At 43.5% G+C, this 72,089-nt stretch overlaps 1 protein-coding gene across 1 annotated transcript; it reads left to right on the top strand.

Moving 5' to 3' along the window:
* The first annotated feature begins 42,917 nt into the window (after nt 1-42,917).
* Nucleotides 42,918-69,705, top strand: LOC135919046 (uncharacterized). The gene is made up of 6 exons (XM_065452791.2): nt 42,918-44,160; nt 44,292-44,429; nt 47,256-47,375; nt 51,057-51,317; nt 54,338-54,748; nt 69,674-69,705. The coding sequence occupies exons 1-6, from the start codon at nt 42,918-42,920 to the stop codon at nt 69,703-69,705; spliced, it is 2,205 nt and encodes a 734-aa protein (XP_065308863.2).
* The last annotated feature ends 2,384 nt before the right edge of the window (nt 69,706-72,089 follow it).

The raw sequence follows: 72,089 nt of genomic DNA, 5'->3' as shown, positions 1-72,089 counted from the left end.
CAGGCTTGGCCTCTTCCAAACCTGTTATTGTTCGGTATTTCGGTAAACACTAGCAGACCGGCTGTTTTACCGGATCAATGGAGGTGCAAACTTCCACGGCCTGCACGTTTCAGCCACCTGGTGACGCAGAGCTCAACCACAAACACAAGGAGCTAATACTCCAGTAACCAAGTGTCGTCGACTTCGCTGCTGGTGTTTACTTTTGGCAGGGGCGTAACCAAGTTGCTGCCAAAAATTTACACCAGCAGCGAAGTAAAATACTTCTTTGGAGGAGAGATAGACGACGGGACCACGAGTAATAACACACGGCAGCTGACTAACAACAATTTTTGTCGAATGAGAAATATTGCCGGATGTGCAAGAAATATATTGCAGAAGGGTTGAAAATTCAGCTTGTTGGTATATGTTTAAACTTTTTCGGGCGAGCATTAAATGACCGGGCAAACAAAACAACACAAGGATACAGATGAACACTATGGAGGTTGTCTATCATAGGTTTGTCATTGTCTATCATATGCTTGTCTAAACACGGTTATCTGGCAATGAAGGCAACTGTTGTGGATTATAACGTTATCATTCTGAATACTACATCCGCGAAGCGTGCGGTGGAAGTTCCATACTTGTAATCTCGCCCATAACATACAGGCGTCGTCCTGATATCAGATTTAAAAATATTCGCTGTGAATCTGTTTGGCCTGAATTTAACCATAGTGTTATTGTGCCAATTAACACTCAACACCTTCGCAGCTTCCATTTATCGGTTACCTTGATCTTCGTATCCAGAATATTGCAGTCAATTAAGCAACAGGCTTAATAACTTGGTAATATAGAAAATAACATTGTTATAACTGGTGATATTACCATTAAAATCACCAATCCTTATAGAGGACCATGTTTAGAGTATATGAACTGTTCATACAGCCTTGGCTTCAAATATTTCAGCTCTAACTAGGAATGATTTACTGGGATCCAGTACACTAATAGATCACATTGTCACAGAGTGGTGCTACACACCGATAAAAAAAGACGGACGCACAGCAAAACAAACATTGATTCAGGCGCATTTGTGCCCCACATAACCAAAAGCAACTAGCCCAATAGCAGCGACATGTGCGAGCATGGACGGCGGTCGACAGAGAACGAGCATCACCTATGCGCGGGCAGTATTTAAAGGCTGTGAAGTAACGTGCGTAGAACTTACGCGAGAGGTAGCGCGAGTTGCCCTGCCTGACACGGTGAGCCCATCGTAGATACGAAGCTATCGCGGTAGGGTTGTGCGAGTGCTCACACGCGTTGACACTCGTCATTCGAACGCCACCGGCACAGATGCTAAGCCCGAAAGGCACGTGGCAACATCTTCAACATTTCATCTGGTCACATTGCAGGAGTGGTATTCATTGCAATACACACCATAACCCTTTATCCCCTTAGCCTTCAAAAACATAGAGTAATAATACAGTCACCGCCACGTTTGTGTAGTTAATTCTTGCAGTAGAATGACCATCGCTGATTAAGGAGCATTGCGCACAAAAGGCTTCTGCGTCTACCTCGGAAACAATAGCTATGTGTATGGAAAGCTGCCCGACTTACATAACTGTGACCAAGTGGCTTCGTTCACCAAAGAAACCATGGACTATTAACTCACTCCTAAAGTAAACTAATAAAAAGAACAACCTTCATAAGAAATTAAAGTCGCAGCGTTCTAACCTTACATTACAATCCCGCTTTCAGAAAAATTATGCCATATTTTGTTCTTTACTAATGCGTGCTAAGCGCAGTTATTACCAGCGTGTCATTGTAAAAAACAAAAGCACCACGACTCGCTGCTGCAAAATTATTAAAGAACTTTTGAACGAAATTGGTTCCTCAGAGACCACAATAAAAATAAAGCAATGCGACTATATGTATACTGACCCTCTTAGAATAACTACCCCATTAAGTAAGCATTTTTGCGCACCTGCGGATAGGCAGCAGCAGGTATGTCCTTTAACTGCTATACCTCGGTGTAGTCATTCCTTTTATCTGCATTTGACGATTGCAGATGATGTTCACCAGGTCATGACATCTTTCAATACTACAAGCTCTGGGTGAGACCACATGGATCCTTGTAAAGTAAAGCTAATTTCACATGAAATATCGTCAGTTTTCGCCCTATGCATTAACAAACTGTCTTCTGCAGCAGTGTTTCCGAGCTGTCTTAAAGCTGGTATAGTACTTCCTGTTGTAGGAGTTGAGGACGTCTGGATGAAAACATGGGAGGTTTATTTACATTACTTACAGTGAGAGTCAATTAACTGTCTTAAGGTCATTACAGGCCGGCAGCAACTCGGACGCTGCGGCCCGTGGCAAGAAGCTCGAAAGAAATGAATCAAGGAATGCTCTGGGAATCCTCCCTGATGCTCCCGGTCTGCATCTTTTAAGCCCTTCGGTGTCTTGAAGACACGTTGCGTTCGGCCAATGGGCGAGCCCGCTCAGATGACGCCATTTTCGGCCAATCGGCGAGCCCGCTCAAGCGTCGTCATTTTCGGCCAATGGTAGGCGCCCGTGCGATGGTGTCATACCCGGCGAAGAGAGTCGCCGTTGGGTCCCCAATTGTCCGAGGGCTCATTTTCTCCCTGCGGTCTTGCCTTGCTGACTTGCAATGCGCCGTCACAATAGCCAGGTGGGGGCGACGCTGCCAGACCTTCGCGGTGCATTACAGCCGTCTTGCTTCGGGACTCACGTTACCTGGAACAGCGCCAGGCTCTAGCTTCACTTTCGGGAAGAGTCAAGCAGTGAATAGCTCCACCTGCGGCACACGAAGTGGGGGCCGCCACCTTGTTTGCACGTGCCGCGCCTCAGGAATGTGGTATCCGTGCTTCTGCACTCCTTAATTAGCTGTGGTGCGATTCGATGTGGTCTGGTGAACTCGAAGTAGGCTCAGGAAGCGGTCCCGTATCTAACACTGTTTTCATGTAAGGTGATCAGACGCGAAGCATGTGCTTGATGTAGTCAACGTAGGGGAACGATGGAACATATTTTATTACAATGTGAAGATGTCTGCCCAGCTGTTGGTTTCTTCTCTTCTAGCCTCCTTGACGCGCTTGGATTCAGCGATGGCAGGGGCAAAGTAAGCATGTCCACAATACAGATAATTAAGTCGCGGTTGGAAGTTTAGGGGAAGAAAAGTAGGGAGGTTACAAACAACGGAGTCGTAGAACAACAAAGTTCCGTACAGTGGTTCAGAAAGTTCGATGCTGGGAATTATTTGTTTTTATTTTCTGAAGATAATTAGGACATTAGGCAACACAATACCAAGTCTTTGGTGGCGCAACTCACCGCCCGTTTCAAAAGGGACGCTCGTAGCATCCATCCGACTGTGAGCTATTCGGCGAGACAGGAGGATCAGGCGGCCGCCACGGTCAACACGAGAAGCGCAGGCGTTCGCAAAGACAGCTTCTCTTTGAAAAATTGCAGCTACTTTCCCCGTTCGCCGAAACGGACACCCAGGAAGAGCATTGATCATGGCTATTAACACAACAGCGCATTATGTTTAGTACATACTTCACCATCACTTTAGCAGCAATTACCTGAAACAAAATTTCCTGATTAGGATCGAGAGCGAAGCCGTTACACACGATGTCATTTTTCATAGCGGCCAACAGCAGCCTTAGTCGACAAAAGCGAATTTTAGAATATCGTTTGTCGCCTTGCGTACATAAATAATAATTCACCGCTGCCATGAACGCCTTGGTCTTAAAATCGAACCACAAGATATAGAGCGTGCGCACCGCATTAGGCGGCACATTACCAACCGCAAATGGGCCCCCATAGAAGTGAAACTTTCATCCTAAAAACTAAGGAATATATTTGAAACACTGTGAGACTAAAACGTGCTGACCTCATAATTGGCGCAGATTTCACTCGTCCCGCCCGAACCGCACGAAAGCAGATCGCTACCTTTGCTAGGAGCAAATCTGTACCATTTACATTGCGTTTCAAGACATTGCTCATTGGATTTCAGCGATACATCTTTGACGACGTAGCATGAATCGTCAGAGAGATATCAGCACGCCGTCGGCAAGCGCACCAACAGCCTCGTACAAACGCTAGACGAACTCTTTCTTTTCCTGTACTTTGTACTAAACGTGGTTGCCTTCCTAAGCGCGTGCTCCTGTCTATTCTATTACATTCATCCGCTAGTAGCATACTGATATTGAGTGAAGCGTGGCTTACTGACGACATTTCTGATACAGAGGCCCTGACTAACTTGCCGAACTTTAATCTTTTCTTCCTCACCGCAGAAACGAACATAGCAGGGGCGCACTCATCGCGACTAACAAAGAGCTATCATGCTATCTTATCAACATTATTTCACAACTTGAATCACTATGGGTAATGTGCCGTGCCCCACCCGAAACAGTAATGCTCGGCGCATGCTCCAGCATCGCTTATGCTGATACGGATTTCGCCCATGAAGTAAATGAGATAATATCTCAGCTTAGTCATAAACACACCACCGCACATATTCTCCTCTATGAAGATTTTAACTTCCAGGGTGTCCACCAATTTGACATTTCCAAATTCCCCGAGTTTTACAGGTTTTCCCTGAGTGCCATTGCAAATTTCCCTGAGTGATGCAGAACTATGTTTTATGTCAAAGGAGCTAAAACCAAATCGCCTGATGCTGTCACTCTCTAGTAAGCACATGAAAAAAATAAAAAGCGACTTACTCCAATTTGAATACTAAGGAGCAATGTTTATGTTATTCAAATAGAGAATAGAAGGCAGCAATTTGTAAAATGCACAGCAAATAATGTGTCTTCGAAAAAGATTGCAAATGGGGTTGGACATTATCAAATACGAATAAAAAGGAGATGCATATAGAAGCAAATATTTTCTAATATGAGCTATTTCTATCAACTGATAGCAACCTCAGTGGGATGACGCCCGAACTCTGCCACAATTGAGATTCTCTCTCAACGGCTCGTAAGTCAACCTCAACAGTCCTGACATACTCTCAGCCCGCGCACGACGCCCGAGTGTTGTGTTTTACTGCTTTAGAGAGTTTATTTTGGTTTAGATGAGGGACACCTGCATCTCGGCATCAGCCGAAACTTTATTTTTTGAGCTCAAGGTCCTTCAAAACGGCGGCAGCAAGCTTCATTTCTCCTTTATTCCTCAATGCGTACGTCACTTCTGTTTTTGTCCGCCTTCCGCCACTCGATCACCCCAAAGACAATTTGAAGCATCTTGATCAGTTGCACAGTCCACGACCAATTTTTCGAACTCCCTAGGGGCCGCAAAAACGTCCGAAAAATCGGCCGGCTGAAAAAAAATAAATGCGTATCAATTACTGCACTTAGGGGCTCAAACCGCCACAGGCACGTTCGAAAACGCTCTGAAGGCCTGTCGGCACACATATTAGCCATACCATTGCTCGTACTGTGACAGGAAATACCGGGTGCCCGCGTGTACAATTAAGGAATACATACTGTGTTCCGTGGCAATAGCCCCTTCCCACGCTTGTTATGCTTTGCTGCAATACTTTTCCTTAAGCTTTACCAAGTAACATTTGTGTAGAGAGGCGAAGCTGGCTTTCAGGAACCGGCATTATGCAACGCACCGTGTTTCCCAAGTTTCTAAGCCAATCGGGAGGACCACAAAGGTGGAGTCCGTGCCATTGCTGACAGCAGCGAATTTTTTCAATAAAAAACTCGGCACCCAGCGGCAAGAAGTTTCATAACGAACGTAGAAGCAGCTAGGCCTAACGTTGCTGCAGTTGTGGCAACGGGTGCCAGCGGATCTGCGTGCGAGAGTGCCGGTTCGAGGTGGCGAAGTAATCAAAACGCAGCGGTGGTGCCTTTGATTATTGCCGTTTCGGACCTGCGGTCACGGCAACACGTCCGGAAAATCGGACGGCGAAGAGTTCTTGCGTCGGAAATTTCACGCGTTCTGGTACGTTGACTCTATGGGGTACGTGGCGGTGCCGCGAAGCCGTCCAAATTATCGGGAATCCTGAAAGTCGCTCGTTGACTGTACACTGGCAACTCCTCCTGCTGACAACAGGGCGTCAAAAACGATTCATTACGATTCCTGTCTGCTACTCGAGCCAGCATAACCGCGACTTTCGACCCTTTGAATAAAATGGCCGCTAATTTTCCCTGATAGAGGCCCAAATTCCCTGAGCTTTGACTACTAAACATCCCTGAGAATTCCCGGTTTTCCCGGTTTTCCACGTCTTCCCCAACATTGCCTGGCTGAAACAAACATCACCAATCACAGGAAATGTTGAAGCAAGGTAATGTGTCGACGTTGGCGTAAACTTTAAGCTTAGCCGACTAGTAACCGAACCAACACGCGTCATTAATGAATCTTCGAACGTTTTAGAGCTGATACTTACAAATAACCCTGAAAGCTTAAAATCTATCGCGTACTTACGTGAAATCAATGACCACATCCTCAAAACACGCCCCATTCTCAGCAAAACAACTCACTTGTGCGATAAGGCAAATCACGATGGAGTTGATAACGAACTAAGACATTTCCTGCCTGCATTTGAATCCAGTATCGATTCCCAAAGTCTTAATGACAACTGGCTAATTTTAAGGACAAAATAAGTGAGCTAACTGATAAATTCATGCTCAAGATCAACTTCCTTGCCAATTAGAACAAACCGTGGTTTTAAAAAAGCTTAGAAACCAAAGAATACAACAAAAAACGTATCTTCGTACAGCGAAACTAAATGGATGTGCGTGCACATGGAACAAGTACTATGCTGCAGAAGACGTGTATTATACTGCCATTCGAAATCATGAAAAGAGCCATTTTATTACAGTGGCTTACCTAATACTCTGACAAGTAACCCTAGAGAATTCTGGGAAATCAGAAACCCGCCACACAACCCCGACATTACACTTACGAACGAAAACGGCGAGGACGTGAGCGACGCCGATTGTGCTGAAAAATTTTACATCGCATTCTCATCCGTGTTTACTAAAGAAGCTGATTTCCGATTTCCTAAGCCATTTACTACAACATTGCAAAGAATGGCCCCAGTGAGATCCCCTGTTGCTGGTATGTTGTCCCTCCTCGACAAAATTAAACTTTCATCATCAGCCGGCGTAGATCAAATTAACGCCAAACTGTTAAAAATGCTAAACAAATTATTGCAGTGTATTTGTCAATGGTTTTCTCACTGCCGCTTGAAAAATAAATTTTGCCATACGACTGGAAAGTGGGAAAGGTTATTCCAGTCCACAAATCAGGCAACAAACAATCCTCCTTAAACTACCGCCCCATTTCACTAACGAGCGTCCTATGCAAAATCATGGAACATGTCACATACTCTTCACATAATGCACTTCCTGGACGCAAACGATTTCTTCCATTGTTCCCAGCATGGCTTTTGTAAACGTTTATCCTGTGAAACTCAACTGGCAATATTTATTCCTGACTTACGTCCCAATCTTGGCCGTAACCTTCAGACTGATGCAATTTTTCTGGATTCGCTAAAGCATTCGACAAAGTACTAAAACCGTCAAGGACACTTCATATTTCCCTATTTGAACCATTATGCCTCTCTCTTGCAGCTCCTTTATTTAATGAAGCAATGGTCGCAGAACAGCCTCCAAGCCGTATTTCTGTACATCAGAATACTTCGCAAGAATGGCAAGATGCATAAATTTCAATTGAGAACTGTATTTCGGGTGTACATTTATAAGTGTATAGTACACAGTCAGAAGCTTGTGCACACCCCTGGCAGAGCTGATTGGGTTAGCTATTTCCACTTTGTCCATGTATAGAAGTATGTGAAGTATCCTAGCATTTGTGCAGGGGAGCACAGTGTTCAGCTGCTGTTTATAAGCTGAGGCATTCCGAAAAGTGCGAAGAGTAGCACTGCCATCAAACTTCAGTCCTCATAAGGTGTTCAAAAACCTGTTCACACAGTACAAACTGACTTATGACACTGCCAACTGAAATGCACTGATATATCAGGCTCGGTCATCACCTGCATAGGCGAGCTGCTGTGCCTCTGTATATGGAAAGTTGGCTTTGGCGTAGTGGAATCGTTGGTACTGAGATCGAATCCCATCAAACAAGCCAACAAGAAAGTTGCAGTCGAGAACCTGTGTCAAACTTTCTGGCAAAACACAGCCACATTCAATGAGTACCTGTTTTATATACGCGGCAAAATTTTGCAGGAGTGAGCGCACCAGAGATTGCACTTCCTGAAACAAGCTGTCACAGACTGAATATGGTACATTTAGGTTGTCGGATATGTTAAAGAACATCTTTGCCAGGCTTCGCAGTAAAGCCGTCGCGAAGCACTGCAATGTTGGCGGATCCGATTCTCGGTCAGACGGCCCAGGTTGCGGAGGTGGCTCACTTTGCAGACCAGGGGAAAAGCGGCTGTCACTATCTCCGCCGTCCGGACAAGCTCTGGGAGCTAAATCAGAGGCATCATTGGGATCACACAATTCTTCTAAAGCTTCCGTTGCTAAATCACCGTAACACGTTGAAAGCCATCGCTGGTGTTGACGGTAGACGTGCTTTCAAAAGCTTTCAACGATTTTGTAAGTGTTTTTGCAGCCTTCAATGCCACAAGTTATATTGAAGGCTGGGTCCGATGCGTGTACTTCTAGGTGCCAAATCACACGTGTGAATTTCTGTGCAAAAAATGGGCATCGCGGGCCCCTAAAGTTACAGAGGGAACTCATCACTCACTGAAGCTGATGAAGCGTACCCGAGCAGAAAGGCGCAGCCGTTTGCGTCGTCTGATAGTAATCACGACTAATGCGAATTCGCAAATTTGCCAGCGCCCATGGGCATGCGAGCAGCTAGCGCGACCGCGCAAATATAAACTTGTTACACCGCCTGCCATCAGCTGCGGAAAGTAGCGTCTCAAGGAGGGCAGTCGCCTATTCCAGGAGCGGGCAACACGCGGCAGCCGTCGATAAAATACAGCCATCTGCAGCTGATGGCAGGCGGCGACACAAGTTTATGCTTGCCCCGTCGCCGCAGCAGCTCTCATCCCCATGGCGCTGGCAAATTTGCATTTTTTTTCTTACAAACAAGGCAAATAACTGTGCCAAGTGTTATACTAAACAAAGTCGTAGCCAAAATACGATCGTTCTGCAAAATTTCAGCGAGAACAGTGCAGCGATGAGTGCAAAATCTTTTTTTCGAATACGCACAGCGAAATATTCGGGACCCTGTACAGTGGCTGACTTACGGCTTCCGTATTTACTTCGACTTTGGATTCACAAATGTGAAAAGCGCGGCAAGGGCTCCTTGAAATCGCAAACCACGGCGACAAAAGGGCATCGAAACGCGAGTGTTATTTTTCTGTGAAACCTGACAACAGCGGCAGGATGTCGTCCGATCCGCCTTCAGCAAACTGCTCGTCGACTGATGCAGAAGAAGCGGTTTGCCTCGTTTCGCACGGGCCGTCAAAGACAGTCGTGAAGCTCACAGGCGCCCGGAAATCGCCGACCTTTACGAAAGCCTGCGGACGGGTGGGTTCACGCACCTGATGACAGGCGGCGATCCTCTAATACAGGTGAGCGTAAATGTTCTGCGCGTTATGGAGCGCAAAGAGGATTTGGTCACTCTTTGATTCATATGGGCAAAAGAGCAACTGTATGCGTAGCGGAAATGTCGAGCACGGTTAGTAACTGTTGGGTTGCCGCGCGTTGAACTGTCAGATGGAGTGTTACGAAATTGCTCTGCGTCACTTGACTGTGTTGCCAACTACTAATATTTTTGTTTCGTCACAGCCAGTGCACTTGACCTTAAATTGACAAGTCCAGTGCATACATGCCCGTGCGAACACAACGTTGCTCAATTAAAATTATTGCCGTGTCGAGAAGCCGCAAGAAAACTGGCCGTTTTCACGGCTTCCATCATCTGAAAACTTGCACGGTTGTTTTACTACTCATTTTGAGGTCAGGTGTGCAATCGCTACCCTATTTGGTGGGGGAAAGTGAAGTACTAACAGCTTCAGTCAATGTAATGGTGCTTTAGTTAGCGTAACCGGTCGTAATATGCCATATTCTGCAAATTTCTGCAGCGTTTATCCTGTAAACAGAAAAGACGATGGAAACAGACTTGTTGTCTGCCTATTCAATATTTGTCTGTTGCCATTTGTGTGCTGCAGCAATCACGCAGCAATAAAGTTAAGTTGAACCCGCTGAGGAAAAAAAAAATTGTTGGCATTTCCAGCAACAGGACTCTGAAAACCTTGTACAATCAGCAATATGGTTCTATCTGTGAAATCATCTGTTCTTATACAGTGATGGTTACTGACAGTGGTAAATAATGGCCTTGTATGTTTAATGCGTCCTGTAGTTAGCTCACATATGGGCAGCAGGATTAGCGTCGTGCTGTGCTGTGATGGCTCTAAATAACAAACCTATACGGGACAGTACAGCGACCATAGAAAAAGGCTGTTTAATTAATTTATGCCTGTTCATTGTCCACTGCCCTATTGGAAAAACACACATGATGGGCATAGCGGAATCCAGCATCCATCATAATAGTGGATTAATGTAGTGGGCAGCATGCTGGGTGGATGGTGGGCAGTGGGCATGATGGGTGGATGGTGGACAGCGGGCATGCTGGGTGGATGGTGGGCAGCGGGCATGCTGGGTGGATGGTGGGCAGCGGGCATGCTGGGTGGATGGTGGGCAGCGGGCATGATGGGTGAATGGTGGGCAGCTGGCATGATGGGTGGATGGTGGGTGTGGAGGGTAGATGGTGGGCGGTGGCAAGGATCTGGCAAATCATCTCTTAAACCGACGCGAACGGCACACTTAAGGCAGAGAAAACATTATGCCTGCTCGCGTCTGGACAGTGTCGCATTTGAGCGTTGGGCTTGCACCACTAAATATGAGCTGCATAATTTCTGAACTATATAATTGCGCCCTGCTGTAAACTGGTTCAGTGGTTGAGGTGAATCGAACTGACCTATAATGTTGATGTTTGCCATGTATGATTTCAGAGCCAAGAAACATGAAAAGCAGCTTGCCCATGGAGAAAAAAAAACTTGCAAGTTAGGTCAAACATGTATAATAGGCCTAACAGGCACTATAACACCATGCTTGCAATAAGTGGTGTAACACCGTTGCTTATATATAATCCATTTTTATTGGACATGATCAATCATGCTTAGGAGCTTTGCGAACTCTCTTGCCCTGCCGGGCTGCTTCCGTAAAGAAAGTTCGCAGGTACTTCCTTACAGCAGCGACGCGATGCTCTCTAGGTGGCTGTGGTGCAGGGTGGAGATCGATGAACTTTGCCAGGCAGTCTGAAAAATATTGCAGAAGTGATGCTCAGTGGTAACCACTTAAACAACATGAGGGGAAAGAAAAAGTGATAGGGTTCAATGAAGTTTCATTTAAGTGAAGGACATGGATCGAGGACATTTCAGTGAAGGATAGGCTGCATATATACCGTATTTACTCGCCTATAATGATCGCACTTTTCTTGTCAGAAAAATTGACGCAAAGTCAGGGCTGTGATCATTAAGCGGGTGAAATTTCTCGCGAGAAGAAAAAATTTTTTTCCTCCCGCGTTTGCTGCGGGACACCAAAACAAAAATGGCGGCTGGCGGAGCAAGCCGAATGCGCTGAACGCGCTATTTTCTTCTCGTGAGTGCATTACGTGCATCGAAACAGTTTCTCCTGTATTAATGAATATTATTGTTAATATTGGCATGTTCGCGGCAATAACATAGCCATGTCCACTTTGGGGGGACAGAAGCAGATGGGCGCGCTTAGCTGCCAGTGACATAAAACACATGGCCGGCATCCTGCAGAAGCTGCGGCATCTGTCTTCACTACTATCCTAATACGGCACGTTTCTGCTAAGGGTGGGTGAATATCTTAGCTGTGTTACAAGCGTCGGCGTATGAACAGGGTACACTTTTAACGTATCACTGTAAACGTGGCTACTATCGTTGCCACTCACGATTTGTTGCATGCCCACGAATGCAAATGAGAAGAATTGAAAGGCGCCTTTTTTGTTGTTGTTGACCACAACCATTATAAAGCCTACACATAATAAAGGCAAGTTTGGTTGCAGCTTTTTTTTGTTGTGGAAGTGCAGAAAGTGATGAAAGTAATGAAATGAGGTTTGGTGCGTGCAGACTCTGTGTTTGTCTTGAAGAGTCGTTCGCAGAGCATTCGACAGATGGTAAATGCGATCAACATTAGCTACACTTGGCACACGACATATCGCTGCAGCAAGTTCGGGGTGCGATCATTACACGGGAAATTTAAAAAAAAAAACTAATTTTGACGAAAAAATTCAGGGGTGCGATCATTGCGCGAGTAAATACGGTATGCTGCTTCTTTTGCACCTGTCTACCTGCGCACAAAAGGTTGCCAAAGAAAAGTGCAACTATCATATTCTGTGTAATGCTAGGCAATTTGAACTATAGTAGCTTGCTTTTGTAGTCTATACCACTAGTCTCCAACTCATCTTTGGCCACGCACTGCATCCAGCCCACATAGCTTCGCTAGGCGTGCGCGGCACTCTTTTCTCGTCTTTTTCATTAGAATGTACTGCGGAGGAAATTTTTAGACTAATGTTACTATAAAAAAAATGTGCACATTAAATCCAAGCAAATAGTGTATAATTAATTGTAAACTGTTTTCATTTCTTAAAATGTCCACAGGCAAGCCATAAATGGGGTATTTGGAGGAAGATATATGTTCAATGCATTCACTGTGCCTTAAGTAACACCCAAGACAAACACAGCAGCTATTGAAGAACTCTTCGGGGGGTCACAGCATGCATGATTACGATTACCTAAGTTTGCATTATCTAGCGAAGGCCAACTTCAAATAGAAATAATGCATTTGAGCCAATGGAAATGTATGAGTGCCAGCTGAAGCTTTCAGAACAGGATCGAATTAACCGGACTAGTTAACGGAAATACACTATATCATTATCATTCCAATGGGCAGCCAGCCAATGTTGCAACCCTATTTAAGTTTATACAGTAGTTCCACTAAGGTGAGTTTTCTATCACTGGAGTCAAGAGTATACATTTTGGTTCTACAGACTTATTTGGGTAGACCAATTGGTTAACTGATGAGAATTAACATAGCAAAAATAGCTGAGCTACAAGAAATGCTGTAGTAGAGGGTTCCCGATTTTTATGACCAGATTGGGTTCTTCAAGAATTCCTAAAGAACCCAATGTTCTTGAATTCTTCCCATATTGGAAGCGAGTGGGAGTCAAGCTTGTAGCCTTCATGGTCAGCAGCAAAACACCATAGCCACTGCAGGGCAATATGTGTAATAGTGTGAAGAAATGTCTGCTGTAGTATATACTTACTCTTTACCATCTCCACCTTCTCTGGGGTGGCCGGCAGCTTTGTCAAGTTCGTGGCCATGCTGCGGCACGCCTGGCCTGTAAGGCTGCGCGTGGCAGCCTCAGAAGGTAGCCAAAAGTGTTTGGCCAGCTCCAAACAGCACTTGCCGTCGGACACATTCTTCATCACTAACAGCCATTTGTCTAATGGCATGAAGGTGTTTTCACCAACTTTTACCTGCATAAAGATAGTGATGAAAAGTAACAATTATTTTTTTGCTAAAATATAACTATCTATAAAGGAGGAGTCAAGTATATATCCCACAAGACAAGAAAAAAATTTCGCTGCCTAGTAATGTAAAACAGTCATCAGCAAAATAAACTTGCACACACCATTTTAAAGGGACACTAAAGTAAAGAATGATTTCTCCTGCATCAGTAAATTAACGTTCTACAACACCAAGAACACCACTCTTACAACGATAAGACGTTTGGTTAGCCAGAAAAAGCGCAAGAACGAAATACGGGTGGCGACGCCTACTTGAGTTCCCGCACCTGGGGGCTGTGACGTCATGGATTTTGATGGCATCTTCTAGGGCCTACTAATTATATATAGTGGTACAGATTGACTACATTGTGTTCTGAAAGGACCAAATATTAAACATGGTAAGTTTTAGGAACCGTTATTCATCCAACACGGCTCAAATGCGAAAACATACTTTGGAATCCCTGATGTCACGCTGACGTACCGGCGCTGGGGTTTCGGCGCGAAATTCAAATATTGATACTTGTACCTTCATTTTCTCATCTAATAATCAAACTATCTTTTTGAAATGACTGCCTGCAGGGTTCTCAAACAATGCTCCATTAGTCTAAACTGATTTATTGTTTCCCTTTAGTGTCCCTTTAAGCAACAGCCTCAGGAAGAATGCAAAGACGGGGATCGTTCCCAGCCTGTGACAATTTGTTTTTTCATTTATCATTTCGTTAATTCAATTAGTAAGTGCAAGTAATTTCCCTTATGTTTTCTGTTTGTTGGCTTCTCATGATATGATTAATAAATATTGGGCCCCTCAGTTAACCCCCTTTCTTCTCGTTCTTACATAATGACGGTCTCAAATCCGGCAACATTGATGCCTTCATATAGCATGTGCGGGTTTATTGAACAGTTGCTTTCACCCAGAAAGATCATGTACTCGTGACGCCTACGGCAGAAAGGATGCTCCACATCCGCTGCCAAGGTTTGTGAGTGGTGGCGCTGGCCTACTATGCCGCACGCCGTAGTAGCTCAATTGGTTAGAGCATTGCATGCATAATGCAACGATGTGGGAACGCTCCCCAGCTGTGGGAAGTTGTTTTTTCATCCACTTTCATTGCCATTAATTTATCATTTCTTTAATTCAATTAGTAAGTACAAGTAATTTCCCTTGTTTTCCTTGGAGTCCTTGTTGGCTTCTCATGATATGATGAGAAGGGCTTCTCAGTAAACCCCGTTTCTTCTTAGGCTCAGGAGGAGGTATACTGACACCAATCCTCATCATACACCCATCAAAAACAGAATTTTTGCTTTAAAAGGGCGATATCACTCCCTGTGCCATAAGTATGCCATATGTAGCACCTTAAGATTTAACTTCTGCAGTTCCTTGATAATTAATACTAAAGCGAAGCGAAATTGTAGCAGTCTGCTGTTTTTCTGCTGCTAAATTAATCCTAGAAATCATTATCAGCAGAAATATGACATCATAATGGGCAGATTGAAACGGCAGTGTCATTCAATGCAGCAGCTATCTTTAAATGTCTAGTGTACATAAAAAAGAATGTGCCCCTACAATATTATTTGACCAAACTCTGATCACATAACACAAGTTCACAGTACTACTGTGCACTATGCCCATGTGTAAGCAAATACATAAAGACCATGCTTTGGATTTTCCCACTTTGAGGTTTACTGAATTTTCACTGGTGTGTATACAACACAGAACTCCAACAACTTATGAAATATCATTAAACCACACCAAATAAGCGAAACAGCAAATACTGGACAATATTTACAACATGCAGTTAATCCTTGGGAAAAAAAGTTTGACTGTCCGCACTATAATTACAATCACAATAAATCGTAAGCAGTGTCACCTGGCCATTGACTTCTTCAAACAAGCCTGCTGGTGCCTGGCTTGCGCTTGCGAAGTGTGGGGGTGTTTTTGGTGCCTGGCTTGAGCTCGTGAAGTCTGGGGGCGCTGCAAGTGCAGGCTGTTGTTTCTCTGCGAAATTGGTAGCATTACATCAAAATAAATAGTCGCCATTGTGCTTCTTGAGCTCAAGTGCAATGCTAAAGGACACTGTGTGGGAGCATTATGCCCTTAGAACCAAATACAGTTGAACCCACTCATATCAAATTGCATACACTTACATTGTGAAAAAATGCAATTACAGTAAAACCTCGTTGAACTGTACCTGCCTAAACAGTAGTTTCATTTTAAAAGTAGTAAAATCAAATCCCTGACTCAGCGGCCATTAAACACATTGCGTTTTGTATCTGCATGAACCGCACAAGCTTATTGCGTACGTATCGGTTAGTGCGTAGTGTTTCCACTTTTTGTCGCGCAATCACAGCGGTGCGTCGTCCTCATTGGACGGCCCGTTAGAACAACAAGTCTCAGAGGTCAGAACAGTCTCCAAGTGCCTTAAGTATTTGCGCGTGAAGCCACATCAACATAATTTCGGCGTCGTGCAAGCGAGGACTCGCGTCATGCCGAAGCTCAGATAAAAAATACCAGCATAGAAGAAAAATTGGACATCGTGCCATGAAACGTGGCACGAAGTTGGTGCTGGCACGCGACAGGCATCTACTGTTGACTACGGTGAGTGGCATTTGGAATGCAAAGAAGTTGTGAAAAAATGACGGCTACAAGGTTCAGTTTTTCGCCATCGTTGCCTAAGTGTCACCTAACGACAGTGATGAGGACGACAGCGTGAGCAATTCAGACCTGACAGTAGCAGAAGGTGCACGTTATGTCAGCATCATGAATGCAATCGTACTGACAAGAACAGCACCCGTGCATGGAGAATATGCAGCGCCAACAAGGAATCTGCCACGCGAGTGTTTGCCGAGAAAAGGGGGCTGGCTGAAAACGTGACTCGCAGCTTCAGCAAGTTTGAGGCTGCTGTCGTCGCTGCTAGGCCAGGTCATCAAACGAAAATGAAAATAGCAGACTTTTGTCGTGCGAAGTTCACATATTCATCAGTCAAGTCCACTGGTTGCAAGCTACACAATGACCATGTATTTCAGAAAGCCTAAGTGCCGAATAAACCACTGCCCTCTTTCACTCTGCGCTTCCCGGCTTTAAACAAGGAATGATGAGCTTCGTCCCCTATTGTTGATTCTGCCAGAATGCACAGCGCCTTTTATCTTTTGCAGCTTTCTCTCCTATTATCTTGTTTGAAGATTTTTACAAGGATGATCACAATTCAGCTGTTACTACTGCATCAGTGATACCTTGTGATCACATCCAATGTTCATGACATACAAAGGTCCCCTGTAAGCGAACCCTTCAGCAAAACATTTCATGCGTTCTTTTAATTCATCAAATTAAAATTTGTTATTTAGGAATTGCACGTTTAAGGAACTGCGTCACACCCACTGATTACAAAGTCAGTGGCTATGACACACAAATTTTGTGTCAGTTACCCTTTTAAGTATACATGCAACTGTAACAGAAGTAGCGGCAGAGAGTCGTCTATAAATTGCACACTTCTGATCAAAGAAGCAATGAAATGAAAGCCGCACAATGTCACAAGATGACAAAAGAGGCAAAAAGCTGGAGGTGTGGGGGGGGGGGGAATGGCAAAAAGTAAGTGCAGAAGTGCCGAAGTTTAATTGATGGCCTTATTTTTATTCATTGATAGGCTTTACATAAGTGCCACCTGTTGCATCACCTGGTCAAGTAGTATACTTCCATTCTTTGCCACAAAAAGCACTAAGAAGTACTTTAACCTTTATAATAGGAATAAAACAGAACAACCAAAATAGGGTTGTCAATATATAAGATACTGTGTGCAGTCTGCAATTATGTCTACACTAGTGAAAGTGGAAATTTTTAGCAGTGCCTAAAGAAACACATGAATGATGTGAAAAAAAAAAGTCCCTTCCAGTGCACTTGCTGAAGACGCAGAATCCACATAACACGATTTCAACTGGAGCCAAGCTTCAGTCATCGCCCAAGAACTGGACGAAGCGATAGTATCTGGAATCCCTGACAATGCAAACAACCGCATACACGCTTAATCGAAATGATGGAAATCTCCCGCCAACATGCGCAAGATGCCTGAAACGATTTTTTATGTGGATTTAAGCTGAAGTTTTTGTGCCTCTCAGCTCAATGAACAAGGCTTCCGTGTAGAAGCTGAAATGCATAAGAATCTTTAGACAACCCCATTTTGGTCAGCATTATGTTTTTATTCCTATTATCCGGTTGCTTTCAGACTAGACGAGATTTCGTCAATCTTGATTGCCTTTAACCTTCATTTCAAAAACCTTTGAAAACAGGTTTCTTTTGTTAAGTTTGTCAAGCTGTAAATTTAGATTAGACAGGCCCAGTACATTTAGATTGGCCCATATCAGACTCGCCCAACATCTAGGATGTGCAATGTGTTGCAGTTATTGCGCATCCTATACATTGTAAACTGCACGTATGCTATTTTTTGCCTTTGGGTTTGCTGTTTTGTTGCTAAATTACACCCACATAATGTTATTGTTGATCCAGAACAATAGGATAGAACAAAGGCAATAGTATAACTGCAATTCTGCTTTGTCTAAGTACATGCACTAAACAAGGATGTGGTGTCAAGTAATAGCATCCACTTCCAAAACATAAAAAAGCAAGCTCAACACTCACCACTGGATGCAGAACAATGTCCCGCGATGGGGCCACTTTCCACAGCGACATCAATGCCTGCACAAATAATGAGAGTCATCCAAATATGTCAAAAACAAAGATAGTACTAATTATGTCATCCTTCCTTGCAACACTGAAGAATGCAGCCAATACTCACCAGAAGATGCAGCCAGATCCTGCTCTCTACAGGGCATGTCAAAAGCATCAACGTCGGGCACATCAAAGGCATCAATGCCTGCATTGAAAATAGATATGCGAGTGAGCAATGTAACTTTTTGTCTAGAAAATACAAAGCAAAAAGAAATACTGTTCACCACCTCCAAGTATAGTGGACTACAGCTCAACTAGATATAGCTATCCAAGTAGCAGCCAATAACAGAACACTTAAACATACCTGCATCATTTGCGCTCTCTGGCACCATTTCCACAGGTAGCCCAGTGCCTGTAATGGCACAAAACACAGTTGATCGAGTGACTAGTATATTACGAAATTGGGACATTCAAGGGCAGAAAGAAAGCATTACCTGCATCCAAAGAGCAGGGCATCAAATACTCTGCGATGACTTCGCCATGACTGGCTCGGGCTACCTCTAAAGAAAAAATTCCAAAAGGAAGAACCCCATTACTATTTCACAATAACATAGCCCTCTATAATAATAAAATTCTAAGCTTTTCTGTCCCTTGAAAAAGCCTTCATGGAGAGATAGCCATCAAATAGTTTAGCTGTTATTCTATAAACAGCCTCTTGGGACCATTCACGTAAATGTTACTGCCCATGCAAGCATGAAAGAACTCTATATACCAGTTCATTCTAAAACAGTAAGCTGGCCAAGTTGGTACGTATGCATTGTAGGAAACCAGTGCAAAGAGACAGAAACCAAGTGAAAAACACATGACATCTCACTGAACCTGCAACTAAAGGTGAGGTAGAAAAGATGAACTCCAAGAAGACCTGAGCACCATCCCACATTACAGAAAATCAAAACAACTTGATCACATTCATTTCTGGACACGGATGATAAATTGGTACAAAAGAAACCATGAAACAATTTACAGCAAAAATTATTCACTATTACAATTACTTGATTAGTAATTGATTTGCTAGACTGTCCAAACTGAAAACTCCCTGCAGCTTATCAAAAACACTAGTTTTGGCTCCACACTAAGTTTCCAGTGCATAAGTTTTTAGGCAGCCAATTCAGTATTAAAAATAATACATTGGGCTTTTCAGGGTTAAATACATACATGCAAAATTACATGCTGAATCAAAAAGTGGGCTGACAGATGGAGCAGCGCGCACGCGATATAAAGGTTGTAAACAGGGATGAAGTGCCTCAGAAAGGCTGGTCAACCTTTCAATAGGAGGACCTATGTTCATCAAAGGTGCCCTCGTTATCTTCGGCAGGTTCGTTTTAACGGGTTAGTGAAGTGACATTAGGTGTGGTCGTTTTTGTTGGCAGCTGGCTGTAAAGGAAGAGACCAAGAAGAAAATGACCACTGTCGTTTGATGTCTTTAGGCACAGTTTCTAAGACGAGGGGACAAGAGTGGGAGAGTGAAATTCATAGCCCCAAACTTCATGTCGCCATCTAAGCAGTTTAAAAATTACCTGACACATTGCTGCTATGCAAGTCAAGTCATTCTTTCAACTGGTGTCTTTTTGTTACTCACACACTGACCCGCTCTTCTATAACCACAAACGCATGCCACCTAAGACACCTCTGAAGGCTCACTAAGTCTCACTCCCCCAACACCGCACCGTCTTAAATCCTTCATTTTTTTTTTGCCACCTTCCCACTTTCTTACTCTTGTCCCCTCATCTTGAAACCACGCCTGAGATGTCAAATGACAGTGCCCATTTTCTTTTCAGTTTCTTCCTTCCAGCCAGCCGCTACTCACTGCACATGACGTCACTCCATTACCCCATTAAAACTTACCTGCCTAGGATGATGAGGCCACCTTTGACGAACATACATCCTATTGAAACATTGGCCAGCCTTTCTGAGGCACTTTATCCTTGTTTACAACCTTTATACTACATGATTCATGCTGAGGAGTTTCCAAATTGCAGGCCAAGGTTAATCACACAATAAAAGCAAGACATACAACCACCGCAGCTGGAACCTAACTGCTCAAGTCAGTGAGAGCTTCAATAAATGTATAAACATTCCTTCTCATGCATGTTTAACTAGGGCCTACTGGCACATCTGTCTCCCATTCTTTCAATCTAGAAAGCCCCTATCCTTAACGAGTGCCTTTATTTTTCGAAACAATCATTGTGTTCTGGAACACACATTTGCCTGCAATTCTCTCCATGTAGAAAGCCCCTATCCAACACAAGTGCCTTTATTTTCAACACAATCACTGTTCTGGAACACATTTCTTTCCTCAATTAACACAATCCTGATATACTGAACTTCTCTTGATTTGACATTCTGCGCATGCTTCTTCAGGCTTTCATTTATACGCTTCCGCTTTGGCCAACATATACATTTCTAAATATTAAGGCAAGTAAACAGATAACATGAGTTCAATAAGAAACAAAAGCTGACACCTGCAATGAACTTGCCACTTCCTTCATTACCTCCCCATGGACCACATCGAGCTGCTTTCTCTTTGGAAAAGATGTGGTGTAATTTAACAGAAAAGAGCTTGAAGTGGGGAGCTTGTTCTTTGTTATACCAAAGAACATGAAAAATGCTGAAGTATATAAATAAATGCCTAAATAAAATTTCACATAATCGTACAACTGGCGGCACAGCACCTTGCTGCGAAGTTTTCTACACACCGGCTGCCAACAAATAGCAGTTACCGTGAACTAGAGTCCATGCTGCAGCATATTAGCTCTACCCCGCACAACTGCAAAATTTTCCTGTTGGTGAAAGAAATATGATCAAGTGATATTTCTGCTGCTGCAGCCATCTCACTGCCGTGCCGCACCGCCCCAAATGCATCACTCATGTTCCAAAGTACGGCTCATTTACCATTATAAGTTGGTTTAACTATACTCATGAAAAGAAAAAAAAGACACCTATATGCGTCAGTTTCAAGGAAACCTTAGAATAGTATTTCAATCCTACACATTTTCATCACGAAACTGCATAAAAACCTGCCAATATAGTTTTCATTTTTTAATAAGGTAATTAGCGTTACTGTAACCCAGGATACTCATCTGTGTTGGAATGTTATTGAGGTGAACCCAGCAAATCTGTTATCTTTATAGACAAAAAAGGAAAGGGCCCATCCTCACCAATTTTGTCCAGGAGGGCACTTGTTAGTCGTTGGTTGATGCAAGATGCCTCTCGCAGTTCTTTTTTCAATTTTTTATTTTCTTGGTCCTTCTTTTGCAATGCTTTTTTCAGCTCGGCAATTATTCTGTTATCCTCCACCTGAGGTTCCTCGTTCTGAAACAGCAAGAAAATTAATTATCCCAGAGAGATTTACATGATATTCAAGAAAACGCCCAGTTAGGCTTAGCAAACAAACCGTCGAAACAGAAATCGGTGGTTACTTTTATAAATTATGTGAAGAAGTAATGTGTTCAGCAGAACTCGCTTACATTCACAACAAGTTCAATATTTAGAAATTGATTCCACATAGTGTTCTAAACGAAAGCTCTCCACTGATCATGACATACATAAGGATTTTGGTATAATAAACACAGAGGGCATGGGAGAAATTTGAAGTGAACCACATTGAAAGTGCATTTCTGCCATTGATTTCTGCACAATGGGACTGACATCGAAGGTTCCTGCCGAGACTGCTTTACAACAGCTTGCTGAATTTTGGGTGTATAGCCCTTGCAGGTGCACATGAAGACGGTGCTAAAGAAACAATGGCAGACAAAAAATATAACATATGTCACATACATTTTAAAAATATTCTGATTGCACATGTGCCAACTCTTTGAATAATGTGCACATTGCATCCGTAAAAGGAGTTGTGAAGCAGATGTCTTAAAGCTTGCTGTCAGTGTAAGCATGTCATGACGCGTGTTTACTAATGGACGGTTTGCAAAATAGTGAGCGCCATCTGGCGAACAGGCAAAGCTGCAGTGCTCTGCGTGCGAGAGTATGTGGTTAGAGAGCGAGTTTCGTTTCTCGGCTGCTGCCTGGCCTCTTCCGCGGCAACCGCGTGTGTTCATGGCATCAAAAATAATTGAAGACTCCGTCATTCCGTTCCAGTTTTCGTACATGTTATAGACCTCCGACTTCTTGAAGCGTACCACTCAAACTGATCGCGTGTGACAATATCTGCTTTCTATAACTGCCACTATTCGCCAGGCTCATCGAGGCTCGGCACTGAAGGACGATTACATCAAAAATATCGTATATTTGGGGCTGCTGATGCCAGCACGAGACTGATGCGAGCGAAATACACTTTTTTAACAAAGAGCAGAGTGCGCGTCGTCGAAACACGCTGCCGATGTGTCGCCGAGTGTCCACACTTGGTTTCGCAGACTGGCCGTGCGCAGCGACCACCGTGCAAGGCGGCTAGCCTTATTTGCTCTTTGCTGCCGACAGAGTATAGAGAGAACTAACTCTGCGTTCATTTAACCACGAGATAATCGTCCAGACGCTAAAATACTCACGAAAATAAACACTTTATGGCCCGCTCTGTTTTCATCACAAGCGCCGTCAGCTGCTGCTTCGACAACCGGGAGCTAGGCCTGCTGGCTCGAGCAATCGGCGGCTGCCGACAAAGTCAGTCCGCCGAGCGTGATGTTCCGCTTAGGAGAGTTTATCCTACTAATATGGCCCATCTGGAACAAAGCAAAGCTTTACGGAGCTCTTTGACTTGTTACGACGGTCCTTTTTTCGTGCACGGCAAATACGGGCATGTCTCAAACGACGCACCTTTCTCTCGACTGTATACGCTCTAATTGCCATCGATGAAGACGGTAGGCCTTGCTCGCTGGCCGTGGGTGTCGCCGGTTACGAAGAAGCTTCTGCTAGGAATTGAACGCATTGTTTTTTGCGAGCTCTTCGACTGATGCATCAATATTAAAAGGCTAAATAAGAAATACATTTGGCTATCTGTACACCGTCGGCAGAAAAGAGCAAACCAGCCGAACTCCGTCGCTTGGTGGTCGCTCCGCGCTGCCTGTCGGTCGCACCAACTGCCCTCGAATGGTGTGTTTCGATCACTTCAGTGGCGTAGTACTAAGCGCTGATTGTCATATGAGGCACACTTTTGATATCAGTGTATAATATTTAGTATAACATATCAGCGACAACTGAGTGACACCACTCCGCGTTCGCAAGCGCTGTCCGTTCTCGTCCCCCCATCCTGAGCTATCCCTATTCCGGCAAAATGCGGCTGCGTTTAAAGGTGTCTCGAAGCTTGCGGCCCGAAATTACCTCGCAGCGCTGGCATATGACAATTCAGTAGCAGCAAATAGCGCGATGAGAACCGGCTCTGCGAGGAGCGAGCAAGTTGTGTGCTGTGATGGCATCTCCGGCCGTCGCTTATCCATGCTGCTTTCCTCGCCGGATAGCTCTTCTAGGACGGAAACCGATATAAACTCGTGCTCTGTTTGCTGGTGAAACACTTTGTGCACAATATGCAACACAACAAGCCGTCCTTTTCACCAAAATACCGCGATCATAACCACCACAAACCGTCGTCTCAAGGCGCGTTATAGCAGCGTTGGTTGTTCGTCTGCTTCTCGTACCTAACCATGTACAGTTAAACCTTGTTAAACCGTACCCGCTTAAACAGTAGTTTCGGTTTAAAAGTAGTAAAGTCAATTCCCCGACTCAGCGGCCATTGAACATAACGTATTTTGTATCCGCATAAACCGTACCAGCTTATTGCGTACGCATCGGTTAAAACGTAGCGTTTCCACTTTTCGTCGCGCAAACACGGCGGTGCGTCGTCTCCATCACGCGGCCCGGCAGAACAACAAGCCTCGGAGATCGGTACAACGGCCTCCAAGCGCCCTGTGCGTTTGCACGTGAAGCCGCATCAACATCAACATCAATTCAACGCCGCATGGACGCCGTGCTAGAGAGCGTCGTGCAAGCGAGGACTCGCGTCATGCCGAAGCTAGGATAAAAAAGACGCCGGGTGCTCAGCATAGAAGAAAAATTAGACATCGTCCGTGTTACCGAACGTGACACGAAAAAGTCGGAGCTGGCCCACGACATGGATCTGCTGTTGACTACAGTGTGTGGCATTTGGAATGCGAAGTTGGTCGGTAGCGCTGCTGCGACCGCGAAGAGATATGTCGGCTACGAGGATCGACTTTTCACCATCGTTGCCGCTGTTGTTGCCGAAGTGTCAACTAGCGACAGTGATGAGGACGACACGGAAAGCGACAGCACGGGCTATTCAGGCCCGGCAGTGGCAGAAGCTGCGCGTTACGTCAGCCTCATGAATGCGATCGTCGCGAGAACAGGGGCGCGATAACGTAACTATTCCAAACGAAAAGTTTTCCGAACTCCGGCACCCGGCAATGAAAAAGGCGCCCCGGGACTTATGCAGCACTACTGCGCGCGTTCACGGAGAATACGTAATGCCAACGAGGAATCTGCCTTGCGAGTGTTTGCCGAGAGGAGGGGAGCTGGCTGAGAAGCTGGAACGCAGCTTCAGTAAGTTTGAGGCCGCTGTCGTCGTGCTAGGCCGCCGCGACATCAAATGAAAATAACACTTACGTCCCGCGAAGTGAATAAATACTGCATGTTTTTTCCCCTTTCATCGCACTCTCTCTGAGTTCCGTTTTCGACAGGTAAGTGGGCGATCTCATGCTATTTCGCTTAAACAGTACTACCGTTTAGTACGTACTTTTTCCGAGCTCCGGCCGACTACGGTTGAACGAGGTTTCACTGTAGAGGGCGCTCGTGACAGCCGTATTCGCGCATGCGCAACGGTATTTTTGCAAACCGTCCATTACGTTGTTTTCGGCTAGTTTTGCATCAGACTTGTTTTCCAAGTATGCTGGACATGAAATAGGTGTTTTCATTTATAGAAACTTGTCTTTCCAAATGTTACCTAAGGTTTCTGAAATTATATATAAATAAGAAAACCAATAGTTAGAAACATGGCTGAATAATCATGAACAATATTCCCGTGGCAAAACAAATGACACTTCTTGAAGCAAAACCAACATCTGTGTAAAAAATAATTTTTTAAACCATGCTGCATGTCCCCTTAGACGTACTGTACTAACCAGATTGGAGTGCCAACAAAATGATCCCTACAGGTACAAACCTGTGATTCTGCTTCTCCATTGTGCGACTGAGCAATTATCCGCTCGTGAAGAACGCTGGCGGCTTCCAGCCTCTTTCTTTTTGTTGTCCTGGTCGTGGGCTGCTCCTGCAACTTGATGGTGGAATATTTGGGTAATCTCGGGTAAGGCTGACCAAACAGTAATAAACAGTTACAATTTTTTTACGCTTTTAATGACACTGAACCCCTGATTTCGAAATGCATCCTACCAAACCTCATTAAAATACTGAAGAATCACAAAACATATGTAAAGGTGAAGTGCAGTGTTTGTGCACTAAGCTATGTCAAGGTTTGGTGATGCATAATGTCATCATCATCAGCCTATTCATGTCCACTGCAGGACGAAGGCCTCTGCTTGCGATCTCCAATTACCCCTGTCCTGCGCCAACCCATTCCAACCAGCACCTACAAATTTCCTAATTTTGTCGCACCACCTAGTCTTCTGCCGTCCTCTACTGCGCTTCCCTTATCTTGGTGCCCATTCTGTTAACCTACCGGTCCAACGGTAATCTAGTCAGCGCATTACATGACCTGCCCAGCGACATTTTTTTCTCTTAATGTCTATTAGAATATTGTCTATACCCGTTTGCTTTCTGATCCATACTACACTCTTTCTGTCTCTTAAGGTTACGCCTAGCATTCTTCGTCCCATCGCCCTTTGCGCGGTCCTTAACTTGTTCTCAAGCTTCTTTGTCAGCCTCCAAGTCTGTGCCGCATGTCAGCACCAGTAAAATGCACTGATTGTATACTTTCCTTTTCAATGATAACGGTAAGTTCCGGTTCAGGAGCTCATGATGTCTGCCGTATGCGATTCAACCCATTTTTATTCTGTGAATTTCTTTCTCATGGTCCGGGTTCCCTGTGATTAGTAACTTACTCCTCCACAGACTCTAGAGGTTGACTTGCAATCTTGAACTCTTGTTCCCTTGCCCGGTTATTTATCATTATCTTTGTCTTCTGCATATTAATCTTTAACTTCACTCTTACACTCTCCCTGTTAAGGTCCTGAATCATTTGTTGTAACTCGTGTGCATTGTTGCTGAATAGAACGATGTCATCGGCAAACCGAAGGTTGTTGAGGTATTCGCCGTCTATCTTTACTCCCAAGCCTACCCAGTTTAATAGCTTGAATACTTCTTCCAAGCTCGCAGTGAATAGCATTGGAGAGATAGTGTCTCCTTGTCTGACCTCTTTCTTTATAGGTATCTTCCTACTTTTCTTGTGTAGAATTAAGGTGGCTGTGGAATCTCTGTAGATATTTTCCAGGGTATTTACGTAAGCGGTCTGTACTCCTTGATTACACAATGCCTCTGACTGCTGGTATCTACTGAATCAAATGCTTTTTCGTAATCTATGAAAGCCATATAGATAGGTTTATTGTACTCTGCGGATTTCTCGATAACCTGGTTAATAACATCGATGGGATCCATTATAGAGTAACCTTTCCTGAAGCCAGCCTGCTCCCTTGGTTGACTAAAGTCCAGTGTTGTCGTTATTCTACTGGAGATTATTTTGGTAAATATTTTATGTAATAGTGGGAGTAAGCTAATGGGTGTATAATTTTTCAATTCTTTATAGTCTCCCTTTTTGTGGATTAGCATAATGTCTGCATTCTTCCAGTTTTCTGGGACTCGAAGTCGATAGACACTTCGTACAGAGAGTCGCCAGTTTTCCAAGCATTATGTCTCCTGCATCTATGTTTAAATCGACTGTTATTCCATTTGCTCCTGCTTCTCTCTCCCGTTTCATGTCCTGCAAGGCCCTGACACTTTCATTCTTTGTTGTTTCTTTATTAGGTCCTTTGTTACTTGGGGGAGCTTGCCTACTGGTTGCCTTGATGCCGTGCTTCCCACTTCAATTGCTGCCTCTGAAGCCAGCCTCGTTACGGTTTCATTCATTACCTCTATGTCATCATCTCTCTGTTCTAAGGCTGCATATTTGTTTGCAAGTAGCAGCCTAAATTTGTCTGCTTTTACTCTTACTGCCTCTAAGTTTACCTGTTTTTTCTTGACCAATTTTGCTCTTTCTTTCTTTAAATTGAGGTGGATCCTGGCCCTCACTACCCTATGGTCGCTACGTTTTACCCTACCTATTACTTTTACATCCTGCACTATGCTGGGATCGGCAGAAAGTATGAAATCAATTTAATTTCTTGTTTCACCATTAGGGCTTTTCCAGGTCCCCCCCATTTTCTGCTGCTATGTTTCCTGAAAAAAGTGTTCATTATATATTCTCACCTTATTCCTTTCTGCAAATTCTACCAGCATCTCACCTCTAGCGTTTCTAGAATCGACACAGTAGTTGCCAATTGCTTGTTCACCCGCCTGTTTTTCCCCACTTTTGCATTGAAGTCCCTCATTCCTACTGTATACTGCGTTTGCACTTTCCTCATCGCTAATTCAACATCTTCATAAAACTGATCTACTTCCTCATCGTCGTGACTGGATGTTGGAGCTTATGTTTGTACTACCTTTAATTTATACCTTTTATTGATTTTGATTACGACTACTGCTACCCTCTCATTGATGCTGTAGAATTGATCAGGCATTCATAAATATGTAGCAGGAGCCCAAGGTCAACCTTCAGAAAAGTTCAGGAGAGTGGGCAGGTATGCATGTAGCAATGAAATGGTTATTATCCCATTGTCCTGTCACTCTTGCTGTGATGAGCCAGTGCCACTATATTAAGTGATTGATAAACCACATAATTAACTTATAACATTCCACTTTGCAACTCCTTCCAGTTAAAGGTAGACAAAGTTTGCAGAAGAATGTGCCCCTGCAGGCCCAACATACATTATTATAAAATCCAATGCACACGCAGAAGGCTGATGGCCAGAGAAATTATCTGGCATGTTGTGCTGTGTGCATAAAGTTTGCAGCAATATCATCAAACATCTTTCTCAATTTTACTGTGATACACATCCCTAAACTTCAAGCAAACTTAGAAAAAAAGCAACAGAATACGCAAATGCTGCACACCACCTTCACATGACCTATAATTTGTCATGCACAAACCAACCAAATTTGTCAGTCACCCTGAGCTCTTTTCCTACCAAGGTCATTACCAAGGTCACCTAATAACATTACCTGAAATCACTCAACAAATAAAGACTTACAGTGACATTCAAGTTATTTGCTTATTTCATCACAAACAAGGATTCAATAGATGCTCAGTGCTACACCAAATTTTCTACCATATTGTGTACTACAATAAATTATTCTATAGCTTTAGCACATAGTAAAACCCACTTCTTTCTTCTTCGATGATGCCTCCTCTTCTGCTTCAATTAGCCTTGGAAATGGCTCCCGCATGCTTTTTATCTTGAGTCGCAGGGAGTCCAGACCACCTAGATAAAAAGCAATAGACTTTTACCAGTGGCATGTATCGGAATATTTGGAACATACAAAAATGAAATGATAAAGTGCATAGCAAAGTCTAGACTAAAAGCACAACCTATATAATAACCATTGTATGATGACTAAGGTTCCATTGCCTGTGCTCGTTTACGGCTGTTGTACAACGCCCGGTTCTCATCATACAACAGCTCCAAATAAGCACAGGCACAGGAACCTTACTCACAAACAATTGGCTACACCCAGTGGTTAAGGACCAGGAGGCAGATGTGCATCTATTATATAGCCGCATAATCAGTGTCTGCAGCTTTATTTGTTTAAATGTGTGCCTGTGTGATCATCACTGCGGATACAACTGCAGCGATGTATGCTTGAACATTTGGTTAAACAAGACAAAAGGGGTTAACCGAGGGGCCTGATTTTTATTTGTCATATCACAAGAAGCCAACAAACACTGACACCAAGGACAACGTAGGGGAAATTAGTTGTCCTAAGTAAATGAAATCAAGAAACAATAAATTAATGGAAATGAAAGTGGATGAAAAAAGAACTTGCCGCAGGTGGGGAACGATCCCACAACCTTCGCATTTCGCGTGCGATGCTCTACCGATTGAGTAACACTGACCAACATTGATACCTTCAGGTAGCATGTGTGGGTTTATTGACCGCGGTTGCCTTCACCCAAAAAGACTACGTTCTCATGACGCCTGCGGCAGAAAGGGCGTTCCACGTCCGCCGCCGTCTGTGAGTGGTGGCGCTGGCTAACACTCCCAGGGTTCTGCTAGGAAACAAATACCTAAGAAAGTGGATGGGAAAATGGCGCCAAGGTAGCTTAATTGGTAGAGCATCGCACACGAAATGTGAAGGCTGAGGGATCATTCCCCACCTGCGGCAAATTGGTTCTTCATCCACTTTCATTCCATTAATTTAGTGTTTCTTTATTTCATTTATTAAGCACAGCTCATTTGCCCTATGTTGTCCTAGGTGTCAGTGTTTGTTGGCTTCTTATGATACAAACCTTTAGTTAGGCATACATAGCTACAATTGATGCTATGTTGCAATCTATGAAAGCCCATCATTCGTCATAACCTACTGGGGAGAATTTAGCAACCACCAACACTGATTGTGTTGCTATTTGAGTGCTACCTTGCCATTTTCCTCCCTATTTAACAGCAAGTACAACATTTAACACGATCTAATTAAAGGGACCCTGAAACAATTTTCACGATTTTGTACAAACATACTGAGTCGTTGGAGTAGGTCTTTTTTATCTTTAAATGACGCATCTAAGTGCTCCGCATAAAGCATGTAATTTATTATAAGGTTTTATAAATGTACGTTGCTGCCGATCGCAGCACACCGTTCGGCTCAATTTGCAGCCGCCCCTAACCATTTGACGTAAACTGCCCTAATGATGCTAGTAGGACGAGCTATCCGATTGGCTGCCCAGGGTGCGTCATCGATACTTTTTCCAACTTTATGGTGAACAAATGTTGTTTGCAATAGTTGTAATGTTAGTTAACTTGTTTCCATAAAAAGAAAGTAACAGAAAGAGAATGCACAAAGACAATTTTTCAATACCCTTAAGCACCTCCAGCATAAAGCAAGTGTTATTTGCTTGTGTTACGTGTTCCGTGTGGACAAGAGCTCCGGGGTCAGGGTTGATCTCGATCTTTATTTTTGCAAGCACCATGGTTCGGACTTTTTACATTGTGGGCCGCACACGTAGCAACTGGCAATATGTCAAGCTGTGACATCACGTGTCTCTGCAAGGCAGCAGATGAGCGGAGTGGCTACAGCGCATCATACTGTTGGCAACCGATCGGTGCCAGGATTACTACCCCAATTAGCGGAGAGAATTTGGAGTGGCTCCCTCGTGCGAGTGACGTCACGGCCAGGACGCCGCTCGCTCCGAGTCGCTCGGCTGCCACGCGCGCTCGTTCCCTTCCTGTATTTTTGAGGTATGAGTGGCTCGAACCGTACTTATCGAAGGATATGTCGGCTTCTTTCTGCTGCCATGCCTGAACCCCAGTTCTTTCTTCTAAAACGCGTGAATCGAGAAAATTTGCGGCTTGGATATCACAAGCTATGTAGCGTTAAAAGGATCTACTGGTTTTGCAATGCATATATGCGCCATCTCTGTTTATAAATTTTTCGTAAAAAGAAGGTCTATGAACTCAATATGCGAAGTTGTGTATGATGCTTCACTGAACATTTACCATTGCCTTAGTACTTAGCTACGAGAGATACTGCATTTTACATGGAAGAAAAAGCTTGCTATTTGGCATCATGTTATCCATGTTAGAAAGACACGGCCCAGCGAAGCTGTCATCATTCTTATTACTCTGGTGAGTTGTTCTAGTCAAATATGGCCACTTTATTAATGTGTAAAAGATAGAACTAGGCGCTCATTTCGTATAAACCATTTGCTGCTACTTTCGCCGCTCTCTGAAACAAGACCCCATAAAACGAATTGCTCATGGCTGCTAACACGATGACGCATTATGTAGAGTTAATTCACAAACAACCATAGTGGCAATTACTTGAAAAGAAAAGTTTCGTGCTTAAGATCAAGAGCTAATCAACTGCAAGCGATGAAATGTTTCATGGTGGCCCTCAGTGGCCTTTATCTACAATATGGCACACCCCTCGCACAACAGAAGCAACCCACTGTCATTATGGCGAAGCACGCATTGTTCATGAAACCTATCAGTTCACTACAAGTTCGAACTGAAACCATGAGGCAGTTTTTTGCAGCGTCAATTGTAATGCCTAAAGCATACTCGAGGTACACAAGTGCAGCTTAGGCTGCCTAGAAAAGCAAAAGTCAAGCACCTCCCAGTCAAAAATTCCATCAAGCCACTGGCTTACATGTCTGATGGCTATACGTAATTTCGGACCTTGAAGGTCTACCAGTCTGATGGTCTACCGGTCTGATGGTCTACCGGTCTGATGGTCTACCAGTCTGATGGTCTACCAGTCTAATGGTCTACCAGTCTGATGGGCTACCAGTCTATTGGTCTCTACCAGTCTACTGGTCTACCAATCTATCGGTCCCTATTAGTTTGTCCATTAATGGCACAAATGCATGATTGCATCAATTTTAAGACATATTGGCACAGCTAGTCCTACGCAGGCTGAAGGAATAACATTCTTGTTGTGCGTCATTGGTCCAACCATCGCCCAATGCTGGCAGAAATTGGTACCAATGTTTGACCAATGTTGGCATATTGGCAAAGTGCAACCCAATTCAATGCTGGCCCAGCGTTAAAGCCAAGATTGGACCAATGTTATGCCAATGCAGCAGCCATCGTAGGACCAGCGTTAAAGCCAAGATTGGGCCAATGTTATGCCAATGCAGCAGCCATCGTGCTGCCAGCGTAGTACCAGTGTTGAGCCACATCGTTGCCCTTCTTAATGCCAGCTTTGAGCCAATGCCCTTTGCATGACGAATATTCTAGATATGCTGGCTTTAGAGCACGCACATATTCTTACCGCAAACATTTTGCTAGCGGCATTTTTTGTAGCAATTGTCCCCTTTCCGTCTTCCTCAATAGTAGCTAGGAAAGCTCGACAAAATGATGTCAAGAAGCCGAAGTCATATATGATTGCAAATAATAATAAAAGAATACTGAAATTCACGTTTATGACAGTTTATTTGCGAATAAATTTTCACAAACAGGCATTTTTCGTGGATCTAGATGGGTGACGCTCGGTTATCTTCAAACAGTTTATTTACAGGCACTGCCCTCAGGATAGGAATTGGGCAAGGTGCCGAGGACGGTGGGCTGGCCAGGGGTTTCAGGGCAGGGAGCTGACGTCGGTAGGCAGGTTTGTCAGTGCTTGGATGACAGCGGGCTTATCAGGCCCCCGAGGACCACGATAACGCGGTGGTTTCGTTGATATTGCTACCATATCCCATAGCGACTTCACCATTACTTGGAGGCAATGTTTGCACTGTAAAATGAAAAGAAACATTGTCAGAGATGTTGGTATGACAAATGTATGTGGGAGAGTTTTCATTTGAAAAATCGCCATACTGCCACAATATTATAAGTCTGAGCAGAGAGTTCGAAGGGGTGAATCAAGAAACTTTCTTGCAAGAGATTTGTCAGGTAACACTTCTTGATATTTCGACATATATGGCATACCTTGTACAAGGTCTAACGTAATATTTAGAACAGACATAAAATGCGCAGGATCCGTCCGCTTTGTTTACAGCTCACACCTAGTCAGCGTAACACTTTAAAATTAAAAATTGCAGCAGAACCTGCTGCAGCACAAAAAGCCTAGTTCAGACTGTGTAGACACAATGCGGCCTTCGTGCGAAATTTTTAATGTGGAAACCGAGAAGTTCCGTCAAGAAACACTAGTAAAAGAAGCATTTATTATACGAAAAGAAAGAAATACTGTCAGCTGGAAATGATGCTTGACCTATACCAGTAAGAAGAAGCGCGGTTCCTCGGTATCACTAGCAGGATCAGGCCGCACGCGTGGTTTGATAAAATCATAGTCCTGGAATTTGGGTGAAATTCACAGAGATTTACACGTGGTTCTACTCCAGGCACTATTCAAAGACTGCAAATAAAAAGAGCTATTTAATTACAGGCACTCTACATTAATAATAATAATAATATTTGGGGTTTTACGTGCCAAAACCACTTTCTGATTATGAGGCACGCCGTAGTGGAGGACTCCGGAAATTTTGACCACCTGGGGTTCTTTAACGTGCACCTAAATCTAAGCACACGGGTGTTTTCGCATTTCGCCCCCATCGAAATGCGGCCGCCGTGGCCGGGATTCGATCCCGCGACCTCGTGCTCAGCAGCCCAACACCATAGCCACTGAGCAACCACGGCGGGTAGGCACTCTACATTAGCCAGGCCTGTTTCAGTAACATATATACCGCGTGATATTGCTTGGGTGATATAGCTTGGGTGATATTGCTTCTGATAAAACTTATAACATGCGCAAAACAAATGCACTCACCATTGCATGATCCATGCTTCTTTGTATCCGAGTTCATCCCACATCGAAGACGGTGGCCACGAGCGCCGACTTTTTTTCTAATTGTTGTTTCGCCTATATTAATTCTAACACTCACAAAAATTCGTGGCCATATTGCTGCGTATTTCAATATGTAGGCGTCTCAGTAGGAATGACGAGCGCAAGCGAGCATTTTTCACGAGAGGAGTGCGCTGTCAAGAACGGACGGCAAGCACTCAGGCGGTGTTGCACCCAGTCGGCGTGCTAGCGACGCATAGAAGGAAAGAGCGAAAGGAAAGGGTGAACGAAGAATGCGGCGTAAACGCCACTTTCCCCCGCTGAACCTAGCCCGACCGGGTTTTGGGGTGGCAGCGATGGAGGGCGACAAGGAGGACAATAGTGACCCCGCGGCATTCCCCCATCCTTCCGAGAGCACCCAATTCGACACAGCAGCTTATGGCTGTCTGAACGCTTGACTGATAGCATTGACCAGGCTCACCTGGGTGCGTGGGGGAGAGGCAATGGGGGCTGAAGGACGGAAAGCTAGGCCGAAAAAAAAAATCCGGAATGCGCCGTGCCTACTAAAGGCAATGCAAGAGGTTGTTGACACGCAAATGCCAAAACGTGCAATTAATTTTTTATCTGTCAGGGGCATTCATACAAGGAGCTTACTACACATGCACGAACAAACAAATATATTAGAATAGGAGCATGATGTCGCCGCAACATGCCATGCATGCTAAACAAACAAACAATAGTTTCACTAATGCATATGCGCTCATTCTCGATGCAATATAAAACGGTTCCATCAGCTCTGAGGCACTGTAATTCTCGATTCTCCTCAGAATCTTGACCCACTAAAGCCGCGGAGCGTACATGCAAAAAATACAATGCGCAGGCAAATTCGCAATACCGTTGCTTCTTATGTTAAGCACAAGTTCTTATTCACGATCAATAAAGCAGCGGCTAAATTTATGCGACTTCCCCTGCTTGCTACGTGGTACACTGGCTTTTCTCTTTAGGGGACACATTTCGGTAAAGGAGAAGTGCAATAATGGCGGTGTACCATTCATGGAGTTGACATGGGAGAACATATTTTTGGTTCCTGCGCAGTGTGCCTGTGATCAGTGCGTTAGTTTTCAAAACACGTTGTTCAATCTCAGCAAGTCGTAGAGCACTAAAATCCGACAAGGCGAAAATTAGCTTATTACGGGCCAATGTCCTCCAAAGAAATCCAACTAGTAACCCATATTGGCAAATCCATACGAAAGTCGGTCCAATAATTCCCGCCTTGTTGAACGGCAGTGCCAATATTGCTTACTGACTGTGTAAAGTGGGCCAACATTGGATCTCTATCAGAATGGCACAGCCAATATTGTTTACTGACTGTGTAAAGTGGGCCAACATTGGATCTCTATCAGAATGGCACAGCCAATATTGTTTACTGACTGTGTAATGTGGGCCAACGTTGGATCTCTATCAGAATGGCACAGCCAATATTGACACCACACTGTTAACCTTAGGCCAAAATTGGGCCAGGAACCAGAATGGCACTGCCAATATTGGAACCACGCTGTTAATCTTAGGCCGTCATTGGGCCAATAAGTGCCAATATGTTTCCAACGTTGGCCCAACCTGACGTGCCACCTGGGCAGCTTGTATGCCAGTCAGTAGGCAGGCATGTGCGCATTCCACACTCCATTTTTAACAGGACAAACAAAATTAAGGAAATTGAAGCTTTATTTGCACTCGACATGACCAGTTCGGTTTTGTCGTTACATTGATGCAATCAGTGGTGCAAAAGAGCAACGCATAGATGCATGGTGTATTGCTCGGCAGCCACAAAAATAGAGTACGAGATCTTAATCACCCGCTGAGCTTATGAGTTGATGACAAGTCACCGAAAAATATTGTAGCGCAGCCTTCATTCCGCTTCTAACTGGCGCAAGTTTGTGATGTCGATTATATATACTATATATACATAATATACTCACGCGGTAGCTGTGCTAAAATAGCGGCAATTAGTTTCTGCTCTCCTCGACACTCTTAAGGTAGCGCAACTCATGTTATTGTGTAACCGTAATTAACATGAGGTGAAGAAATATCATTCACCGATGTACTGCGGAAAGCCACTCGGTTGCTAGTTGCCTCATGCATCTGCCGATTTCGGCACCACAAAGGCTAAATAAAAGTAAAAGCACTAAACAAAGACTGATCGCGGTTTCGATTACTGCAGATTTTTCATGAGGTTTTACACGTTCAACTCGGTTAATCGGCTGCGCGGACGTTTTCGTTTCGGACGGTCATGATGCCCGTAGAAATCTATTTAACCTTTAAGCGCCCTACTGCATGGTGTACAAAAGCTACATGTAAAGGATCTCCAATAAACGACAAGACTCTTAGTGGCATTGGAGGGTTGCCTGTAAGAGTTTTTACATGACTTTTAAGAGCCCTGTTTGTATTGGGAGGGTGCATATAGACACTCTTGACTGACCTTTAAGAACCCTATTGGTATTGGGAGAGTACCTGTAGGAATCCCTGACTGACCTTTAAGAATCCTATTGGTATTGGGAGAGTGCCTGTAGGAATTCCTGACTGACCTTTAAGAATCCTATTGGTATTGGGAGAGTACCTGTAAGAATTCCTGACTGACCTTCAAGAATTCTACAAGTCCATTAAGATAGCCCTGACGGATTTTTTGACCGGGCTTCCACCTCACTATGTCTCGATCGAGTGTTGTTTAATTGGAGAACTATTCACTTCATCAGTATGTAAAAGAAAATCTCGCAAACCTTCTTAAGCAAGGCATCACAAGTCTTACATGTCTCACTTGAGTTTTGACCCTGCACCGGGCAATTAAATTCAATATGTCCCATATTACTAAAGAATTATGCTTCAGCTTCTTTCTAGCTGCAGCCACTTGGTCCGAAAAGTACATCTCACTAAAAAAATTTGGACTGCGCAACCTGTGTCAGTTTGCCAAACAGATTCGTCGTGTATATTCCTCAAGCAGCAAACACCAGTAAATTGCTCAAGTGAGTTGAACATGCACCATGGAAAAGGAAATATACATTGGTGCATTCCCTTTCATATTCTGCAAACAGCTGTAAGCTTCAATTAATTAGCTTTACTTCAAAAAACTGCCCCTTAAAATAAACGTGTGAAGAACCGCCTAATTTTCAGAAGCAGTTAAAGAAGCAAGTGGTGCTGGTAGAATCTAAAGTGCACTGTTAAGTCCTCGTGTTACTGCCGAGTGTTCCTGTGAATAAATGCAAAAATTCAATATTATACCATGAACTACTCGTCATGAGCAAACCTGTTTTAGCGAATTAAAATCAAGGTAACTGTTGTTGAAGTCGTACATTGCCAGCGTTTGTGACATACCTGCTGATCCGCTGGAGGTATGGTATCATAACTGGATTCTTATGTGCTATGTCCTTGCGGTTGTCAATCCGCGCATGAAAAACCTGCAATGGGCTAGCCTGTGCTCCTTCGGCTGGCATTGTAGCATTGCCTTTGAGAACTGTACCGTCATCTAAGAAATAAGCTCTTTGAATAAATTTCCGCAAACCAAGATGCCATAAAAATATATTTGAGACTACCACCATGAGTATACAAGCAGAAGGAACAACAGCCAACAAACAAAACCACCGCAGAAGGCACCCGAACACTGCCCGAACTACAGCAGACAGGCGCGAGTCCGTGCCCTGATGTCACACGAGCGGTGCTCGCAGAGCCCCTCTAGATCGTTCCCTGGGCTAATAGTGTTTCACGTGTCCGGTGTTTGCGTAAATGCAAGCGCAAGCAGACTGGGTCAGGCCATTTGACCGTGCCATTTTACGGGATGAGCAGAGGCACAAACGTGAATGGTCTACACGGTGCAGCCACCTGGTAGCATGAGCTCAAACACAGTAGCTGTAATGAACTCTTTTCTACTTTGCTGCTGATGTAATATTTCCTCAGGTGCGTAATCGTGTACACATTGTTTTTGTAAATATTTTACACTTGTTTAGAGAAATATTAGGTATTTGCTGCAAGCTCTGTGCCACCAGGTGGCTGGACCATGCAGACCGATCAGGCAGCTCACGTACGTCTACACTAAAGTTTCGTCATCAGCTTAAATGTACGCCTCCACCGATCCGTCGAAATGCCCATCACGCCTGTGGTTACCGGAATACTGGACACACTTGGTGCTGTGACAGAATGCTCGCAATGCTTTGCTGCTTCGATAGCTCTCCCTTAGAGTCGACTGCCAAGCTGCTGGCGGAGAGGCTTCATGCACTTGGTTCTAGAGAACCTGAAGTAGACGACACGATGTGCTATCATGACGCAGCACCAGTGAAGGTGGAGCTTAGCCCCGATGCCTCGGCAAACAAGTTGGAGAAAATGCATGGCCATGGAGGAGGGTAACTTGTAATCATCCGTAGCTCCCTTAATATGAGACGCTTCACACAAACTGTGGTGCGAATGGTTTACTATAGCTGTACCCTAAGCATCTACAAAATTTGTCCAAACCGTTTCAGGGGCGCTTTAATGAAATTCTGGTGTTTCATGTGCCAAAACCAGGATATGACTGTGAGGCGCACCATAGTAGGGGACTCTGGGTTAATTTTGACCACTCTGGCTTTCTTAACATCCCCACAATGCACAGATTAAGGGCATTTTTGCGTTTCATCCCCCATCAAACTGTCACGGCCAGTATTATTCATGTGACCTTGGGATCAGCATCCCAATGATGAAGCAACTACACCACCTCGATGGATCTTCTAAAGTAGTGGTGCACAGTGATGAAAACGTACGGAGCACTGTAGTGGCTGTGACGACACTAAGAGAAAGGGCAGCTATGACAAACATATCACGTAGGTTATGCTTAACAAAGACCACCAGGTGTACTAGTGTAAGAAAATTGGGCCAAAATGTTTTCTTTTTTTCTGTTTACTCCTAAACACAACTTTGTTCAAGTTCATTTCTGAGCAACAGCTTTCGCAAAACTAAAGTGACCACTAAAATTCTGTAGCAGTATTGAGAAAATGCTGTTGCATCACAAAGGTACTCGAAGGCATTTCACAGAGGCAAAAGAAATTAAATATTTGGACCAGCAAGCGCGTTCGCGACATTCATTTCAAACAAAAATCAATTTGCAAGTAACTTGTGAAACAAGTACTAGCAGCGAACTTAAAAGTATATAATTGGAATACTTACTACTACCAGCTGGAAGCGGCATTACAATGACACCAACAGACGCGGAACAGCAACTTAATAAAGTACAAGTTATTCACAAGCGTCGGCGAACAGTACAGTGATGCTGACACTTATTAGTTAATAATTGAATTTAGTTAAGGCCAATTTAGTAACATGCAAAACTATGATAAAGAATTAAAGTATAGTTGGCAATCTGGCCTTCACAGACTGCTAGAATCGTACGGTACATGAAGTAATATGAGAGCAGGTAGCGTTTCTTTAGACAAGCACGCAGGTGCAACGTTGTTGAGATTCACGGTCATGTATTTCATGCATGCACACGTGCTGGCATAAGAACAGTTGCGTGTGCAAACAATAAATTGTGAATGTTATACTTAATGCACACGGGCCACTTTCGGCCCCGATCGGGCTCGATAGCGATCGAAAGTGCCCGTGTCACACCCGCATTACGAATGACATGCGTCGCCGGCTAGATCAACAATACTGGCACGTGCAAGGAACACAACATTGCACACGTCGGTTCTCGACGGCAACTTAGCGAAAATCTGCGCTTCACATACATCCACCCGGCAAGAAATGTGGTTGACCATATCCGCAACAGAAAACCATCAAGAGAGGTGAAAATTTTGCAGGGCACTCACCTGCCAGAGCGACAACAAAGGCTGGGTAGTATCCTTGCACGTCACCGTCCTCGCTCCGCCAGAACGCCTGGACGGTTTTGCCTTTATCGAAATCTTCTTCGGATTTCGGAGAAAAAACTTTGATGAGGCTGGTGGGCAAAATAGCCCGATATCCGTCGTGGTATTTCACGTAGGCCAGCATCGTAGCAATCGTAGCTCCTTGTGGCTCAACCGTGCTGTACCAACCGCAGTGACCTCGGATTGGTTCGGCTACGTTCGGCTACAGCACCACGTTAAAACCGGCCTCGTCATGGCGTATGGACGAAAGAAAACAACTCCGTGGCGAGAAAGTGCCTTCAAGAAGAAAGTTCGCTTGCCGATCTTCAACGAGTAGCAAAGTCATCAATTCTTTTTTTTTTGTCTGCGATCTTCAACGAGTAGCAAAGTCATCAATTCTTTTTTTTATGCGAAGCATATTACGAGGGCTCAACCCAGCTCCTCAGGCGCGGCGGTGACCATGAAATCACGTGACACCGTGACGTCACGACAGAGGAGAAGTGGCTTTGGCTCAACTCTTGCAAGACGGGCTGGGTGGGAATCGAACCAGGGTCTCCGGAGTGTGGGACGGAGACGCTACCACTGAGCCACGAGTACAACGCTTCAAAGCGGTACAAAAGCGCCTCTAGTGAATGCGGTGTTGCCTTAGAAACGCGCTGTTTCTAAGGCGTGCGTCTCTTGCTCAGGCGCACATTTCGTTGCCGCGCCGAACGCTGCTTTGCTCGACGCTCACCGCGTCCAATGCGGGGCGCGTAGTCGCTGCCCTGTAGCCCATTGTCTTACACCCCTTGGCGGGTCGACGGGAACGCTGTCGCGTTCCACTCTTGAAGGCGAAGAAGTAATGCATGAGTTGTTTCTTCGTCTAGCCGAACCAAATATAGCCAAGCAACAGCAGTTCACCAGGCTAAACAGTGGTTCAACAACTAAAATAAAGGCTAGTATGCTTCGCATCCTGGGCTTAACCTTACCTAAGCCACAGCCATTTTTTTTGTCTGCGACCGAAATTTAGGTGACACAGGCTACATATTGTCTACAGACATAATTTTTAAGCGAAATGTCTATATGGTGGTGCCGTACAAATGTTGAGTATTCTATGTTAAACGCAATCGCTTAACGAATTGCAGGTATGTTAACATAGCCGCAAAACATTATCAAAGTGTAGCAAGCATTGACTAAAGTGCGCGCTTAGACGAGTGTTATGCATAAACAAACGTGACCAAGAATTCCGCAGTGTCTTCCTTCGTGGGTTTTTATTCGGAAAGCGACCGCGTTTACGTTTTGCCGAATGAAATAAATAAACGCCCGTTAACAGCTGGAATCTTTGCACTCAGTTTGTTTTCTGGTGTTTTAGTGAGCTGTTACATTTTAATTAATGTCTTGGTACAGTTATGTCAGTTTGTGTGTGCATATATATATAGTGGCGAATAATTCTTGCCCCCGACATGCGCTGTGCCTCTTCCGTCGAGAAAGTCATCGTAGTTGGGGCCATTGTTGTTAATTAGCACAACGTGAAACCGCGCACATACACGCCCAAAGAACCATTCTTCAATTGCTCCAACACTGCCAGCTGCTGCACAGTATTTGCTCATTCCTGAGTTGCTTGTTAGTTGCAAATAAGTACGGTTCAATTGCTGCACTGTCATTTTCTTCTTTTGCGTTTTCTTTCGCTGGTAAAACCATTTTGATTTGAGACTCTGTATCGGGTTCTTGTATGTGTCGATTTCGGTGTATCGTCCAAGAATTCGTTCGATGTAAGCGCGAGATGAGAGCGGTGCGTGCTATACTTTTTGCTTTCCGCTTCACATAAGTTATTTCGATTCCTTTGTAATTTTTTGCTGCCATCGCTCGAGTTAGTTTCGGCTATTCCTTTTGAGCACAGGTGAAAATGCCTAGTCAGTCCCTGTGAACACACATTCAAGAGCGGTTGAAAACAACATATACATTGGTAAATCTATCGCGCAATGTCACGCAGTGAGCCTTCACCAAGCTGTGGCCGTTCGACGCATTAACCAATTTAAACACACAGCAAGCTATCCAAAAGTTTGCACCCTTGCAAGGCTTAATTATCGTGTCCCACAACGCCAAGCCTTTCTTCCGGGTCACGAAGGACATGCGCGTTTTCATGCAGTGTGAGATTCTCGACAGGAAAGTAGCAAGCGCAGAGTTTACAAGAAAAGAAGCGCAAGCGGGGCAGATGACGATTATCGTTAGGGGACAAGATAAAATCACCGAATGGTACAAGCGTCTTAACAGTGTCACATGTACATTCCCCAGTTTAAACGAAGGTGTACGCGAACACACACGATGTCGACACGTAGCAGTATAAGCTACATATATATGGATAATTTCATCACATGAACAATCCTTTAAATCCACACGCCAGCCTACCTACATGAAAATCTATGTACGCGCCTGTAAAACAATAAAAACATCCCAGTCACACACACAAAAAAAGAGGACCGAACCTTAACGACGCGTGCTCTGATTTTTGCTGCTAGCTTAGCTGAATAAATGAAATACATCGTTTTTGTGTTTGTTGACCTTGGTGCTCAGTTCTTGCGTTTCGTGGCAAACTACAGCCTACAAAAGAATTAATGAAGGGTTGAAAATTGGGCAGGCTGACACATTTTCAAGCTTATCAAAAGGAGAACTAAGTAGACACAGGACGTGGTAGCAACCTATTAATACCATAGAATAAATTTAATACAATCAACCGTGACCACCGCTATTAATGTCGCGTATTTCCATTCCTCCACTAAACATTCCGCTTCAATCCCCCCCAAAAAAAGGGATGGCAGCGCCGCCCCTCGACAGAAATAATCACTGTGTTTGATTGCCACTATGCGCAAAATTGTTGGAACCGTAGCGTATTCTTTACTCAAGGGATGACGCTGTATTCAACTAGAAAAAAAAAGTAGAGGAAGAATTTTGAGTCGACGATTGTTTGAGAATACAGTGTACGTCTGGATTAGTGGTGGCGCAAAAACAAGGGACGTAATTAATTTTGTTGTAATAGATGCTTATCGTGTTCGGTGGTTCGTTGGCCGGAACCGCAGACCTTCAATGACGGTAATAAGCACTGATACAAGCGCCAACCCCCCCCCCCCCCCCTCTTTTCAATGAGGATGTTCATAATATACATCCATACGCACATTCATCCATTCATCAATCCACTACGTTTAGTGTGGCTAACCCGGCCAATTGACCCGGCTAACCGTCGTCAATAATCGTACGCCTATTTACGCTCGCTCAGTCGGTGCAGCAGCGTGGAAATATGTCGGCATCCCGCCCCTCGAAGCGGCGCAAGGAGTACCTGGATCGTGACAAGTTCTTCCAGGTGCCTGTGTCAAGTCTTTACAAGCGACTAAAGGACCACGCCGCAGCAGCGTCAAATGTCGCGAGCACAAGTCGCTGCAACGGAGACGACTCTCCGGCTTCGGCAGAAACCAGCGCATCGTGTTTCGCACACAGCGACGACGACGACGATAACGACGGTGCCAATGGCAGTGCGGGTACAGTTCCGTGCAGTTCTGCTTCCAGTAGCACGCACACACGAAGTGACGACGAGCAAGGGAGCTCTGAAGATAGTAGTAAGGAGAGCGACGGCTTTGAGGAGGCACAGTCTGAGAGCGGAGACAATCGCCAGTTTTCGGCCTTTAGCGAGGAAACCCTGCCAGGCTCACAAGTCACGAAAGCTGGCGCAATTGCAGCAGTTATGGCATACGCTATTGCCCACGGTCTCACTTGGACGGCACTAGGTGATCTTTCAAAGCTTATTAACTTTCTCTTTGGTGCCAGTGTATTGCCGCGCAGCGAATACATGTTTCGCAAGCTTTGGAGCAATGAAGCAGAAGAAGTGCTACGGTACTATTATGTATGCGAAACATGCAGCGCAGTAATGACTCCACAAGGTAAAATGGCACAGTGCGAAATTTGCCAGCATACTGAAAGACTTCAGGCCCTAAAAGAGCAAGGCTCATTTTTTATCATCCTTGACTTCCACAAACAGCTAAGCTTTTTGATAGAAAAAACTAAATCTGAGTTAGAGTCGAGTTTGGTAAAAGCACGACTGCCGGCATCAAAAATAAGTGATATCACACATGCTCGGTGCTATGCTAAACTGAAGAAGGCAAGAAGCCTTGCAGATGATGACTTGACGCTGACCATAAACACTGATGGCAGCCCAGTCTTCAAGTCGTCAAAAACATCTGTGTGGCCTATTCAGTTCATTGTTAATGAACTGCCACCACACTTGCGGTTCAAGCACCCGGTACTTGCAGGACTTTGGTTTGGTAAGTCGCATCCAAACATGCAACTCTTCCTTGACAAGTTTGTGCAAGAAGTGAACAGCACAGAACCAGTGACATGGACTTACCAGAACAGGGTCCATACGTCTAGGCCTTTCGTGCTGTGTTGTTCTGTGGATGCGCCTGCAAGGGCAGCTGTGCTAAACATGGTGCCTTTCAACGGCTACTTTGGATGCCCCTGGTGCCTTATAAGAGGCGAGCATGTGGAAGGTGAGTAGTATATGCCACTTTCTTGCACTCTTCTCTAGAACCAACTATGTGCAAAAAGGAGTTCTGCGTGTTGGAAGAGATGCACTCTTTGCGGTGTTTTATACAATTTTCACATTTCTTATTTTCTTTAGGGAGCATGAGATACGTCACAGATGAGCCAGTTGAGGCACGGACTTCGGACCTCGTCAGGAGAGATATGAAGATGGCACTTGATTACAAAGATGTCATCAATGGCGTGAAAGGACCATCAGCATTGATGAACTTGAAAGGTAGCAAAAGCTAATTGTTGTCCTGTCAATTTGCTTATCATTGTTAACCGATTGCTTAACTGGTACGGTGCTGCACGGAGCATTTCTTATTGCAATTGAGTCTACTCGGCATCTAATTTCTTGATTGTGATTGCCTCCTGTGCATAGGCTGTAAGAATCAATTGCAGTCAAGAACTGAGATCTGGATTTGTTGCAAACAAAAATGCCCAGCCTTAATTTTGCTATTCGTTTGTGTGTTGTCTAAGGAACATGGTATTGCATATGACATTCTTGACATGGTGTCAAAAGAGCTGTCCATCAAACTAGATGTGCGAGTGGATCGCAGTGGCTAATTTTATGTTTTAGCAGATAGACTGATTTCACCACATTCAGAGCACATTTACCAAGGCCCTGTCAGCACCATGATGACAGCAATCCTTGGCGCTCTCACTTAAGTTCAAGGCGACATTAAGGTGAATGCTGAGAGCAAAGCCATTGGGGATTTTGCTGGTGCAGTTCAGTGGGTATTTGGGAGAGTGCAGTGCTTCTGCTCTGCCCCACTTCAATTGAAGAATATTTTTGTTCTCGCTTCCCTGATTATTGATGTAGAGGGGTAAATTTGTCACGCAACATATGCAAAATGCTTCTTACCATAGTTGCCATTAAGCTTGCCAAGAGCTACCATTATGGGCATGCTTTGTGGCTGCAGTGTCGTAGTGAATCTCACCATAAAATTTTGTCTTATCTGTTTTACCACAAGTGTGTAATTGTACTTACTGTGCTCATTCATAATAAATTGCACCATAGCCCTCAATTTGCTTGGTCACCGACCAAACTTAAAGAAGCGGTGGAACACCTCTGATGAAAAAAAAAAAGACAGCACAGCCTTTCCTTTGCAATCGAGAGTTTGGCAAAAGCCCGTCTTTTCGGGATGAAACATGACAAAGACATACACCGACCAAGTAAAACTTAAAAAAGAAAAAATACATTGCGCTTTCCATACGGAAGCTTTTTCTTTAAAGCAAGGCTTTACGGCTTAAGACAAATAGCTTTACTTGATTGGTGTATGTCTTTCTTTGTCAGTATTTCCTTTACTAAAGAGCTTTGGTTAACATGAATTTACTTTTCTTATTTCCGTCATTGTTCCCAAACCCATCAAATGACTGAAACGTTTGAGTTGGATCCAAAAATTGGGTTCCTTGTACTCGGGCTGTAGGGGCGTGCAATCTTCTGACTGTACAGCACTAGCAGCAGTTCACAATTCACCTGGTTCGCCGGTGCCGCTCCACAACCTCAACATTAAAAAATTTTCCTCACTGTATAGAAGTGCATGCTGCCTGGCTGTCAAGTACAGACCACCTACCAAGGCACTGCACACCAAATCTACATCGGGATCCGGGACATCTTGCAACTGATGCCTCTGATATAACTAATGACTGTAAAAGGCCGTGCAAAGTTGTGCAAAAAGTGGCTAAGTTGGTGCCACTTCAGGCAGCAGCAGACATGTGGATGAACAATACATTTTGTCATCCTCATTAAATTACAGTTTTCTTTAATTTCACAAAAGGATCACATTTAATAAAGGAGGACCTGAACCTCGTGAGGTAGTGAACAGGGTGGAGAGAGGGAGGCATTTCTTGGTAGTTGGTACCAAGTTAAGTCGCAGGAAAAGTGGAGGTGGCCACTTGCATGGATAGGGGTGCTTGCTTGTAATTTTATGGTATGTATGTTTAGGCTGAGGAAGTACAAGTTAGCAGAAGTAGGATATGTTGTTGGCACTATATTTCGCTAAACATGAGCTATCATTGGCACATGCATAATTCTCATTGGCTCCTAATTTTGGCAAAATGAAATTGTGTAACAAATGTTTGCATTAGGTGTTTGTGTCGGTTTGTTTACTTTTATAAAAAGTGTGTCCTCTGGTGCAGTCACATGTTCGTGTGGGTTGTATGCAAGGTGAAAAAGGTCTAATGTGTTTCTCTTATTCTTAGTAAGCAATTGTTGTGTTGTTATGTCATGTGAAAATTGCATTACGGGGAAAAAGTGTGAAGAAACAAGACAAGAACGACGTACAGGACAAGTGCTGTCCATTTTTTGGTACTGTTTCCCTGTAATGAAGCCATACCCACAAGCTCTAGTTGAGACCCTTTTAAATGCATGTTAGTTATCCTGTCACTGGTGTGTCCTATGACAGTGTTGACATTTTTCTTTTTACATTTCTTTTTGCCATTGTTTAGTATGTCTTCAGTTGCATTATTTTGTTAGTATTCTTGATTATGTGCCCTTCAAGGAGTATGAAGTGTCCTTGCGCTGTTATGAACAGTGCCTTGTGGGACCAGTCAAGCTGTTTGTGGCTGCTTTTAGTCAAGTGTTTGTTTCTTGTGTATACCGGGAAAATAAAACTTCAGTTGAGCTAGAGAGCACCTCAGTGGCATGAGCGCTATGCAGTGCTCTTAACTTCAGAATATTTTTACTGTTAAATTTTAAAGCGAAATGAAAAGTTTTGCTGCTAAAATGACAAAAGACAGAGGGAGAAAACAGTACTTCCCTTTTTGGCTATTATCGCATGTGGTATCAATTCACAGTGAATTGGAAAAACCTTACTCAAATTTCAATGTTTTCATAAGTTGCTGCTGCTTCACATTGAGTCGAACCCAACCTGGCCAACTTTCACCATTTTAACAAGTAGGTGCCTGTACTTCTGCTAGCAGTTGGTTAGTTGGATGTATGCAATACTTGCAGCTCATATTCTGAAATTTTATTTGCATGTTTTTTGCACAGTATGCTACTTTGACCTAACAATGCTAGGAACTGGCTTGACTCGCACAATACATACTTTCTTTATAGGTTTGGATCTTGTGAACGGTCTAAGTGTTGAGTACATGCACTGTGTACTACAAGGTGTCACTAAACAACTGACTGAGGCGATCCTGACTTCTACGAACAGCAACCAGCGCTTCTATGTTGGTAATGTAGCAACTTGAAGCTGTATGCAGTTTATTTCAATGTTGTTTGATCATTCACGTGTCATTTGGATATTCTGGTGCATAGCTTGGAGCGTAGCATGACTGCCTACATTGAGGACGGCAGAATAGCAGTCATCAAAAATGCATTGTGTGTCCAATATACAAGACAAAAAGCTGGCTACAACAACAGTAACTGCTTCTTATGAACACAACTTGAGGTCCCAGTTAGTCACAGACACTAGCACATCCTCCTGTATGTAATCATAAAGAAGTACTGTTCATGCACTTAAAGGGATAAAAAAGTGATTTTTAGGAGCTCCTTTTCTGTGGCTAAGTGCAGAATATATCCTCGAAGGTACCTAAGGACACGGCGGCTGTTTTCTAAAATGATGTAACAGTCTTTTAAACAATCCACCTTTCTCATGGTGCGATGGTGCATGCGCCCTGCCCTAGCGGATTAATCACAAAACATTTGGAAAGCATGTTTCAGCAGCTGTGCAGCCTGATATCAGGGAACAGTTCCCCGAAAAAAAAAGGACTTGCACAGATGTGCACTGCAGCAGACACTCGTGCTGTGTAATGCATTGGAACTCCACTGGTATGTAGCTTTACGTCAGTGCAGTGCTGATAATGTCTGTGGTGTAAGACTGTAACTCCACTTAGAAATAGCAGCCAGGGCTTCGTCCGGATTGTAACTTGAAACATGTAGTTGCTACACTGCATTGATGGCTAGCAAATTCATTGATAAACCCTTGCATTACACTTGGGAGACACTGCAAAAACGTCACATTGCTGACAAAGTCTTCTTGCAGCATTGGCCCCCTTTTGCTGGTGATGGCAGCGGGTGCCTGCCTTCATGTTGTTTAAGGCATGGTAACACTGGGACGATAAGAGATTGACAAGGCACTGCGACGCCAACAATTGGCCAACTATTCAGCACAGTGTGCTGCTGACAAGATTTTATCAGAATAGGCCAACAGTGACGCAACCGACAGGCACGAGTTCTCATAGCGTGACTGTCCTTGTCGATGGGACTGACAAAATTGTTTACCATGATCGCTCAACTGAACCCCAAGTGATCAGCCACCGAACCGACACCGCGATATCCACAGCACCTTCGTTTGTATAAATAATATATCATGTTAAAAATTAGTTGAAACATGCCTTCAAACTCTAAATGCACAAGCTTCAGTCCTCTCAAGCTGTGCACATGAAGTTTGAACCAAAGTTGATCCTGCTTAGTGGAAGTTGGGTTAGGCCTGGCCCTGTGAAGGTCATGCACCGTCTAACTGTACACCTGAACTTAAAACTGGCTGTGCTCCGAGGCTCCGAAGACGTACAGCATTTTTCCAGATCAAGTGTTCTGTAAACTTTTGTGTTAGATTGTATGTTTAGAAGCGTGTTTATAGGAGTATGTTTATCTAGGTCAATTACTGACAGGGGACACTGATCACAAGAAGGAAATTTACCAAAGAATAGAAACAGATTAAGTGGTGGTTCATTAGAATTAGGAATGGCTGCCAGGGTAAGTGCAATTGAGAAATGAAAAAAATTAGGTGGGGTGATGAAATGAGAAAATTTGCAGGCACAAGTTGGCATCAGCTTGCATAAGACAGAGTAATTGGATATTGCTGGGAGAGGCCTTTGTCCTTCTGCCAATGTACATGAGAGTGGGCTGATTATGATGACGATGGTAGTACTTGTGAGGTCGTGTGGTACGTAATGGTTTTCATGATATACATTGTGTCACCATGTCACCATGTGTACTTTTTGCAGCTTGCTGCACCAATTTCAATGTAGAATTTGTTCTCTTAGATGTAGTTCCATGTGCTTTTTTCATCACCGTGAATCATTGCATCGAATGACTAGTCATCGCTCAATTGAAACCTAATAGGCATTCTTTTGAAGCAAAGGCTAAATAAAGCTAGTTGCTTATTGATTACAGGCAGGGTCTTTTAATTTCAGGTTTCATATTTCTGTGAAATTTGGAAGGAGGCAGGGAGTAGAAATCCGCAGAGTGTCTTAGTTTAAGAATAAAACCACACAGAAATTGGGGTTTTGGCTACCTGGCAGCCCTAAGTATAGGATGTGCCTGGTAACTTTCACAAACGATTTAACACATGCGATCACCTCTTTGGATATCAGCATATTTAAATTGGCAAAATTCACTGGTACATGTAATAGCAAAGAGCTATTTGAAAGTCACATGTCGTTTTATTTGTACAAATGCTCCTTGTCAGGCATAGAAAAATTAACTAAAAACAAGAGAGACATGTTTGGCAGTGCCATATTTATTTTGTTCTCTGCACTTAACAAAGGAAAAAACTGTATTTGTGCACATAGTGCGACGCTTTTCCTTGTTTTGCATGCCCTTGTTGATGTTGATTATCACAAGAGCATTTCAGTGTTCATTCGAAAACGTGTTAGGTCTTTTGTCCGTCCCTTTGTCGTGTTATATATATATTTTTTGGTATTGCACCATATGTTCTTGCAACAAAATTATTTGAATGCCAACTAGCCAAGTCCGCCACCCTTCTTTTGAATGGAACTTAGTTGAGTAAATTGTCTTCAACGTCACAGCTACCATTCACAATGCAGAGCATTGTCGCTGCTGCATTCAATTCCTTGTGCATTATCACCACCATTTACAACAGAATTCGATGTTGGGCTAGTTGGATTTCTGCTAGCTTTCCCACTTAGTTTTTCTGTGCCAGAACCGCATTTCTACCACCATTTACATGTGTGAGATGTGCTTGAAATGCAATGCAATGAACCATTGTCATAGTCATGTAAATGCCATGACTTGAGGTGCTGTCAATTGTAACTGTGACACGATTGCTTTTTACTTGAGCACACTTCGTGGCTGCATAGCGTATGACATGCATTCACATGAGGTGAATTCAAGTTCAGATGTGCATTATAGTAACAAATGCACATGCAACATTAAAAAAGGGGGTCATAATTCATCTTCGAGGTAAGCTTGATGTTTAGAGTCATATCTGGAAATGTAGCTGTAAGCATGAAGATCACAATGTACTTCCTTGGTTTTGTTGAGACGTGTTTTTGGTAATTATTTTTATGCGAAGCATATTACGAGGGCTCAACCCAGCTCCTCAGGCGCGGCGGTGACCATTGAAATCACGTGACACCGTGACGTCACGACAGAGGAGAACCGGCGCTCCAACTCCCGCCGTCGCTCGCGGCGTCGCGCCCCGCATCGGACGCGGTGCGCGTCGAGCAACGCAGCGTTCGGCGCGACAACGAAATGTGCGCCTGAGCAAGCGCCGCACGCCTGAGCCGACGTTATGCGAAGCATATTACGAGGGCTCAACCCAGCTCCTCAGGCGCGGCGGTGACCATGAAATCACGTGACACCGTGACGTCACGACAGAGGAGAACCGGCGCTCCAACTCCCGCCGTCGCTCGCGGCGTCGCGCCCCGCATCGGACGCGGTGCGCGTCGAGCAACGCAGCGTTCGGCGCGACAACGAAATGTGCGCCTGAGCAAGCGCCGCACGCCTGAGCCGACGCCGACGACACCGGCTTTTCTGCGACACGAGCTCCTTAACGCTGTCGCGTTAAAATAAAGGCTAGTATGCTTCGCATCCTGGGCTTAACCTTAGCTAAGCCACAGCCATTTTTTTTGTTATAGGTGACTAACTCTACATTATTGCTGTTTGCAGGTGCGCCTTCAGTTGCTGCGAGGATAGAGTCGCGGCTGCTTGCCATAAAGCCCCCACACTGCGTGACCAGGCTGCCGCGCCCGCTCAAAGATCGTGGCCACTGGAAGGCATCTGAGTGGAGGCAATGGATATTGTTTTATGCACTCCCTTGCCTTGATGGTATTCTGCATCCTGAGTATTGGAAGCACCTGTCTCGGCTCTCGGAAGGCATCCATATCCTTCTTCAGGAAGAATTGGGCGCCCGTGACATTGACAGAGCAGGTAATTCTCATTTGATCGTGTTATTAGTAATACTGCATTGAATTCTGAAGCACTGCTGTTTCATAGTGTGTTTATGTGCTTAGGCACATGTGCATGATGTTGTGCAGATCCCATGTATTGTGACAATCAATGTAAGCGAAGCTTTCTGTGCTGGTTCCTTTGATCAACGATAATTAGTGGTGCTTTACGGTGAATGCTTAATTACTTCAACCTTTAGTCCAACATGAGAGTCTGGAGTTGATGTTAATACCTTGCGTACTCCACTGCTGTTTGTCTACGTCGTACACATAACACACATGGCACATTGTATCGTGGCAGAAGCATTAAACTTCAGGATTACAGGGCTGTACGTGCCAAAACCACAATCAGATTTTGAGGCAGGCTGTAGTGGCGGACTCTGGATTAATTTTGACACCGTGTTCTTTAACGTGGCCCTAAATCTAAGTGGGCAAGCGTTTTTTTTCTTTCGCCCCCGTCAAAGCGCAGCTGCTGCGATCGGGATCAGATCCATGACCTCGAGCAATGCCATAGCCGCAAAGCTACCACGGCGAGCACAGAAGTGTTGATCTGACGTGTGGCCACTTCTGTCGTGTCACCAAGACCCTCCGGTGTGCTTTAGTTAATGCGGCTCTGCTTCTGCACGCCGTGCGTAAGTTGTCCGCTAGACATATTTGGATTATTTTATTTTTCAGATATAGCAGAAGCACACCCTACCGTACCTTGAACTTAAGTTTATCTAGTTTCTTTGCAACCACTGTCGTGTCTAAGGACCATTTAATCAGGTGAGGAGGAAAGTTTGCGCAGTGAGCCTTTCCTCCTCTGGCTTGTGCGAGTCGGCGCGGTGCAGCTTGTACGTGTTGCTATTGCGTGCTGCAAAACCATTTGGGGATGTTTTAGCTTGTTCTCTGTGAAATGTATGTGATGTCAGTGCATACAAGGTCGTCGAGGAACCACTTTGTAGCCATTCGGCACAGCAGTAACTACAATATGCGGAAACTTCTCTCGAGTGCACAAACAAGCGACGTGCATCATCAGCCGCGGTGTGTGTACGTGCTGTGAACTATTTTGATTATATCCATATGCATTCGACAAAGAGAATCATCTCACTGTCTGATCGCTTGGTGTGGGGAATAAAACGTAAAAGTGCATGCTTGTGTACGGCTGACCCAATGCATCTTCGACCCGTCTAAGCGCCAATGATTATGAAATATTAGCGTCAGTCACCGGCATCCTTCTCTTGGATTTCAAGTTTAGTAGACTTGAAATCCACAAGAAGGATGTCGGATGAGAAGGATTATTTCAAGTCTAGTAGACTTGAAATCACTGTGAAGTGTCTATGCTAGCCTGCTGTCTGAGGCTGATGGCTTTTCTCAATACAGAAATCACTGCAGTTCGTAAAACTTCGTAGACCATATAAGCTTTGTGGTTTGGCATTGTGTTTTTGCTCTGTAAAACAGTAATATCCAAAGCGGATCGAATAAAATGAATCTGGCAACTATTATTTAGAACAGAATTTCTATAAGACAGGTGGTTGCTAGGATGAGACGAAAAACAAAACAAAAAAAATTTGAGCTCTTATTCTCTTCTTTTGCAAAAAAAAAGGGAAAATGTTCTAACGCTACAATAAAACCTCGCATGGTCATGCCGCATGCTTGGACCATGTGTTATATAGAACAAAGCGATCTATAACCCAGCATCTACCACTGCTTCAGAAAATCACGCAGTCTGCAGATGATCACTTAACCACTTGAAAAGTGTAATTCACATTGTACAGTATGCTGTTATTATTAACCAGAACTAGTTTATTCGTGGGCAGAAGCCTCGTCCAACAAAAGAGGTATATAGCCATGAAATCTATCTGCAGATAACAGTTTGAATACCTGTCAAATTAAACAGCACAACTTATTCTATAACAGAAGAGAACCCACGCTTTTGGGGTAGTCATATGCTTCGAAACTATGCATTGCTGCCAAACCATAGCTTAAAATTACAGTGAGAATGCCGCAGTAAGGTCACTTTAATGAAACAAATTTCTAGAAATTCAAAACTCATCTCCGATGCTGACATTAGGCTCAAACACGCGCACACATCATGCTTGGTGCTACGTCCGCCTCAGCGCTACAGAAACTCCGGCCACGCTGACTTCAATTGCTTCAGTACGTCTCACAGAACTGTTTCCCATGTAGCAGATGCCAGGTCATACAAAGCAGATAGCGCGAGCACGAGAACAACCAGAAACTGCCGGCGATTGTACGCTTGGCATACAACACAGAGTGCTCGCCCAAGCCAACTTGCCGACTGTCCATATATGGTGCCACTGCATACGCAGTATGGCAGCGCCCATAAAAAGACGGTCTATAGTAGTAGCGTTTCCTTGCCTTCTCATGTCACCTTTTCCCTATATCACCCCCCTTGTATTTGTATGAGAACTGTGAGCGAAGGGTGGCAATGCCGTTAATCACTCATTTCGCGACTGCGTCAGTTCTACCCATTCTCTGCCTCCTCTCCTCCTCCTCTCATCCATTCTATCTAGCTTCCCTCTGCAGACTTGCACTTTAGTAGAAAAGTAAGCGCACGGGAGGTCATGGATAATTACAGCTGTCAAGAGGCAAATTGGCAACGCCCAGGGAGCTTCAGAGGACATTGTGCACATTTGACACAATGTAGTCTAGAAGTTTCTCACATCTCTTTTCTTCTTGCCACGCTACTTCCATGCATACACACGCTCTGAACCACCCCCCGACACGGTGTGCCAGAGCGCAGTGGGAAAGTCGAAGGAAGAGGCAAAGGAAACTTCACTTTAATAAAGAACCCTAGATGGTCACGATTAATCTGGAGTGCCCTACATTTGGCATTCCTCATAGCCTACAGCGCAGCTGGTGGATGTGAAAACCCATAATTGCAAATTCTGTTTAATGTTAACAGAACTTAGATTAGACAAATAATTATTGGAGTCTTAATGCTCTTTTGAAGTGCTGTCAAACACGTGCAACAACTTAAGGCAATGCTTTCTTTTTCAGAGGCCCTCCTGAGCAATTTCGTTTGCCGCTGCAAGACATTATACGGCACAGCATTCATGACGTTCAATGTCCATGCCCTACAGCACTTGGCAAACTGTGCTCGCTCACTTGGACCACTTTGGGCACATTCAGCGTTTGTATTTGAGGGGGGGAATGGAAGCATTGTGCGCCTCGTGTCAGCTGCAAATGGGCTGCCACGGCAGATAACTGAACGAGTCATTATGGCACAAAAGCTGAATCAGCTGATAGAAAGTCCCCTGTTATCTATTCAAGAAAGAGAGCTTTGCAATGAGTTCATTGGGTACCCACCCATAAAAAAGGCATTACATGTTTGCAATTTGACTTTGCTGGGAAAGGGAAAAGTTACAGCTCTCAGTGCTAATGAACAGGACAAACTTCACCATTCTTGTGGTATATCCATAACAAGGGCAGTGGAGTATGAGCGTTTCATTATGAAGAAACAAGTATTTCACAGCACTGCCTACCAAAGGGCAACAAAATCTGACACAAGATTCATCAGAACAAACAGTGGCTGCTACAAATGCATCGAAAAGATATTCTTTGTAAAAGAGGCAGACATTTGTGCTCTCTTCTGCAGGCCACTAATTATTGCAGATGCAACTGCACTGCCTCCTCACATTAAGGAATGCTTCTTGTCACCGGACAGAAATTTAGATTTATTGCTTCCAGAGGAGGTGGCTGACACCTGTATGTATATCAATTTCACAAATGAAGGAAAAACATTCATTTGTGACTTGCCAAACAAAATTGAAAGAGATTGAATTTGGTTATGAATGTATTATGAGAGAGGGCCCATAAAGGAACGAGAATTTTTCACTCAGGTGGGAGAGGGACGTTTACACCGATGCACGTCACTAGGTACACATGCTGCGCTGTCATCTCCATAGGCAAGCAGTGACCTTGTGCAAAGTTATGTCTGATCACTGCATTGCTTTCTTATAAGCCTCCATTGACTGCATCAGTTTTGCTGTGGTGGACATAACATCTGTGCGTTTAGTTCATTTCTGTATTGAGAAATTGTTTGACATAAAAGGGCTTGTTAATTTTAAATTTGCACCACAAGTTCAGGTAGTCGACCAGCATATTTACATTATTTACAAGTAGTTATGTGATGTGGTTAGGAGTAAATGCCTTACTCTGTGAATGTGCAGTGGGCTTGCGCACCACAGCAGTACCTTTGCCAACACAGCACTCAGCATGTGGCACTTTTTGACAAAATGTGGGATGACAACCGTACAACGTCCCTGCTCCTCAGATCTTGCCCCCTGCAACTAATTTCCTAGGCTAAAGCAAGTGCGTAGCTTTTTATATGTCATTTTTCCTTTTCTGCAAAGCAGCAAATTTTTGATATTTTTAATGACTCATTCATTGTTAACAGCTTTCATTTTTGAAATAGCAGTGCGTTTCCTATTTTCTGTTGCCAATTACTGTCAATTTTTTTACCTGTTTTTGAGTATATCAATGCATGGCCACAGAAAAACTATATGAAACATCTTATTTTTTGGCATGGAAGCCAAACGGTGCTTTTCTTGTTCTCCATGTGGTAACTGGCATTAAGGAATGGCAATTGCTGAGGCACAGGCTTCAATGTGTTTCTTTTGAGCCGTATCCTTGCAACGGAGGTTGGCAAAGGTTCACATTATTACTCGCTATGATCAGCACTACTTGGATAAAGCTCCGAACATGACATGCTAGAGCTTGCCTGGTCTAATTGTTTAGTTGAATGGAACAAACATAAAAAAACACAAATCCAGCAATTGAAAATGTGCAGGTATTTGTTGTATCTTGCAACTCTGTGCTGCCATATTAGAAATCCAGGGGAACCAGATTTCTGCTTGTTCCCGCCAACAAATGTCCCCCCAAAATTAATGTTATAGTTTTTGTGAACCTGGCACAATCTAGAGGTGCTGCGTTCATACCAAAATAATTGCACTTTTCGTTTGTCTGTGACAAATGAAAGTGAAACTTGTCCTTGGCACAAAAAGGGTTAAGAGAAAGCCTCTTTAGAATATAAAGGAGCTAAAGAGGAAAACAAATGAAGCACTGAGGGCACTCGGAAAAGTTCTTTGTGGGTAATTAATATTTGACAATGCTTCACTAAATGTTCCATGATTTTTGTTTTGAACCTGTATAAAACTTTCTTTTGAAGTGCAAAAAAATTTTTGTCAGATAACTTTTTAAGCATGGTTGTTTCCTTGGTCCTGTAATTTCCATGTGATTCACTAAGTGGTATTATGAAGTGCCTGGCAGTATAGTCATATATGCTTTTATTCTGTTTTATCTGCTACCTGCCATGATTGCTTAGTGGCTGTGGTGTTGGGCAGCTAAGCACGAGGTCACGGGATCGAATACCGGCCATGGTGGCTGCATTTCGATGGGTGTAAAGTACGAAAACACTCGTGTACTTATTAGACTTAGGCGCGCATTAAAGAACCCAAGGTGGTCCAAATTTCAGGCGTCCCCCACTATAGTGTGCCTCATAATCAGATCGTGGTTTTGGCATGTAAAATGCCATAATGTAATTTAATTTGCTTCATATGCTTGGTGTTCTCAGGAAGCCTGCAAGGAAACTGAAACAAGTTTTTTTTTTCTCTCGCAGTTTAGTGCTATGTGCGCACCTAAATTTCGTCTTTCAGTGCAGTCATTACATTACAGCCTCTTGGAATGCTGGCATATGAAGTTCATTTGTGCTTATGAAGTTGGAGCTCAAACAAGTTTGTGCTATTAGCATATGACATTTTCGCACGATTTTCAGTGCAGTCTGAAGTGCTGGCCTTCTCGATATGTTTCAGTGCCATGAGCACCATCAATGCCTCTTCCTCAGTCGCATGTCTTGTACTGTTGGTGCAAGTTTGAGAAGTGTATGAATAACAATCACATTTAGCTACTGTAGGTTCTGTCGGTAGAGGATAGTGCCAGTTCCAAGTGTGAAACATCCATGCTGAAGTCGGGAAGCATGAAAACATGATCTAAATATATGGCGTTTACTTAGTTCTCCTAGACTTAGTGGACTACAGTAGTTCATTTGTGATGAATTTGTTACTTGGTGCCGCTGTTTCGGCTTAAACTGCTGCCCTATAGGGTAGCAGTTTTCATGTGACAAGCCTGTTATATGCCGCTGCAATGCAGTTTACATGCTAATTATGATGAACATGCTCAAAATTTTTGGCATTCATTTTATGGTATTTTATTTCAGTGGGCACTGACGAGCTTACAAAATGGAATTTCATGAGAACTTTTTGCAGTGTGGCAGCCTAATCCAGTTCTCTTAGTCTCACATTATGTTATCTGTACTTATCTGTACTGTACAGTTATCTGTACAGTGTACTTTTTGTGGGAGGGAGAAAGAGATAAAAAGAAAGATGTTAATGAATAATTAATGAAAGGCAACCCCTATGGAATTTGTGATGAAGTGCCCATGTTACGTGAATTGTTTCACTCAACAGGTATAGGATCAAGCTGTTATATATGGCGTTCTGGTGGGTAAGGGTACCTCTTGGAAGGATAATCACTTAACATAAGAATTGAACTCTGTATCCCAGCAAGGAAGGTCTTTTGCAGTAAGGAGAGGGCAGGGCAGTTTGGTAGCAAATGCTGGGGTGGGGTAGCTCATCCATGTCGCAAGTGCCACAGGTTGTGTCTAGCGGCTTGTCAATGTATTAAGCTCTGAATGGTAAGCTGAATCTACAGTTCTTGTAAAGGTTCAGCTTGCAAGCATTTCAGCGCATGGCCTGTCAATGTGACCAATGGTTTGCAAGTGCTACTTGCTGCTTTACTGTGCATTGTGAGAAAACAAATCTGCTCTGGTTCTTTTGTGTCTCTTGACAATGCATCCAAAATCTACAGATGCAGTGTTGCAGCAATTTATATTCTGCTGTTAACTTCAGCATACACGTCTACTTTTTTGATTAAGATGTTTTGTCAATTCTCAACAGTAACAATATATTGGCACTTTCTGTGAATGAACATCAGCAACTTTAAATGCACCTAAGGTACTCTTACATGTTATTCTGTTGGTCCACTGCGAAGCACATGATTAGTGAGCTTGTTTCTCTACAGTATTTTTTATCATTGCATTGTAGCATTAAGGTCTAAAACAGTTCAAGTTCTGGAACATTCCTTGTTTGAATGAAGGGAAAATGATACATCCACCTATTTGTAGCAATTGCTACATATGAAACCCATACGGGTTCCTCGAAAGAAAAGCCTCAAAGTTGAAGAAAAATTCGTCCTGGTCCGGGACTCGAACCCGGGACCACCGCCTTTCCGGGGCAGCCGCTCTACCATCTGAGCTAACCAGGCGGCTAGCAGATGACAGGGCGAAGTCGAATTTGTCGACAACACGACAAATGTTTGCCTAAACTGAAAAGATAATGTTTTACCTGTTATATGTATTTTGAGTGTATGTAATGTTGAATAAACAATGCTGACAAGATCAAACTTTCTGAAGAACTTATTCTTCGCCTAGTTGGTGTTAACTGAAAGACATGTATTTACCAAAACAATGACGTAGCATAGACAGGACGATCATGGCCTCAAGTCACCGATATTGAAGGGCACCATTCTGTTCTAAAATAGGTCCACTGTTTTATTTGCTAGGGCATGTTGGTGGGTTAGTTGGTTTGTATTCATAATAGACACAGAGCAGTGTGATATGACAGGGACGAACATTAAGAAGTGACATACACAGTGCAATAGCACTGTGTATGCGTCCTCCTAATCTTGGTCCCTGTCGTATTGCACTTTCTGACAAAAGATGTAATAAATAGTTTCAAACTGCACAGAACCTGAAGTGAGATTTTGGTGGAAATTAAAAAACCATAATTTATAGTGATCGAATCGAACACATTGTTTGTGGTTCATATAGGAATTGCCAAGTTTAGATCGCCAGGAAAAGTAGTGAGAAATGGGATTTTGTGACACTTTACAGTGAAACAGTACTAGGGCTGGATTCTTACCACGCAACTTCTATAGTCAGCATATTATTTTAAGTGATATTCCATACATTTTTTTAGGAGTTTGTGTTTTATTCCATGCATACTGTGATATAAAAGAAATTCGTGCTTAGAAGCTGTGCCCCCTATGTGGCAGCGAATACAATAGTAAAACTGGCATCCCTCCTTGCGTAGAGATGTGCATTATGCTGTTTTGCAGATTCTTATAAATAAGTGCTTAAGCACAGTCAGGGTAAAATTCTTTGCTCCAGGTCGCTTAACTTTTCGAGAGATGATGTGCTTCTGCATGGCAACATGCTGAACTGCGCGTCACTTGTCAAAGTACAGTTCACTGTAGTAAAAGCATAATTTCGCATTTGAAAATGTAGCTTTTTTGTTATAGAGTACATGGCTTGACTTGTATATGACCAAAGCTGGACAGGAAACCATGAAGACACATCAATGTTACTATTGCAGAAATAATAGTTCAATGAGCATGAACCTCATAGACATTAACTTGATAAACAATATTATTTCTTATGGCTAAGGTCGCTCTAGTCAGCTTCTCATATATGCTGGTGTAAATTGCCATGGCATTTGCTTATCATTGTTTACAGCATAGCAAACAGACATGGTTGCGATTGCATATTGAAAAATTCTGCTTAAAAATGTTCAATGTTCGTGTCACCTTTGTAGTATTGAAGAGCCTTGACCAGAAAAGCCTGGACTATTAATGCATTTGAAAAAATGGGTACGACAAAACTTGGTTGTTGGTATCTTTAGTGACAGCACCATTGACTCCAGCACAATTTAGTTTTAATAAGCACAAGGTAATGCACCCTCTTGTAACAATGGTCCTGATACAGGAGACTACTGGTGATTTGTGATTAATTGGGAGACCTTTTGCATCTGCTCGGTCACCTCGTGTGCAGCAGTGTTGCAATTGTAGCTGTTCATTACACTACATTGAACAGCATTACTTATGTGCTGTGACTATAACCAAGTTGGTGCTGACCCCATTCGATGAAGTCAAAGATGTTGTGGGGTCAAAGTGTGTTTGTTGGGGGTTAGACCAAAAGGCATGCATGGACACGTTAACATACGTGCCGCATAATACTGCTGAATGCCAAAAATCCGGAACATCATTCTACATAAAAATTAGAACTATGTGGCTCAATTTTAATTTTCAGCCATCAAATAATGAAAAACAATTTTATTCATAACATAATTACGCTTAATATTCCAATTGTATGGCTTCCTGATTTATTCACAACTGAATGAAAATTGAGCTTCATATTCCAGCATATAAAATTGTTAGCTGTAGGCTTTTCAGTTAAATGTTCTTAAATCGGCATTTAAAGCAGTCAAACTTGGTGTACCAAAAATTTGTTGCTTTTTCCCAGATACACTGTCAATTTTCATGCCCAGTATGTTGCTTGCTGCTACACACTGTCACCCATCACAGCCACCACTCCTTAAAGTACACCCACCATTGTTGTTTCCGACCCACTATCTGGCTCTAGCTATTTCCCAGCATAGCACACTGCAGCCCATCATCCTTCACACTATACCCATCTACTGCCCATTCCTTCCCAGCATGCCTGCAATGGTGGGCACAGCCTCCCAGCATAGTAGAACGTTACCCACCATCCTTTACACTACACCCACCATACTGTTTGCTGCTTCCCAGCATTGCCCACCATAGTGGGCACTGCCTCCCAGCATTGCCCACTATTTTCACCATGATTTCCATCATGCCCCTTATGATTTCCATTATACCCATTATTATTTCCAGTACCCACCATGCTAGATTTTCCGATAGGGTGCTTCACACTTAATGTGCAAGCCTATTGATCGACCATCTGGCTTTGCTTTCAGATCTTCAACGACCGGTTCCAATGTTGCGTCGACATGGATGAAAGCACCACAGTGCATGATGGAGCACTGATTAACTTGGTTGTCTCCCCAAGCAACTCCGAAGCATCAGAGGCACCAAGAAAGCCGTATGCACCCTGTCTTATCCACTCAGTACTCATGCATTACCTCTGTACAACATTAAAATCTCTCGTACGTTGGAAGGCTAAAATGCCGGTATTTGAGCAATACATTTAAGGGCACGTCACCCAGCTACGTAGGCAATTTGGTTATATGCTGGAAGTTACGTGCCCTCATGGGAGCGTTCTACTGCGAAAATTTTCAAACTGGTTCATTAATAGCTTATTGCAGTGCCACGAACCCATGATTTCAGGAGGCGAGCGTCACCAACAGAAATAACACCTGGCTGTCACTTGCCAAGCCACTAGTGGAGAAAAGGCCGCATGTTCCATACGTGCACAAAGTGGCCCACGATTTAAAGAAAAGGGCCAGCAGGTACAAAGTACCTAGTTTTTTTTTTTGCTCCACAGAAGATTACTGGCCTGTGCCCATGCATCTGCGACCCACAGAAGCTGACGATTTATGGTAAACATTATACAAGGCCGCATGTGACTTGCACGGTAGGTGTGGTGTACGAAGTTCCACCTATTCACAGCAGGGTGCATATTGGCCAGACAGGACGCTGCATAACGATTCGCAAGGGAACCTGAGCTGTTAGTCAAGAATAAGATTATTACACAATTGCCTTTGCGCCGCGATTCCCGCACGTGTGAGCCAGATTTTTTCCATACCCGCATTCATGGTAAAAGCAGATTCTGTGGCATGGAATTATTGGAGGCCTGTTTCATCAACAGGAAACGTGACGTCTGTGTGATCAGTACATCTGTGGCTTTACATAGCACTGAGCGGCAGTTTCTGCACTGTATGATTGGATAATGATGCAAACTTGTTTGAGTATTGTGTGCAAACATATGTGCGCACATGGCCACCTTCACCTATAAATATGATGCCATCTGATTTCAATAAAGTAGTAGCAAGTGACACTCATCCCTGTCCTAAAGCTTTTTTTCTGCCCCTGGTTGCATGTTAACTTCAGGGAATAAGCTCATGGGAATTTAGTAAACAAATAAATGCCTGCCATAGGGGCAATTCTAGTATGTAAAAACAAAAGCGTTTTCCCCTAATATTTTATGTATTTATGTTGTCGTTGTTCCACTTGTGTAGCATACCACTGTCCTTGTTCTAAATTGGAATGCTCTGCTACTAATAGATATGACAAATGAGGTGTATCTGTGAAAACATAAAAACAAAAAGCTCCAATACATTTTTAAAAATTTTGTGCGGTCTAGACAACCCAAATATAACATGCTATATGCAGAGCTTAAGAAGCAGAATCATGTTCGTGACTCCTCAATCGTTCCATACCACCTTTCAAAGTCTTACCCGACCTTAATTTATTTATTTATTTATTTATTTATTTATTTATTAGTTACCTGCATCGCCCCGTAGGGCATTACAGCAGGGAGGTTACAAACTTGAATCAATACATCAATAAATTAGTTCAATGCGTGCTAAAAAGCATCATTTTCTGTAATATATACAATGGTCGATGGCAAACTGTTCCAATCTCGAACAGTTCCAACAAAAAAAGAATAACGGAAGACGTCACCCCTACAAGAAAATTCCCTGACCTTCAAACAGTGGTCAAGTCGCCTAGATATATAGTGTGGTGCCTGGATATATTTTTCGCGGTTTATGCCTGTTTTAGAATAATAAATATCATGGAAAAATTTTAATCTAATATGCTTTCTACGATCCTTCAGCTCTGGCCATTTAAGTTTAAGTTTGCTTTCTGTCAGGCTAAGCTGCCGGCTATAATTACCAAGAACAAATCTAACTGCCCTATTCTGGATTTTTTCTAATTTGTTTATAAGCTCAGATGTGTGTGGGTCCCAACAAACACATCCATATTCAAGTATTGAACGTACATGACTAAAGTACAACTGCGTCTTCAAGTTACTCGGTAAATGACTAAAATTGCGCCGCAAGAATCCCAAAACTGATGCTGCCTTATTTCCAATATAGTTAACATGCTTGTTCCATCGTAAATCAGAAGTAAAAAACACACCTAGATATTTAAATTCCTTGCTTACTTTTAGAGTTGAATCATGAATTCTATACCTATAGGGATGATTAGCTCGTTTTCTTGTATAGGTGATGTGAACAGTCTTATTTATATTTAATGACATATCCCAACGCACACACCAGTCTGCGATAGTGTTTAGGTCAACTTGCAGGATTTGTGAATCGGAATGTTTGTATTATCTCAGTAGCTCAGATTTATGTAATGCTGAGGGAAAAGTCATCTTCCTCTTTGAAATAATGGCCATGTTTCACAAAAAAAGAAACTTGTAATAGATAACATGAACCTGCAAAGGCGCCAGGACGTTATCAGAAAAAATACATTGATTGTAGTATTCATTCATTAGCCACCAGGAATCCGATAGGGAGTTAATGTTTGGATAAACACAAGCGGTCTAGTTTGTGTATTCGAGAACCAGAGTGTTCAGGTATATTTTGGTTCCATCATATCATCCTTTGCCTTTATCTGACCTACTTTTGTTCTCTCTTTATGCTCCGAAGACCTATGCTAGTCTGGACTTGGCACTTTATGACCCAGCTTTTGTCATTCACAAAGCAATACCTCTGTAGTCACTTATAGGTGGACAATGTAGCCAGCAACAAGTTTCCCTCAAAAGGAATGTTTGTAGGTGCATCATTCCCGTTGCTTTTTTCACCTTGGTGAGGGAGCTTTTTGTTCATGATACCTATGTTTGTGAAGGGATCAGTAATGCGCCTTCCTTCTGCATGGTACCAATACGAAAACGGGGAGAGGGGTCACGATGTGTTGGTAAGGAGTTATTTATATAGCGGACGGCAAAATTCCTCTCCAAATTTTGTTTAACAACCCATTCATTCTGTAATCAGTCTTGGTTGTCACAGTCAGTGATTTTTGCTGTTTGTAAATCATTATCCATGAACAGCAAAGGGCTCCATTTGCCACTGGCAAATGTGCCCATATTAGGCTTGTCACTAACTATAGCAGGTAAATTTGAGCGTGTGGAGGATAGTCTGTGATACCACATCTTTCGTTTTTCTAGCTCTGTATTGTTGTTGATTTCAATTAATACTTCTCTTTTAAGGGCTGTCTGGTAGTGAAGTCGAACATAGGAAGCATGCAGTCAAAGGACAGTACAACGAATCAACGTATACACTGCCTCCGATGCCCATTGAAATTACTGCACACCTCCGAAATGTCACAGCAGGAGATGTGCCTGACAATCTTCGAAAGAAAATATTTGAGTGGATTGCCTACCATTCGTCATCTCAGACAATGTAAGTTACAACACTTACCTGGATGCATAGGTCAGCAAAATAATGAGAAATCACTCACACTCACCAAAATTGTACTCAGACGGGCTCATTCGGGCTAAGACTCACCGAAATTTGACTCAGCCGCACTCGCTGAGACTCGCATTCAGATGAGTCTGAGCGAGTCGACTTGCGAGTCAGTTTGCCGACCTATGCCTAGATGTAAATAAAGTTGCGATTGAATGTACTTAATGAGAATTCATGCCACAGTAAATGTCTCATAATTATGTTTGGTCACCCATTTTTGTCAACCTCGTATTGCAACATGAATGATAAGCACAATGTTAATTAGAAAGGGTATTGCCCTCCATGCTCATGTGATTACGTCACTAAGGCAAGTGGGAGGTGTCTGTAATCAAAACAAGTTTTTGTTGTCTAATTTATGATTATAACTTCGTTGCTACAGAGTTCCTCTTGCAAACTCTCGATAAGTGAGGGGAAAAATTGCTTCCCTAAAGCTTTGCATTGGGGCAGTGAGCAATATCCAAATTGTCTAGCGCCTTATAAGCGTGCAGCAATGTGTACGGCATTGTTGGTAGAAAATGTTTTCATCACTGATAATTTGTTGACTACTCTTGAATTATAGTTCATTGATTTTCTAACCCCCGAAATTTCAATATTCAATGGCTTTGTTGACATTGCAGCCCTGCGGCCATTTTTTTAATCCAGATAACAAAACGAACCCTAAAATTTCCAGCGCTACATTTGATGCATGTATACAAACACCAACTGAATTGGATGGAAATACAGTTGTGGCTAGCTGAATTCGTACAGCGCTGCGTGTGTCATGTGAAATTTGCGGGTTTGGTTACCACCAGCAGCATTTATTCTACTTACATTCCTCTTTATCCACAAAAAACAGTCACGAAAACTACAGAAAGGTTAACACTCAGTCATAATAATGTTGTGCTTCAATATAGCAATATCCTCCATGGTTTCTTTGCCATGAGTCTTGGGTTAATGAGGGGGCTAGAATGATGCATTGGCTAAAATTTCCTTAGCTGCTGGTTACAGTTCTTGTAGGTAGTGTACAGCACAAAAGTAAACGAGTACATAGGCAGAAGTGCCGACTGTCAACTCAGATGGTATTATCCTATGTGCCGAATTTACACAAGCGAGTGAAACAGCTATCTAAAAAAACTACTGGAGGTAGAAGCAAGAAAAACATACAATTCGGCAAAAAATGGTGAACAATGCAGAAAATAGAGGTTCACAAAAAAAATGAGTTTGCATTACAAATGCCGGCCATACGTGTGACTTCCAGAAAAACTTTAGCTGTTTTTCTGATAGGGCAATAAGAAAAGCATCTGCAAGGTCAGGCTTAAGGTTTGGTGTCTTGACTCCACATAAGAGGTTGTGTACGAAATTTCTTCCATGCGGTGCTTGTCACATGGGGCAGACTGCCAGATGCCTTCATGAGAGGTTGTGTGAACATGCATATAATGTGCCCAATGGCAGAGTAGGCTTTTTGGCACGTACTTGCGTACGTGGCTCCACTCCTTGGCTCGAAAGAATGTCAGTTATTCACAAGCACAGGGATGGTCCTACCCATATCATAGTTGAAGTAGGACAATTGGTGTGGGAACACAGTGCATGCATCAGCAAGCCATTCATTGCCCTATCGGAAAAAGAGTTGCAAGTTTCTGAGAAGTGAAACCTACGGCCAGCATTTTTTATACAACTACTTTTCTTCGTGTGTCCCTTAATAATCTGCTTTGTTCACCTTTTTAGTAATTATTTTTCACATAGCTATATGACTAGTTTGTGTAAATTCGGCAATAAAACCTCCATTGGTAGTCAGTGCTCGTTTAACCTTTGCACTGTACACGCAGGATAACGGATTAACAAGTAGCTCAATAAGCTGCCCTGCTAAATTCTTATAGGAGATGCTCTTTGAAGCTTGCCTTCATGGTTGATTTTCCCTTGTGTGCATGTTTTAGTAATAGCTCATTTGAAATATGATTAAAACATTTCACAGGATCTGCTTTGGTGAAAGTATTTTAAGAGTTTCTGAACTCTGGTCGTGATTATCAGTGTATCTTGGCTATTGCAGGGCAAAGGGATTAAATGTTACCCCTGTCCTTTGTCAAATCCATCCGATCAATGCTCTATCCATCTGATCAATGCTCACGCACCTAATGCTTTCATGGTGCAGTTTACTTAAGTTCACCCGTCTTATGAATCACAGTTCAGCTGTTTGATATTATTTCACGGGAATTGTTGCGCTACAGTGCTCTTGCATCTTTTATTTTTTGTGTATTGTTTTATGTAGAAAGCTGATGCATGCTTTTGTAAATATCAGGTACCCAAATAAACTGTATAATGTTGCTACAAGGAGCCTCGTCAACCAGTATCCAGCACTGATGGACACATCGGGCTCTGGCCTTGTAACAGCATTTTCTCATAACTTTCCTTCATTTCGATTTGTTTTGCACTTTTATTTGTTAAGCTTATCCCGGTCACGGCGGGCGCATTTCCATGAAGGTGTAATGCAATAACACCTGTTTACTTAGATTTAGGTGCACATTGAAGAACCTCAGGTTGTCCAAATTTCCGGAGTCCCCCACTACGGCGTGCCTCTTAATCAGACAATGGTTTTGGCACGTAAAACCCCATAATTTATTTCTTTACGTTAAGCGTGCCGACGAAGCCTTTCTTAGTACTTTGTAACGTTTATGACCATCCCGCTTGCGGCTGCTCAGGTCTATGTGCTTGTGATTGAGTAGAGATGGGGTGGTTTTACAGCTTTGTAGCTTAACTAAATATGAAGGTGCCAACAGCACCTCTGCATATAGTATGCAAATTGCATGCTCAGCTAAATATATATTTGGTTGAATAATATATTTTAGTACCTGTAGCCGTTCTCATGCATTAAAGTTTTCATCAACACCAATACTGAATGAAATTATCAGCTATTTTGTTTAAAGGTGTGCTAAAATAGCTCAGTTGGTACATTTTGGAACTTGAAGGAAACAGTGCAAAAAGCAAGCTAAGATTAGGACAACTCCATGCTGGATTGTGTAGTGTCATTGCAGTTTCTTTCATAACCTGAAAACTGGAAGTCATTCAACTGTTGTTTAGGCATGTAAAGTCAATTGCTTTCATTTAATTCGAGTTCACGTGGTATGAGCCTAAGAAAGAAATACAAAAATATGCGAAAGCCAATGCCACCAGGATTCCCTGGAGTCGATGCGGAAAAAGCAAAAGCGAAGGCAAGAATGGCAGGCGACAGTTCTTTCACATGCTCAACATCTGGATTTCGAATAATGGTGATAAGCTGCACGTTTGCATGCATATTTTATTCATTAGATTAACTGACTCTCCCTTCTTCGTTTTGTGACTTAGTTGAAACTTTTAGTTGCTTTTCTTGATGTGGTTGTTCATATCATTTCATTTACATTTTTTCTTTAACAAATGCAAATATGCAATCAGGCTCTAGCAGCTATATCTGTAATGCTGTTATCAGAGATTTTATAGGTGATTAAAGGAGCAAAATACGATATCGCATTGCCACATTGAACCTAGAGTTAAACATTGGTTCAAGATGTAGTGGTAGATGCATTTCTAGACCAGTAATACAGCATCATACTGTAATATATTTTGATATACATGCTAAGATGTAGTGAAAGGTGGCAGGCTATGCAACTCTGACACTTGAGTTGCTTTAACCCTTTATTGATGAATGCTGCATACAGCATACCAAAACATATTTATTTTTCTTGCTGATTTTTGGCAATGAGTAAGACGTTTCTGGTCAAATGTCTTGAGCCAACACTGAATGACTGATAGCAAGCGTCATTTGTTGGTTTAGAGCAGGAACACAGGATGGGAAGGAAGTTAGACATGCGACTCGCTTTCTTTTCAAAGCACGGTCAGAGGAGACCGACCGGTATGAGATCTCCGGCTGCAGTGATGTCAGACACACAATGTGAAAAAATGTACACCTATAGTACACATATGCAAAGAGCTCTCTGTACAAATTCCAAACGTAGCCAACCGTACATGGCTTAGGGAGAAGCCCACTTCCAGTTTTATTCCCCCATATTGCTAAAGGAATTTCTGCAAAATGTTATTTCTTTTCGTTGATTATGCTTATTCTCGGTGTCTTTTGCACAGTTAGGTATAAAATAATTTGTTTTGTATTTATATGTGCAGTCATTAAAGGGTTAAACAAATGAAGTGCTTCCACTGAATGTGAATGTATAACTTTAGCGACTCTTGTTGCAATGCGATGATCATTCCACTGTCTTTGTGAGACCACGAAACAGGAACTAGGTAGAATGAAAATCACTCAGCAGTACCAAGAAGAAACCGTCAGCACTTATACGGTACCGCAGAATGCACTTCATTGACGCAGTGGCTGTGCTGACCTTTTTATTATGTGGTCTTGATCCTACTATGGAGAAAGATTGCTGCTTTGCAAGTGCGTTGCAGTACTATAATTGCTTGCTGCAAAAGGAAAGTGCAAGTATTACGTAAGGATCATGTGTTATGATGCAGTCGCTAGATGTGGTATGTCACAACACTGAGTTACCTGCGGTCACTGTAATTCGCTATGTTGTGGGGCGTCGTTAACTTGACAGAAGATAGTGGCCGTTATTTCATCGATAAAGAATACTACTTAATTCTGGCCCCTATTTAGAACTTTGTCTGATCTCTGTCAAGCGCGCAACTCGTTTTTGATGTTACTGAGATGGAGTGACTCCCTGCAAAGCAGCAAGGTAGTCCTGTTAATGATGCTGTCACTCACACTTATGCAGATAGTTTAGTAGGCAGTAGCTCAGTACCAGCTTGCATAGAATAACAGCTTGCATTTCATTCATGTATAATAGAAACATTCTGCCCATTTCATGTGAAAATGTGACGTTGCAGGGCATTATGCTATAAGTTCACAGCAGTGAGCGCCATTATTGGGAGACAGTTGTCTCAAATTACAGTGAAGTGAGGCTGTGTGGACCACACTTGTAGTTTTCTGCACACGTTAGGTCCGCTTATGTATCGCGAGTTGCCATCTCAAATAAATTTAGTTTCGAATTTACCCTCTCAGTCTTCATTTTTCCTTGTGTCTTCTTAGTTCGTGCCATGTCTTCCAGTGGCCATTTTTAGCTGAGCTTCGCACCCAGAAACACGAAACCACCACCCTCGAGCCGATTGTCCTTAATCTAGCGCGCCAGAGAGGCCGGCACCTCTATCGGTCAGTCACAGTGTTCACCTGAATTCTGGGAATTGGTGCACTCCAGTCTGCCTTGGTGATGTCCCCACTCCAGCGCAGGGGCCGGCAAAGCATGCCGGGACTTCCGCCAAAGAGCACCACGGCTTCGTCCGAGAGGGCAGCGCGCGTGTAACCATGGAGGTTGCGCATCATGAAGTTCGGCCAGCGCCCCGTTTCGGTCGGCTCCACAAGGGCGAATGCCTTGCCCACCTTGTTGCATGTGTGCCGCACCTGACCCGTTGTATTCACTACCTGCGTTTTTGAGTGAGGCATCTGTAAAAGCAGAACTCACGAAACGAACAATCGGGACTCATCGCAAGACAACTCCATGTACACGTCGCCTTCAGCCTAAAGGTAAAACCCACCATTCAAAAAATCGTAGGCGAATCCCATTTCTCTGCGTCCACTCACCATATTACTCCACTTCGTTTACTTAAAGCATCACTCGCGCATGAGATGTTCGTTCCAGGCGTTTCCAGGTCATTTGTGGTAGAGGTCACCGAATAGCAGTTTTCGAGTCAGAATACGATTCGAGTAGTGCCGCAAACAAATCTAATATAGAATACTTTTCGAAAACTTCGCAAATAATTTTGCAAACCGTTTTTATCGAACTACTTTAGCAGCCAGTTTTCATTACAATTAAAAATTATTACGATAGCAATTACATGGAACCTCCAAGCACACCTTTGCCGTCACCGTGAAGTTCCGGATAAATGTCCAAGGGCAATAACACCGCCGACGCGCGCCGGATGCTGCATGTGCGAGTGAAAACGTGAGAAGGGAGGCTGCGATCGCGGCTCAATATCGCGCGCGTAAGGGAGAAAAGCGGGGAGGAAGCACGTCGTCTTTCGTCGCGCGCAATTGAGCCACCGAAGAGGATGGACGGAAATGTGTTGTACTCCGGCAGGCAACCACTCGTTTCGCGGCCGCCCGCGCCCTATGTTGAAAGCGATCTCCGTTGGCGCAAGTCTCGAGAGCCCAGGCGCACCGATGGCTCTAGCTTTGTGCGTACTGCGTCCTCGCCGCTCAGCTTGCGTTGAAGCGATAGATAGCACGAAGCTCACTTCGCTCGTTGCTGCCGCCGCGCTTCTTCACGCCAGCTCTGAGACCGAGTACCTGCGGTCATCAAGTTTGATGTGTTCATGTTTGCGTGTTCACGCTGAAACCATGCTTGTTCATTTAGTTAGTAAGTGATGCTTGCAAGTTTATACGGCCGATAAAATTACTACCCTTACTATTATACTAGTCTGCTAATTTACTATCGCAATCAATGCTTCACCTTTTGGGTGATACTGCGACGCTTCTGTCATTACAATCCACGTTATAAAAGATGACTTGTTAAAAGCACACACACAGCACTTGCAACAAGCAGACTGTTCGCAAACTCAGTGCTCTATGAAGAATACGCGGTCATGCACTGTCAGTTTAAAAGACAACCTTGCGGACCAATTATTATCTGTGTATACCTTGCGCCAGATAAGCGTGGTGTCTGCAGCGACGTGAGATTATAAGAACACTTTTTCGCTGGTTAGTGTTGTCGCGGTATATTGTCCCTCTATTCTGTAAAGCATGATGTAATGAAACGTAGTCGGATTTAATCTGAGTGGACATCAGTGCTGCATCTATAAATATTATCAAGCAATGCCCACTTTCCAATGACCTGCCTAAACAAGATTTTACTGCAAGGGATTGCATTTAACGCAGCGCGCTTTAGTAAGTTTAGTACTACAGAGGCTCCCCTGTAGAAGGAATAAAAATATCGCATTTTACTTCCAATTTGATGTTGGACTATGTGAAATCGACGACATGAAGTATCCAAAAGCAGCCGAAAATAAAACTGTTTTCAATTAAAGATATTCGATTTTAGCGCCTAATTGAGTAATGTTCACTCGATTAGGGAACCGAATCAAGTTCGCCAATGTTCGATTGGTTTTTCGAAAGTTTCGAACATTCGCGCGCATTTATTGCGTGGCAATGATGACGTGGTTGATCCCATTCACGTCCACATCGTGTAGATTTTGCCAGGAAAGTGGTTTATATGGGGAACCACTGCTAAAAGTATGAGCAGCGCACAGACTTGCGAGCATGAGAAGCAGTCGTCAGCAGACATGCTTGCACTCACGAGGGCGTCCTTAGCTCTCACCCTCGCGGGGTAAGGTGAGGATCAGCTTTGCCAAAGTCGAGAAAATGAGGCATGTCGGACGCTGTGAGATGAGCGCGAAGGAGGGTGACAGTGTGAGGCCTACTGAGGACGACGCGATTGATATTGCTTGAGCCA

The sequence above is a fragment of the Dermacentor albipictus genome, unplaced genomic scaffold, assembly GCF_038994185.2.
Source record: "Dermacentor albipictus isolate Rhodes 1998 colony unplaced genomic scaffold, USDA_Dalb.pri_finalv2 scaffold_15, whole genome shotgun sequence".
In the NCBI taxonomy this organism is placed as follows: Eukaryota; Metazoa; Arthropoda; class Arachnida; order Ixodida; family Ixodidae; genus Dermacentor; species Dermacentor albipictus.
The sequence above is the reverse complement of the archived record's forward strand: the minus strand, read 5'-3'. Positions and strand labels throughout refer to the sequence as shown.

Coding starts and splice junctions, on each gene's coding strand:
- LOC135919046 (XM_065452791.2), top strand. CDS start 42,918: ATGTCGGCATCCCGCCCCTCGAAGCGGCGCAAGGAGTACCTGGATCGT. Junction 44,161..44,291: donor AAGAGGCGAGCATGTGGAAG/GTGAGTAGTATA, acceptor TATTTTCTTTAG/GGAGCATGAGATACGTCACA. Junction 44,430..47,255: donor AGCATTGATGAACTTGAAAG/GTAGCAAAAGCT, acceptor CTTTCTTTATAG/GTTTGGATCTTGTGAACGGT.